General features: G+C 37.1%; 3 protein-coding genes across 6 annotated transcripts; 1 reads left to right on the top strand and 2 right to left on the bottom strand.

Annotated features, from left to right (window-relative positions):
• Positions 1-27,935: 27,935 nt before the first annotated feature.
• LOC140143118 (protein KTI12 homolog) lies at positions 27,936-55,016 on the bottom strand. 4 transcript variants are annotated; one of them, XM_072165165.1, is made up of 10 exons: positions 54,909-55,016; positions 47,015-47,211; positions 45,012-45,063; positions 44,452-44,504; positions 43,175-43,230; positions 42,668-42,747; positions 41,620-41,779; positions 38,230-38,292; positions 37,061-37,129; positions 27,936-30,294 (listed from the first exon to the last, which is right to left on the bottom strand). In XM_072165165.1, exons 1-10 carry the CDS (start codon positions 54,962-54,964, stop codon positions 30,151-30,153), a joined length of 930 nt encoding a protein of 309 aa, XP_072021266.1. In that variant the 5' UTR covers positions 54,965-55,016; the 3' UTR covers positions 27,936-30,150. The 4 variants fall into 4 exon arrangements, with proteins under 4 accessions (XP_072021266.1, XP_072021268.1, XP_072021267.1 ...); XM_072165167.1 differs by having other exon boundaries at positions 54,763-54,964; XM_072165166.1 differs by having other exon boundaries at positions 54,795-54,964.
• Positions 55,017-55,111: 95 nt separating this feature from the next.
• Positions 55,112-64,524, top strand: LOC140143120 (deoxyuridine 5'-triphosphate nucleotidohydrolase-like). The gene is made up of 5 exons (XM_072165171.1): positions 55,112-55,428; positions 58,791-58,927; positions 59,699-59,773; positions 60,826-60,896; positions 62,049-64,524. The coding sequence occupies exons 1-5, from the start codon at positions 55,112-55,114 to the stop codon at positions 62,274-62,276; spliced, it is 828 nt and encodes a 275-aa protein (XP_072021272.1). The 3' UTR covers positions 62,277-64,524.
• A 12-nt stretch (positions 64,525-64,536) lies between these two features.
• LOC140143119 (protein sll1483-like) lies at positions 64,537-71,831 on the bottom strand. Its single transcript, XM_072165170.1, has 5 exons — positions 71,317-71,831; positions 69,436-69,647; positions 67,959-68,151; positions 66,561-66,776; positions 64,537-65,414 (listed from the first exon to the last, which is right to left on the bottom strand). Exons 1-5 carry the CDS (start codon positions 71,498-71,500, stop codon positions 65,302-65,304), a joined length of 918 nt encoding a protein of 305 aa, XP_072021271.1. The 5' UTR covers positions 71,501-71,831; the 3' UTR covers positions 64,537-65,301.
• Between the last annotated feature and the right edge of the window lie 258 nt (positions 71,832-72,089).

Here is a 72,089-nt window from a genome sequence, read left to right as displayed (position 1 = left end):
ATAGAATTACAGCTGTCCTTAGTTTTTCTTGTTTTTAATACTTGTGTCACATTCAGCTGTCACCGCTTCGTGGTCACTCATGCCTGGGACTACTTTATCGATTGCCAACACTATCAGGTTGTGGTGAGAATTATTGTCTAGTCTAGTTGACTCATGCAGTTGTTCCAAGTAAAATATTTCTACCAGGTCAAGTATAGCCTCATTTACAGGAAGCCATAGTGTAGGTTAGCCATGATATATCTTACTTACTTACTGCAACCTTAACCGGCATGGTCGTCGGGGCACCACTGATGACATCTTGACAATCTCTCTCCATCTGTTTCTGCATTTCACTGCCCTCTGTGAGGTTGCAAACTTCAGGCCAGTCCATTCTCTTAAGTTGTCTTCTCATTCACTGTACCCTACAGGATTGTCTTAGCTAAACAAGAGGAGGGAGAAATGTGGCCGTACCAACGTAGTTTACGTTGACCGACTGTTGTTAGTAGGTCGTCATAGGGACTAATAGCTTGCTTCACCCTGGTCCGCACCTCCTCGTTGGTCACGTGGTCTTTATATGAGATGTTGAGAATCTTACGGAAACACCTCAATTCCAGTGCTTGTATTCTCCTTTGTTAGTGTCTACGATTCACAAGCATACAGGAAGATGGATATGATGAGGGTGCGCATTAGTTTGATTTTTGATCCCAGTGATATGTTCTTATCATTCCATAATGGTTTTACTTTAGCCATGGCACTTGTTGCTTGTGCGATCCTGGAAAGCACTTCAGGTTTTGACCCTTCCTCTGGTATAATCACACCAAGATATTTGAATCTGGTTACAGTGCCTAACCTTTGTTCACTTATTTCCACTGATTCCTGTTGGATTGTTGGTCATCAGCTTGGTCTTTTCGGCACTTATTTCCATTCCATATCTCTGTGATGCTTGATGGGGTTTAGTAATCAGGGACTTTAGTTCTTGCTCACTGCCAGCTAAGCCATCTATATCATCAGCGAAGCAAAGATTGGATACTGCTCTGCCTCCAATGCCAACCGTTCCCTCATGGTTCTATAGCGCATCAGCCATAATTCTTTCAAGGAATAAGTTGAATAGCATTGGTGATAGCAGGCATCCTTGTCTAACCCCACTGTTGTTCGAAACCATTCGCCTACGCTCCCATTTGCCAGCATTGCACTCATGGCATTAAAGTCCAATAGTACACTGTTCGATGGTACGCACTAGTGTTGGGTTGATGTTGTACGTTAATGACGACATGGTATATGTCCTGCTGGTGTTGGAGATATTTTCACACAGTATTCTAAGGTTGAATATCTGTTCTGTGGTACTCCTTCCTGCTCAGAAGCAAGCCTGTCTGTTCTTCAGCGATGATGTTCTCCACCAGAGGTTTCAGTCTGATGAAGATGAGGCTTAATATAACATTATTTTGCTGGGGTGGCTGATGAGGCTGATTGTACGGTAGTTATATATCAGGTACCTCATATATCAGGTACATTAAAATCTCCACAGGGTATCAGCTTCGTAGTACTCTTATGATTGAATAATTTCTCCAACGCAGCTTGCAATGATACAAGAGGTGTTGGATCTTTGTCTGTTGGTCTGTAGAATGAAGCAATGTAGATAGGTGATGATTTCCATACTTCAACTTTGAGAACCATTGAATCGCAGTTTTTTCCAATGTCTTTTTACTTCACTTTATACTACCAGGTTGTCGCGTAGGCAATGAAAGTACCACCGCCGTTCCTGGTTCGGTCCAATCTTTTCACCAGAAAGCCCACAGGGAAAACTTTGTTTAAGTACCACCAGGTTTTGATTCTTGCCCCATGATGATACCAGGTTGTTCATTATCCACTATAGTGGTAAGGTATCTTGGACATTCTTTTCCCTTGAAACCCTGGACGTTTATTGCTATACACTTTAATTTCCCTTTATTCAGTTTTTTTGCCTTTAGTGTTGTGTTGTGCGTTTTTCTCCAATCTTTGTTTCTGTCATTACTTGATGATGTCCCATTTCTTGGTCTATATCTTGACTGTACCTTTGGCGCTGCAGTCCAACTCAGAAATGGAGTCATGCGGGTTCTCGTCTACCATATTACTTTCATTGAAGAAACTATCGATGAAGTTTTGAAGTGCACATTTCGGACAGATCCTAGTAAAGATTTCTAGGAGCAGGAACAGTTCGTACGTTGGTAATGACATCACCACATTTGATGTGTACCCACGATCCACACTCATCACATACTAAGCCACGATATTTATGTTTGGTATATAAATATATGTTTGATTGTTGTGTTGTCACTTTGCCTTTGATAAAGATCATGCTGGGATCGAAAGCTCAGGTCAATAACCAAATTTAAGTTTTTATTTAGCTTATAATGTCAGTGTCGCTCTGAATCTGACTATGTATTGGTTGATATTCAGTTAAACAGCTGAAATAGCGGATCTTCTTCAGCAGTAGCAGCCGCTCAAGCTCGGAATATTCAGCCATGTTTGTATTGTCGTCTAAAATTGAAGACTTAATAAAAAACTAGTTTGCGTCTGACGTCAGGGCAACGGCGCGGTGTGATTGGTTGCTGACCTGCGCAGTACGGCATTTTTGGTCTGGTTGACAGGACGTCAGACGCAAAGTAGTCTTTTTATTTCGGTCTTCAGTTATATCTGGTCGGTAGAATATTCTCACAGTCAATGTCCAGGTTCAATGTTATTTTATTCTTTATGGACTGCGATGTGCACATGTTATATTGTAAATATCCAGAGATCCCAGAAGTACTATTTACGGAGTACTTTAATTTCTGCACTTCCTCACAGAATAGTGTGTTTATTTCATGTGACACATTTTAACCAATCAATAAAGAAAAATCTATAGGCCCAATAGGGACAGGAATACCCTGAACATTTCATGTCTGCGCCTAGCTAAAAATGGTAAATTTGAGCTGGCCTGACACAAATAATGTTCAAAATGGAGAGTTTTCTTGATAATTATGCGTGCTCCCAACCTCTTTAAAGAATTAAACAAGAACACCGTGATCAAGATTAAAATCGTGATGGTGATTAAAATGCTATATAGATCGCGGGACATCTCCCAAAATGGGAGATATAATTTACTTGGTTGTCATTTGATAATTGATCATGTTTATAGAAATAATTTTGCAGTCGGAAATATAGAGAAAGCTGGGCCAGTAGCTGTACAAGCTGTCTCACTGGCCCGAAGGACCAGTAGAATACGAAACCAATTGACTCTGCCTTAAGTTAAAGGGGATCCAGTTGACCAGGCAAACTTTCAAGGACAACCCAATTCAGTAGGCTTAAAATATAATCAAGTCAATGTTCACCTCTATACCACCAAACTTTGTACAGCTCCCAACTTAATGTGTTTTCCAGATATTTATAGCGGCCTTTAAAGGCCCTTTCAGTGATCCCAGCGAAAGTGCAAAACAATTAAAATTGTTTATAAATTGCCTAAAGTGAAGGATAAATCATTAAAATTGTCATTATAGGTATTTTTTTAATGAAAACATTTGGCGAAAAATGAGGAAAACAGCAGTATTAACAAAGTTGAGGCCCCATTCAAATACATGTAGCTAATTTATATACTTATTTTGTCTTAAATACACAGCTTTCGGCTGAACCACTGGCAGGCTATGTTAGCATATCTATGACAGTAACAAAGGTGCCAAAATCTGAATTTTGATGACTGTTACGATTGTCCGGATAAGCAAATCACTGAATGGGCCTTCAAGTTTAGGGTTTGGGTTTATAGCGTATTGCAACTATGAAGGTCCATTATGGTTGCAAAAATAAACACGCCCGTGATGGGGCTAGAATTAGAATAGTCCTGTACCGATTGCGCTAACAAACGCCACACGCTGCTGGAAATAAAGAAAAGTGCAAATGCTCGTCATTTTTCGGCACAAATGATTTTATATAATAAATATAAATAAATATAATTAAATTATCTCGTATTATGATGTCTATGGCATTGAGTCATTGATAGGTAAGTGATCATGCTGAACGCGGTGTTTTTAACCTGAGAACACTTTGCGTGGTCGATACCCATTAAAAAATATATCCTTTTAAACAATAAATGACGCTGTAACCTTTCATATTGCTCCAAATGTTATTCACTCGACCATTCCAACTTGTTTTTAATTAAGTATGGTATCAAGCTGTAGTTAACACAATTCTCTAACACGTCCATTTAGATTTTAGTGATTTTAATATGCTCAAAAATATATATGACCACTCAACCAAGTGAGGAACTTTTTTAGTTTGATGTGTGTATTTTTACAACATCGCCCTCTCTACGCTTCTTTACTCGCTCTTATTTTCTTCATGATCTGAATTGGTGTGAAAAGACACGCCCCAAGTATTTAATTTTGTCATGCGCAGATATATTCATACAGTACCCTGGATGACAATTATGATAATAAGATATGATAAAAGGAGATAGGTAGATAATATTTGTATTTGTAAATCGGAAAATATGGTGGATGCATAGACACTGCTATTCAAAAACACGACGCGAATGCCAGTGTCGAGTAGCACAATACACTTGATGTAATCATATGCCGGTGTGTTTGATCTGGTGTCGTTTCATCTGAATAAATTTTGGAATGTCGGTATTATCATTATAAGACACTCTTTTCAAACTTACTTCAATAAACTCATCAAAGTTGGCAGATACCAGCACCAGCGTGTCGTAAGAGGAAACGAGAGTACAATCAAAACTTCAATTTTGTCTTCTTCTTCTTCCTTATATGTGCCTCCCTCATTGTATGAGTATTATCGCACTGCGTACAGACAAGCTGTACTTATTTTTACTCTGGAACCTAGAGTAGATGAGTGTATTTTTGAAGTACAGTCAACAGTACCGGGATGATCCCCTGCTCTTTACGAACAGCCTGTGACGTTCTTTAACGTACACACTACATTAATGTGAGAAAATATGCATGTATACGGGACCGACAGCTTAAAGTTCCCTCCGGAGCACTAAGCATGTAGAGTGAAGTGCCTTGCTCAAGGACACAAAGAGCCAGCCGAGCTCAGGCGGACCTGGGATTCGAACCCTCGACCCTTGGATTCACAGTCCAACGCCTTAACCGCTAGGCCACGCTCCCCTCATTTGTCTACTTTATCAGAGAAACATCAAAATACGGTTTGCGCGAAAAGGTTTGAGCACTGTCAAAGTTTGAACCACGCACATCGAACACGAGATATTTTACATTTTTGATTGTAATTTATCATGATGAAGGTAGCCAATGCACCTAATAAGATGTTTTGTTTTTAACTGAATAGAATAATGCCTATTGAGTACTGTTTCTAGTGTAGGCACCTATTATGATCTATATACATAACTACCGAGTGATATCCGATATTCCATGTCGCCGTTCATATAGCAATACTGGTACTGATATGATATGATTGAGGATCGCGTGTAGGAGACCCCGGGCCGGAGAAAAACACCTGTATATTACTTGTACAAAAGAAACTGAACAAATGTATCTAATACATACAGTGTCTGATTTACCAGGCTGATTTACTCTGCACAAACCATGCATAGTCATATTATATATTAGCTATGACTTTCTTTCAATATAATTGAAAAGTATTCTTTATCTGTTGTTAAAAGCTAAAAAAGTGGACGTAAACGGCTACAAACTCCGCATTTATTCTGAACATTGATTCGATATTCCACGTACGTTTACTGATTTCATTTCTTGAAATTTGGACATAGCGATCTAAAAGCAAACTGACCAATATGGCGGGTGAAATCTGTTATATCCTTAAACTTTCTGTCATCATTATGACATTGTCATTTAACAACAACACAGTGAAGAATGGAATGGTCGTTGAAGCTCAGTTGCTGGTGGAACCTCTTTGGGATGTGCCTCTCAAGGGAACCCATCCTTGTTCTGTTCTTAAAGAGACCGAAGGAGGAGTTTTCTTCAAAGGAAGCGCGAATTACATATGTATCCTTCAAGTGACAGCATCGCAAGGATCCTTCGCTGAGCTACAAATACATGGCTATGTTAAAGACCCTACAGAACCGACATTCCTTTATATTGAGCGAAATGGAGACTTAGAAGACTGTAAGAATAAGTATGTAGTAATCAATGTTCAACCAGAAACGTGTAGCTCAACCTTGTTTGAGTCAAGTTTCCGAGTTAATTTGCAAGGTGATGCAAGTGTTTATATAGGTGAATTACGTGATAATGGTACGTTATTTGGATGCCCTGAAGTGGAAAATAATGCCAATACAGATCACCATGGTAACAGAGTAAGTAGAAATCATTGTAGCAATGTTAAAGGGTACAACAGCAAAGTTACGTGTGATCCACAATTTATCAATAACTGTACGCTTACGTTTCCCCCAAATTGTGCAGCCTTTCTTGGTACCAGAGAAGTAGTGTATGAAGATTGCGCACATGGTCAAAACAGCACTGCTGTAATCATCTACCCACTTTACACAACTCATTTAGATATATCAGGAAATAACATTGTGCAAGTGTCTGGCAAATATTTTCAAGACTTGAAATATTTAGAGGTATTAAATTTGGCGTTTAACCAGATATCGGAACTTAAGGTAGAATTATTCCAAGGTTTAAACAACCTCAAAATACTGCAACTTGAGCATAATTTCTTAAGCACAGTACTTCATGAAATATTTAAAGATTTGACAAATTTGGAAATACTAGACCTCTATGAAAATCAAATATCACAACTGGGCACACTGATGTTTCAAGGTTTGAACAATCTCAAAACACTCCGGCTTTCTTATAATGTATTGAGTAAATTACATGGTGGGATATTTCAGAATTTGATAACGTTGGAGGAAATATACCTTCATTCAAATCAGATATCAGATCTGGATGTAGAAGTGTTTCAAGATTTGAACAATCTTCAAATACTCGTGCTTGCGGATAATATATTGAGTAAATTACCTGATGGGATATTTCAAGATTTGATAACGCTGGAGCAACTATACCTTTATTCAAATCAGATATCAGATCTGGATGTAGGAGTGTTTCAAGATTTGAACAATCTCAAAACACTCGCGCTTGAATATAATTTACTGAGTAAATTACCTGATGGGATATTTCAGGATTTGAAAACGTTAGAGGTTTTATATCTTGGTAAGAATCAGATATCAGATCTGGATGTAGAAGTGTTTCAAGATTTGAACAATCTCAAAACACTCTGGCTCTCTGAAAATTTATTGAGTAAATTACCTGATGGGATATTTCAAGATTTGAAAGCGTTGGAGCAACTATACCTTCATTCAAATCAGATATCAGATCTGGATGTAGAAGTGTTTCAAGATTTGAACAATCTCAAAACACTCGTGCTAGGGGATAATTTATTGGGTAAATTACCTGATGGAGTATTTCAAGATTTGATAACGCTCGAGCAACTATACCTTTATTCAAATCAGATATCAGATCTGGATGTAGGAGTGTTTCAAGATTTGAACAATCTCAAAACACTCGTGCTTGGGGATAATTTATTGAGTAAATTACCTGATGGGATATTTCAAGATTTGATAACGTTGGAGAAACTATACCTTTATTCAAATCAGATATCAAATCTGGATGCAGGAGTGTTTCAAGGTTTGAATAGTCTCAAAATACTCTGGCTTGCCGATAATTTATTAAGTAAAATACCAGATGGGATATTTCAAAATTTTAACAATCTCAAAACACTCACGCTTTATGACAATTTATTGAGTAAATTACCTGATGGAATATTCCAAGATTTGATAACGTTGGAGGAATTGCGCCTTGATAGAAATCAGATATCAGATCTGGATATAGGAGTGTTTCATGGTTTGAACAATCTCAAAACACTCCGGCTTGACGATAATTTATTGAGTAAATTACCTGATGGGATATTTCAAGATTTGATAACGTTGGAGGGTATACACTTTATTAGAAATATCATATCAAATTTGGATGTAAGAGTGTTTCAAGGTTTGAACAATCTCACAACACTCGGGCTTTCGAATATTTTATTGAGTAAATTACCTGATGGGATATTTCAAGATTTGAACAATCTCAAAACACTCAGACTTCGTTATAATTTATTGAATAAATTACCTGATGGGATATTTCGGGATTTGATAACGTTGGAGGAACTACACCTTGATAAAAATCAGATATCACATCTGGGTGTAGAAGTTTTCAAGATTTGAACAATCTCAAAACACTAGCGCTTGCGTATAATTTATTGAGTAAATTACCTGATGGGATATTTCAAGATTTGGAAACGTTGGAGAAACTATACCTTCATTCAAATCAGATATCAGATCTAGATGTAGAAGTGTTTCAAGATTTGAACAATCTCAAAACACTCGTGCTTGGGGATAATTTATTGGGTAAATTACCTGATGGAGTATTTCAAGATTTGATAACGCTCGAGCAACTATACCTTTATTCAAATCAGATATCAGATCTGGATGTAGAAGTGTTTCAAGATTTGAACAATCTCAAAACACTCCATCTTAATGGTAATTTATTGAGCAAATTACCTCATGGGATATTTCAAGATATGATAATGTTGATTGAACTATACCTTACTAGCAATCTCATATCAGATCTGGATGTTGCAATGTTTCAAGTTGAACAATCTCACACTACTGTGGCTTGATGAAAATTTGTTGAGTACATTATCTGATGAGATAATTAAAGATTTGATCAATTTGGAAGAACTGAACCTTAATGGAAATCAGATATCAAATTTTGATGTAAAAATGTTTCGAAATTTGAACAATCTTAGAATACTCTTGATTTCTGATAATTACTTGAGCGATTTACCTGACGGGATATTTCAAAATTTGGTAAATTTGGAAGAATTGGACCTTGGTGGAAATCAAATATCAGATCTGGAAGTAGAAATGATTCAAAGTTTGGAAAATCTCAAAAAGCTCTGGCTTTACGATAATTTATTAAGTATATTACCGGTTGACAAATATTTGGTTAGATTGGAACTACTGAATCTCAACGGAAATCTTATATCAGAACTTGGTGTGATAATGACTCGGAGTTTGAAAAATCTTAAAATACTCTGGCTTTCTGATAATTTTTTAAGTAGTGTACCTGACGAGATAGTTCAAGATTTGATATACTTGGAAGAACTGCACCTTAATGGAAATCAGATATCAGAACTTGACGTGAGCTTTAAAAGTTTGAAAAACCTTCAAATACTCTCGCTTTCGGATAATTTGTTGAGTGTATTGCCTAACGGGATGTTTCACGATTTAAAACATTTGGAAGAATTGATCCTCAATGGAAATAAACTATTTAAACTGGAGGTGAAAAGTTTCCACGGTATGAACAATCTCAAAAGGCTTTCACTTCAAAACAACGTCTTGAGTTCAATACCTGAAGGGTGTTTTAGAGACTTACCCCATTTGTTTTCTCTGTCATTGAGTGAAAATGAATATACTACATTCAATATGGATTTATTCTCTAATTTAAGGAGGCTGAACATCCTAAAACTTAATGGTAGCAAGTTAACTGCATTCCCTGATGGTATCTTCAAAAACGTGTTAAATTTAAAAATACTCTATGCCCACTCTAACAAATTACGATCGTTTAACCAAAATGTGATGCAAGATTTAAGAAAGTTGGAAATTCTCGATATATCACACAATGATCTAACACATTTAGATAGCAACATATTTAAACACGCAGTCAAACTATTGCTGGCTGATTTGTCAGCAAATAAATTAACAGAAATGCCAAACATGAAGTACCTGATTCGTCTAGAGCTTTCTTAAATCTCGTTAACAACAGTTTGACCAGAATAACTCGCGATTCGTTTTCTTCCCTGTCAATTAGGTTAAAATTATTTATTAGTCAACATGAAATATGTAATTGTTATGTCCCTACTCATATCCATTGTATTGCCGCAGGAAGCAGATCCCCATATCTTACATGTGATAGGCTGCTTTCTGATAGAACATTGGCAGTGGTAATGTGGCTCATCGGTTTAAATGCACTTGGAGGAAATCTGTGTGTACTAGTTGCCAGAAAGAAAATGGCTCAAAAGAATAAAGTGAATGCAATATTGCTGTGCAATCTTGCCGCATCAGATTTTCTGATGGGAATCTATCTTGTGATCATTGCTACAGCTGATTCATATTTCGGTGATTATTTCCCAATGCAATCTGAAACCTGGAGATATGGCATTACCTGCAGAATTGCAGGAGCTTTGTCAATAATATCCAGTGAAGCTTCTGTGTTCTTTGTGACATTAATAAGCATAGACAGATTAATTGCTATCAGGTTTCCTTATACCACTCACAAATTGAGAAAAAAATCTGCCACAATCGTTGTGATTTTGACATGGATTATTTCATTTGTATTAGGCATCGTTCCATCAGCTTTGTCAGGAATGTTTTTTAAATTTTATGACAATTCACACGTTTGCATTGGACTACCACTAGCTTTGACCAAGATATATAATACTGAAAAAAATAAAACGCAAATATTCAATATTGAAACAAATTCTATTTGGACGAAATTTCCCTATGCCATCTATGATACCGAATTCAAGGGTCTGACTAATGGGCTATTTTATTCAACAGCTGTTTTCTTAGGCCTTAACTGTGTATGTTACCTAGTAATACTTGGCTGTTACATAGGGTTAGTGAGGGCTTATTACAAATCCGCCGAGCGATCTGGACGTTCTCTTGAAATGAAAGAACAGATCACGCTCACAACCAAAGTATCAGCCATCGTTGTAACAGACTTTTGCTGTTGGTCTCCGATAATCATCCTCGGGATCTTGGTTCAAACCAGGGTGATTACTCTACCCCCATCTGTTTTTGCATGGTGTGTTACATTTATTCTGCCCATTAATTCTGCCATTAACCCATATATATATACCATTGCTGACATCATTTCTGATTATAGAAAGAAACGAGCTGAAAAACGGAAATTGAAAAGAGATATTGAACAACAACGAAACCAGTTAACCTAACAATTACCAAATTGTTCAATCCAAGCAAATATTAAAGAATCTTGACAAAAATGATAAAGTATAATTATCAAACTTACAGATTCATGTACTGTATATTGCTTATTTTTGTCTTAAATACATGGCTTTCGGCTGAACGACTAGCAAGCTATGTTAACATAGTTATGACAATGACAAAGGTACCAAAATCTGAATTTTGACTGATGATTTTTACGATCGTTCGGATGAGCAAATCACTGAATGGGCCTTTAATCAGTCTACAAATGATCATAAAGGTCATATATATTGCTCGGACAACATCATATCATTGGCAAGCTAATATTTTGAGGACAATGAAAATGACTCTTTTTTTGAGAAAATAAGACGTTTAAAATTGATATTCCGCAAAAACCAACTTAAGGTTAGCCGAGAGTTTTTCATGCGCTTGATTTCAGAGGGCGTAAGTTCATAACAGAAACAGCCATGCAGAAAATGAACAAGCGTACCGGGACGTAGGCCTACTTACAATAGAATATCGATCCACGGTCAAGACATGAAAATACTATGAAACTTGGCTTAGCTCGTGCCCGGAGCTCGGATGCCGGGGGGGTGGCACAAGCCGTTTTCGGCAATTTTCACAAGGATTTTATAAATTTTAAAATTGATTGGGGGCACTTCGTCAAGCTACGCCCTGGAAAATGTGTTGATTATGAATTTATAGCCTTGATATCTTTGATGAAATCAATGCTGCTATTCCCCTGATTACAATGTAAGGGTAGGCAACAACAACAATATCAAAAAGCAATTATTTGTAAATCGAATTTGGGATGAAAATCAACAAGACAGACTTAGCAGGCCTACACATTTCTGAATTATATAAAGTGAAAAACAATCAATCACGATTCACTGCACTCAGCGAATCAATCAAATAAAACTAAAAAGAAAGGAGCAAGAAAGAATAAAGAAATAGTGAAAAGAGAAAGAAAGAGAGAGAAAGAAAATGAACGAAAAAGAAAGAAAGAAAAAAAGAAATGAAAAAAAAAAAGAAAAAAGAAAACGGGAGAAAGAAAAGAGGAAAGAAAGGAAGTAAAAATGAGAAAAGAGAAAAAGAAAGAAAAATTCAGCCACACGGAGACTCGAACCCACAAAAATAGTTCATATTAGATTCCCAGTCCAACGCTCTATCCACTCGGCCAAAAAAGGGGCATAAAGGACTACCTCTGGGGGGCCATAGATCACCTTACACAATTGACTGTTCTCAAAGCGGATGATATAACTATAATTGGATGCAAATTTACATGATTACAATCGCGTCCGCATTATGGCTCTTAGAATAAACACGCATGTCGGCGCTGAAATTTTGAACGAACTGATGGAGGAAAACCTCGTTTTTTGCAAAACTAGCTTCAATTTGATTGAACAGATTCATCAGGATCGGTATAGTAAACTGGTTAACAAAGTTCCTTGTATCTGATCCAGAAAGTTCACTTACTTGTGTACGTTTCAACAACACCTGTTGTCTTTATCAACACTTGATTGGTAGTGACTGCTACTGACAACCGACGCTAGAAGTAGTTCCAGCGTTGATCTTAGAGTTGCCAGTTGATTTTCCTCCAAGGGATTTTTTAGGTCCCTGTTTCAGAAAGTTTTGGAGTGAAAATCAAATGGAATAGCAATTGGCAGAATGTTGAGAAATAATGTAGGTATTCAGATGTCTAAATTAACGTCTCGTAATCAAGATATCGATAATTTCACAAACCAGCTTTTTTCTCAAGCAAATTCTCCAAAATTTTCCCCAAAACGGGCTTTTAAAATTTAATCGGTACTGTATTTGGTTCTTCCCCATGGCAACATTATTTCTTTGATCGATTTGTAATACAATACGAAAAAGAAAAAAACAATCGCTCGGTGTGGATTTATACGGAGCGCACATTTGAAAAAAAACCTCATGGAACGTGTTTTTGATCTTGTGAACATGGTGGGTAAAAATGCTTTAAACGAAGGATTTTCAAATTTATTCTAATAATTAGAGTCACGCGGTAGCTTGACCAGCAAGTTTAAAAAAAAACGACTGATAAAGAAGAATAAACAGATGCACCGCGAGACTATATTTACACGGAACAAAACGCTATTGTTCTATGATATTTTTCGCTGGGTACAAAATATATCTAAAACCATGCTAAATCGTATTTACTGTCCAAAGTGTCATATTTTAATAACTCTTTATTTCAAAAAGTTACACGAATCTTACAGTCAATCCGATTGTTTGATAATAAACAAACATTCTTGCTTTATTTCACGCGGTATTTCATAGCCAAAATTAGTGGCAAATCATAGCTAATCATACTGATATCCACAATCTTTCGACACTGCTACAGCCATACATGGCTGTCACTGTCACTAATTTTTCAGATTCACTTTCAAATATACCCAGGCATTTTCCTGGATACCCTACATACAAATTCTGGACCCCATTCGCCAAAAAATCAAGTTTTTCACAATTCTTTTATTCTTTCCGGACCACGGCATATATTCATATTAATAAATACTCCACTTTCACATATCGTAATAACGGGACGTCCCCGTGGCGAAGTGGTTAAGGCCATGGACTTCTAATCCATTTATGAATTTTTGCTCAAGTTCGAAACTTCCCACCACTTTTTTTTAATGTTTTATTAATCAATTTATTGTCGTAAATCAAGAATAACACCATTTCGAACATCCATTGCTATTGTGATATTATTATTTTTTTTATCAAACAAACATGTTTGATTTTTTATTCACATTTAGGCCTAGGCCTTGGGCCTACTTTCACCATCCAGATGCTATCACCATGCCTGACTATCATGGCATCTTCGTCATTTAAAACACCGAAATTTATTTATTATTTATTTATCAGTGGCTCTGTTCACAGCTCAGACTGAAATTATATTTGATATAAATATAATAAATGAAAATCACAAACCGCGAAAGATCGCCAACAACTGCCGCTGAATATTGATATCCAACTAGATTTCCCCACAGGGCTAAAGGGCAGGACTTAATTAGGGGAATTAAAATCACAAACCGCGAAAGATCGCCGACAACCGCCGCTTAATAGGGGTATCCAACAAGATTGCCCCGCAGGGCTACAAAGAACTACAAACCGCGAAATTTGGATATCCAACCAGATTGCCCGCAGGCATATCGATTATATGGATATCCAACAAATTAAGACCACAAACCGCGAAAGATCGCCAACAACTGCCGCTCAATATTGATATCCAAGTAGATTGCCCCGCAGGGCTATAAAGAACCACAAACCGCGAAATTTGGATATGGAACTATTGCCCCACAGGGCTTCAAAGAACCACAAACCACGAAATATGGATATCCAACAAGCTTAAACTACAAATTAGCTCCCGATAGAGAGCAGGACTTGATGAGGGAAATTAAAACCACAAAACACGAAAGATTACAAAGAACCACAAACCGCGAAAGACTAGATTGCCCGCAGGCCTATCGATTATAAAGAATCACAAACCACGAAATGCGGATATCCAACAAGCTTAGACTATAAACTAGCTCCCGATAGAGGGCAGGGCTTGATGAGGGAAATTAAAACCACAAACCACGATATTCAACTATATTGCCCCGCTGGGCTACAAAGAGCCACAAACCCCGAAATTGGGATATCCAATTAGATTACCCGCAGGCCTATCGATTATTCGATTATAAAGAACCACAAACCGCGAAAGATCAACAACTGCCGCTTAATATTGATACCAACTAGATTGCCCCGCAGGGCTATAAAGAACCACAAACCGCGAAATTTGGATATGCAACTAGATTGCCCCACAGGGCTACAAAGATCCACAAACCACGAAATATGGATATTCAACAAGCTTAAACTATAAATTAGCTCCCGATAGAGTGCAGGGCTTGATGAAAACCACAAACCACGAAAGATCGCCGACAACCGCCGCTTAATAGGAATATTCAACTAGGACTACAAAGAACCACAAACCGCGAAATTCGGATACCCAAGTAGATTGCCCCGCAGGGCTACAGAGAACCACCAACATTAAAACACGATTATCTGGGGCATTTAGACGCTTCCGTAGTATAGGCTTAAATATATGCGCATTTACCAGTTCCGACATGAAGTAGGCCTAAATCGGATTTACTCTATGTGTGTCTCTCTGGCATTGTCAACATTGGGTGTGTGTTGTTCATATTTACATTTCATTTACATATTTACGTAGCCTTGAATAATTAAAGTATATTAAAATGTTTATTGATCATTGTGTACGCCTCTGAACATTACAGTCACGCGTGACGAGCAAGTTTTAAAAATAAACGACTGATAAAGTTTTGTTTAATTATTTATTGTCATGAATCAAGAATGGCAACTTCAAACATCCATTTTCGTTTTATTCGTTTTATGGTGCACTTCATAACCTGACTTTCCAAGCTTGGAGCTGCTTGGCTACATTCATAAAAAGAAAAGAAATCTACCAAAAAACGTTGACAACGTAAAGAAATCAGCAAGTTTAAAAAAACCCACCTCGGCTCACTTTTTGAAACTTGGTCCCATTTGAACACCAACAGCAAATCAGTGTTTTTATTTTATTTCAACAGAATACAGCGTTTGCAACAAGATTACAAACAAGCCTACTTGTTATTCGTTTAATTCAGTCATTAATCATGATATTATAAAACAAAACACAAAAAGATATTGGCTTATCATGCAAGAACAAGATAATAACCGTTCAGGTCCAGTAGCGTAGCCAGCGGTGGGGGGGGCAGGTGGGGCAGAGTGCCCCCTGACAAAAAATGAAAGAAAAAGTGCACCTCTGACAAAAAATGAGAGAGAAAATCAGGAGGGCCAAGGAAAAGCAAGAAGCCCCTTTTCTAGCAAAATTCAGGGCCAAAATAGTGTAAAATACAAAAATTTTCCGCGCTACGCGCGCAAATTGTAACAATAAAGCCCTTTTTTAGCCGCATAATGGGCGAAAATAGTGTAAAATACCATTTTTTTCGCGCTACGCGCGCACATCATCCCAATAAGGCCCTTTTCGGGAAGCTCGAAGACATACAGTCTCTATGTATTTTATGATGCAACTGCAATTTTTTTCGTCTGTGCCCCCAAAATTTTATTTTGCCCCCCCTGAACAAGAAAGCTGGCTACGCCCCTGTTCAGGTCGTTCCAGAAAGCTTACAAATTAATATCGCATCTGCACATTAAAGATACATAACACTTCTGGAAATGTTTTAAATTGATGTAAATATGAAAAGTTTAAATCAGTACCTTTTACAAATGGGACCAAGTTTCAAAAAGTGAGCCGAGGTGGGTTTTTTTAAACTTGCTGATTTCTTTACGTTGTCAACGTTTTTTTGGTAGATTTGTATATAACACACACAAAAATGTTAAGCTACATCCAATGCACCAACATTTCACTCGCTGCGATATTTGATTACTGAGAAAACTCTGTTTTAGAGAACAACTTTATACGTCTTTTATACGTTTTTTATACGTCTCTTTGTGTAACCTTAAGCGATGAGTTGCTTCGAACGAGACAGATTTGACCTAGAAAAAGTTGATGTCATGAATGACTGTATCTGCTTTGCCAGAAGGCACTATAAACATTCTCAATGCACAGAACGTATACTCTTGTTGTTCACAGAAAAAAAACTCTATTAAGTATTATAAATTTAATGGTTTTTAAACATATGGATAAAATCAGCCGCTTCTTTTTTATATATTAGTAAATTGTGATATTACAATTCATATGTATATCAATCATGAGAAATATTTGGGCTAACAAAAAATTGAGCTTAGAATTTCAGCGTGATCAATCTGAGACTAGCATATAAACCGTGTTAGAGGCGTAATGTACGATTTCCTTCCAATTTTAAATTTGTCATTATATACTCAAAATGCTGAAATAATACTAGTAATAATGATCGGGAATGGTTTCTGTCCATTTTGAGCTGAAATAACGAGGTAACGTGAAAGAAACACTGCTTGTTATTTTGGCCGTTTAACACGCAGTTCTATGGGCGGACATAAAGTCATAATTTCTTGAATTATGATTTTATGTCGAACTTTACTCTGTTTACCTACAAACACAACAAATTTGGCTGATTCCATTTAGGTGCAAGTTGTGACATGTGTAAACATTACAAATATGCCAAAAAATCAGGTTTGAAAAAAATTAACCAAATTCATATTATAAGATCGTACATTATGACTTTAAGTCCACAAACTCATGTATCTGATTTCCCTGTGCGATATTGCAATGCTAAAGTTATTATAGTTTCAGTTGGATGAAATATTACAAAGCAAACGCATAGTAATAATACTGTGTAGGCTTTGTTTCCAAAATGAGAACAATAGTCCGCATATTGTTATGCAGTATTGTTATGGTAAATAATAACTCGTTGTTGCTAATGTCAAACTTGTCAAAGTGACTGTGATTGTGTCACACAAGTAAATGAGAGCATGATATAGTATCCGCTTCATTTACTTACGTCATTAGCCGGCTGTCTTGAAAATTAATTTTGCTTCAAACGGGAGTGGAACACGTTCGAGCCCGAACTTTACCCACACAATTTCTCTTTTTTCAGGAGAAATACGCATAAAAAATTGCAACGAGTGTCAACTTGTAATGTAATAAAGCTCCTCGAATAGAGATAAACTTGTTTTTGCAATAGACCTGCCCTTTAAGCTGACCATGTTCGTCGTCGAAGTTACGTAATAATCGGGTTAACTACCATATCAATAGATGAACACAATTTTTGAATACATTGCCCTGCACTACAAGCAGGTTGCACTCATCAGGTTGCACTCATCACCTGTCTATGTCTGCAATCATAGACACATGTATCACGCCATTAGGCCAATATTTTATTGCTGTTGCCGCGATACCGTACCCTAAATTAAAGTAATGTCAAATCATCCTTTTTGAGTGCTTTGTTTCCTTCGATATCCCCGATCGGGACCAAAATATCTTACTGCTGCCTTTTGCTACAACATGTACAAGGAACTACATTTGTGTCAGTGTATTGGTAATCTACCAAAAAAACGTTGACAACGTAAAGAAATCAGCAAGTTTTAAAAGACCCACCTCGGCTCACTTTTGAAACTTGGTCCCATTTGTAAAAGGTACTGATTTAAACATATTTATATAAATTTTAAACATATCCAGAAGTGTTATGTATCTTTAATGTGCAGATGCGATATTAATTTGTAAGCTTTCTGGAACGACCTGAAAGGTTATTATCTTGTTCTTGCATGGTAAGCCAATATCCTATTATTTATAATAATCATGATTAATGATTGAATTAAACGAATAACAAGTAGGCCTGTAATCTTGTTGGAAACGCTGTAATCTGTTGAAATAAAATAAAAACACTGATTTGCTGTTGGTGTTCAAAATGGGACCAAGTTTCAAAAAGTGAGCCGAGGTGGGTTTTTTTAAACTTGCTGATTTCTTTACGTTGTCAACGTTTTTTTGGTAGATTTCTTTTCTTTTTATGAATGTAGCCAAGCAGCTCCAAGCTTGGAAAGTCATCAGGTTACGAAGTGCTCCATAAAACGAAAAAGAGATGTTTGAAGTTGCTATTCTTGATTCATGACAATAAATAGGCCCTAATTAAACAAAACTTTATCAGTCGTTTATTTTTAAAACTTGCTCGTCACGCGTGACTGTAATGTTAAGAGGCGTATACAATGATCAATATACATTTTAATACTAGTATACTTAAATTATTCAAGGCAACGTAAATATGTAAAGAAAATATAAATATGAACAACACACACCCAATGTTGACAATGCCAGAGAGACACAGAGAGTAAGTCCGATTTAGGCCTACTTCAAGTCGGAACTAGTAAATGCGCTTATATTTAAGCCTATACTAAATGCCCCGACTAGGCAAGATAATCGTGTTTTAATGTTTGTGGTTCTTTGTAGCCCTGCGGGGCAATCTACTTGGCTATCCGAATTTCGCGGTTTGTGATTCTTTGTAGCCCTTCGGGGCAACCTAGTTGGATATTCCTATTAAGCGGCGGTTGTCGGCGATCTTTCGTGGTTTGTGGTTTTCATCAAGTCCTGCCCTCTATCGGGAGCTAATTTATAGTTTAAGCTTGTTAGATATCCATATTTCGTGGTTTGTGGTTCTTTGTAGCCCTGTGGGCCAATCTAGTTGCATATCCAAATTTCGCGGTTTATGGTTCTTTATAGCCCTGCGGGGCAATATAGTTGGATATCAATATTGAGCGGCAGTTGTTGGCGATCTTTCGCGGTTTGTGGTCTTAATTTGTTGGATATCCATATTTCGCGTTTGTGGTTCTTTATAATCGATAGGCCTGCGGGCAATCTAGTTGGATATCCACATTTCGCGGTTTGTGGTTCTTTGTAGCCCTGCGGGGCAATCTAGTTGGATATCCCTATTAAGCGGCGGTTGTCGGCGATCTTTCGCGGTTTGTGATTTTAATTTCCCTTATCAAGCCCTGCCCTCTATCGGGAGCTAATTTATAGTTTAAGCTTGTTGGATATCCATATTTCGTTGTGTGTGATTCTTTGTAGCCCTGCGGGCAATCTAGTTGGATATCCAAATTTCGCGGTTTGTGGTTCTTTATAGCCCTGTGGGGAAATCTAGTTGGATATCAATATTCAGCGGCAGTTGTTGGCGATCTTTCGCGGTTTGTGATTTTAATTTGTGAGAATTTATAATATTTATTACAAATATAATTTCAGTCTGAGCTGTGAACAGAGCAACTGATAAATGTGTTTTAAATGACGAAGATGTCATGATAGTCAGGCATGGGGAAAGCATTTGGATGGTGAAAGTAGTAGGCCTGATGTTTTGCAAAAGTTTTAAAATTCTACAAATCATATACTTTGATAACTTGCTTGATTTTTGTTGTTAATGAGTTTTACTGTGAGTTTTTTTAATGTACTTTTTACAGTTGTTGTTATTTCAGCCCTCTTTACAACATAACTCAAGAACCACATGACCTACAAAAGTATATCTATGATATTTGAATTCTTCTACACACTCGCTATGAAATGGTCAATGCATTTTTAACCAAATCTCACTACCATTCACAAGATGCTGTCAAAACTGTTGTCAAAACTACAGCACATAAATTCTTGCTTTTTGCAGGGCAAGTTAGTTACTAAAGTACATTACAATCATGTAAAAACATAATTTTGAAAAAATTGAGGGCATCCTCCTCAGCAAATATTACAATATGGCTTTAGGGCGTGATCTTATATTTACTTGTGTCAGTGTTTTGAATTTGGTAAATTTAACAATGTTCAGTATTGGATGTAAAATTATATAGCATAGCTTGATCAATTAATAGAACTATTGTTACATTTAGCACACTTTGCAAATTGTTTTAAATGTGTCTGTAACTGGACTATAACAAGATGTTGTATTTTCTAAGTGTAATTTTATTTTTACATGGGTCAGTGTTTTAAATTTGGTAAAATAAAGTATGATATCGTCAGTATTGTTAGTAAAACTTTATAAATTGATAACTTAATAGCACTATTGTCACATTTTGCAGCACATAATTTAATGTATTAGACTATTACAAGTACAGCCTTGTACAGGTGAAAAGCGCCCTCTTTGGTAATTAGAAAATACCGTTGTGACATGATGCTTACAAATGGCATTTGAGAGCTAAGACTACGCCCTTGACGTGGATGTAAGCACCATGTCACAACGGTATTTTCTAATTGCCAAAGAGGGCGCCTTTCTCTTGCACAATTCTTTTTAGACATGCTGTATGTTGTATTTTCTAAGTGTGATACACAGTAATAATTGCTTGTCCCCCCTGGCCTGCCAAAAATTGCTTTCCTCACGCTCAGTTTGCAAAAAAAAAAAATCTGTGCTGCTCCCCCGGGCACCTTATTGCACAGCCCTGATTAGATGTAACGGTTGTCCAACTGCTTCCTCGTGATCAATTCGCCACTTGCACGGTTCCGCCATTATGCACTATGTGCGGGAGAGCCTCGAACTGGCAGCATACATGAAAGGAAGAATTATGTAACCTTACACAGAACGTTATGACTAGTTCAATTCCCATTCATGTATGCTGCCAGTTCGAGGCTCTCCCCGCACATAGTGCATAATGGCGGAACCGTGCAAGTAGCGAATATTTCTCCCCGACATGCCTTGGGACTTCAAAACAAAATAAACATCTTTATATGAGAAGAAAACATCGAAGTGCTCAACAGACACAGAAATGTTAGTGAAATTTGCCAGCTTTCAACAAGTACCATGTTTAAAGGTATTTCGCATTTACGTCCTTAGCATCTTGACATGGAAATAAGATGAACAGTTTGTTAATAATCCTATATAATTATACTTCTATATACATACTTACAAAAATACACAAACTGTGCATCATCCTTATTTGATTTTAACGTAGGGACCGTTCACAAACACGTGTTAGGGGGGGCTGATGCAAAATGGGAGGCCTGAAATTTTTTTGACCATCCAAAGGGGAGGCCCTGGAAAAAAATGATTTCAAATTTATATGCTTTTTTATGGGGTTGACCCATAATTTTCATGTCAAAAGGGGGGCTGAATTTGTTGAGGTCTGTAAAGGGAGGGGCCTGAAAATATTTCGGGATGAAATGTTTTGGCATCAGCACTCCAACAAGTGTTTGTGAACGGTCATAATGAACCAATTAATACAACTTGAACCAACAAGTGCTCACCCAATCGAGGTCAACAACCTATGGAAAAGGGTCAACATGTAGGTTTTTCTGAACTTGTATCAGTTTTATTGTGAATAATACACGATACCCAGTAAACCTCTACTATCTGCAAGCATTAGCTATTGCTTAAATTATTTGGACAAAATAAAGCAATTCAATAATTTTCAGTTCATAAATCTGTACTGATTTCTACATAGGTGTGGGTAACCTAATCAAACTTTAACCTTTCTCTTCAGACGTACCGTTTTCGACGTACCAAATATGTATTCGCTTTAACCAACAAGATCTTAACAACCAAAAATCACATTTTCATCAAATAACTTTTATTTTGTAGCCAGGATTTAAGAGTATAATTATGGCTTTTAATTTCATGACACGTAAGATAACAGGTAGAACTTTTGAATGACCCTCATTTATTAATAGAACTATGTTACGTCCCCGGGTTACGTCATTTCGTGAGACCCATGTCTACGGATTTGGGTTTTTTTTTTTCAAAACATAGACTCATGCTAAGGATTTTGCGAGGAAAACCGGGTGCAAATTGTTACAGTAACTAGACTAACAAGAATGTTGGTTTTGATACGGCCTGTATCTTGTCTGTATATCACGAGATAAAAAGTAAACCTGTTAAATTCGCAATGCATGCAAGAGCTGAAACAAGAATACCTCAAATTTTGGTATTCTTGTCTCCAGTGCAAGAGTGTATTGATGTTTATCTATTTCTAACAAACACGACGCCAAATTTGACGGCTTCCATCATTCCTAGTGTAAAAACGCGTCAAGAGATTTATATATTTAGCTACTAAATTTAGCTACTTAATTATGATGTGCTTTGAAGTAGACTTAATATCAAATAACTCGTCATCTCTATTTTTGTCCAGAAGCTCAGAGATGCATTGATTATTTTCTTGTCGTTGTTGATATCCCCCACTCACGTGCTTCTACTCAAAGTGTGTGTCGACTGCAGACGACAAGTTTCAAATTTTGTTTTAAAAATTCAAATGTTTCAGAAATGTAAATTTTTGTGACCATATTTGGAATCAGCATGAAAAATGCATTAAAATGAGTACAAACAAGACTTTTATTGCTCCAGTGGTTCTTAAGATAGCTCTTGATATTTTATATCTCAAAACTTGAACTTTTTCGTGAAGCCTATATCTAACACGCACTGGAGCTTTAAACCTAACTTTTCCAACCTAAAGCAATTTTAATTAAAATTAAAATTAAAATTTATTTCTGGTTTCCAATGCATCGCATTATTTTTCGCGACCGGGAATAAAACACTTGTGTATAGGCCTATTACACGTAAAGGGCATCTTGTGATTCTAGCATTCTCTTTTCAGGGTATTGTTTAATAGATATGTATGGGAAAAGTACAAATGTAATGGTAGCCTAATGTAGAAAAGCGCAAAAGAAATGACCATAAGTATTGAGTTTTGAGAAAAGTGCAAAAGAAATGGCAATTGATATTTATGAGAAACGTGCAAAATAAATGGCAATTAATATTTAGTCACGGTTCTTTGATGTGATCATTTGTTTATTTTTCTAACAAAATATTATATGTTAAATATTCTAGATCTGGACAATACCAACAGCTATCACACGAATATACCCATATACTTTTATTCTTAACAGAGATTTTCGTTTCCACATCAAATTATTCATCTCTTTCTGCTTTTTGTGGTAATTTTTATACTATAAACTGCCATACATTTGTGTGAAAATTGAGGGCGCTATTTACATATATTTTAAATTCATATTAGCTAAATAATGAGTTTGAAAATTTTCCGTCCATTTGTTAGTCTTTTTGGGCGGGTGCGGCGTGCCGCACCCGCCCTATATTTCTCTGACTATTGACCTACTTTTTCACATACCGCAGTGTTGAGAAAATATTTGTGCCGGTTATATCCCAAACACCCACAGAGGTGATAGTTTACGGCGAGTTTTGTAATTATTACTTGATTTTGATATGTAAGTAATACGATAAAGTCGTCATAGCAGTAATGTGTTTGTATTAAAAGAAATAACAAAAATAATTATTTAAGTAATAGAAATACTATTTGGAAATTGCAGCAAGATTTGCAGGTGTTTTTTATTTGAACAGTACCAGTTCACCAGTTTTGCTAGTTTTCCTAATCTTTGGGCTAAATTAATAGCATCGTGAAGGTCATATATATCATTTTATACTGACAGCTTCGGTATACTTTACAGCTTGTATGTGCATTGTGTTCAGTGTGTACATAGGCTATTTACTTTTCAAATCTTGTGACAAATTGTGCTAGATGATGCTTGTATAAGGTATTATAGACAAATTATTAGAATGCATGTGCACCAGTAGAAATGGCCCAGGTTGAATAAAATAAATAAACATATGAATGAATATTTTATTCCCTGGATTATTTTTGTTGGGACAAAATAATGATATAGCTTGACGCTTTGAAATACAGTTATGTTAATCATAATAAAGTTACAAAGTTAAAAAATATATCGAAATATTGTAAAATCAAACTTTTCCCCTCATAAGTTGTATCAAAACAACATATTGAAGAAATTGATATGACAGATTTTAAAACTTTGAAATGGAAAGATACCCCAGCCCTGTTGTCTCCCCAGAGAAGGTGAGCAGAAGTCTTTCTATCTGATGATAAAAAAAACTCTAGGTATGATTAAGAAAATGTTTTAAATAACTATTATCTACAAAAGTTTTATAACAATGTTTTATATAAAATGTTAACATAAAACGTCTTCTGTTATGATGTGAAGGGTTAATATAAAAACAGGGAAAATCTGTTCCAACTGACCAGCAGAGAACCAAAGGATAAGCAATAGATAAGATTAAAATCAGGGAAAATATGACACAACCTCCAACGTATAAACGTATAAAGTTAAAAACTCTTTTAACTTTGTTTATACGTTTTGTGTTTTTCCCCCATTGGAAATCGATGTTGTGTCATATTTTCCCTGTTTTTAATTGTGAAAACTTACTTATTCTTTCATTTCTCTTGACAGTTTTTCATTTGCCCGCCCTATTCCTTTTAAAGGAATTTTTATTTCTAATACCATTATACAAGTTTCTACTCCTTGTAAAGATGCAGATTTAAGATAAATAGCGCCATCAGTGTTCACCATTACTAAAAATGACTCTAGTTTTACATGCCATAAAACCAGTGGCTTAATTTTAACCTAAAAGACACAATTTCTGCGCGCTTCACACACATTTATTCCACTTTTGTACATGTACCATATGTCACCTTTTAGCTTCAACATGCCAAAATATTTTGCGCGTATTTATTTAAAAAAAAAAACCATATAAAGTTCTTTTGTCGCCAACAGGTGCTGGATTCACTATACTTCAAGAAAAACTTTCCAACCCCATCCCCTATGTCAAAAACAAACAAACTACGCCACTGTTCTGGGGACACATTCCAAGCAGATCCCAAAACTCCTCAGAGCCCCCGTATCCCCAGTGCGACAAGGATGTTGACGCTGCTTACAAATCCAAGGAGCATGAACGATGCCTCCCCTCATTTATTATGTTTTCCCCCGCCCCCAAATGAAAATCTCTGGTAGTTACGCCACTGCATGAAACAACCGTGGAAAAAAGTATAAAAGAACGGTACTTTATAAGGTTTGTGAACTTGTACCGCTTCTCTTTAGAGCAGGGCCGGATTTACCATAGGGCCAGATGGGCCCCGGCCCCGAAATTTTGGGGGCCCCAAAAAGGTAAATCCGGCCCTGCTTTAGAGTAATGTATATGATTGTAATGTTTGAAAGAAAGGTTTGTATTTAATAATTACGTTAATTTGGTACTAAACAGCGAACGTCTGAAAAGTAAATGAGTTTAGCCGGATATTTTGTAATGAATCAAATATCTGATGTATTTGTGTATGAAAGAGAATTTGATTATTGTGTTATGGCTATGCGTATTGAGTACGGCACTTAATAAATGGACAACATTGAATGGACGTTGTGCATAATGTGTATTCATTTATGTATTTTTATTTATTTCCTAGAAAGTATGATTTAGAATCTGCAACAAATATCCTTACATATCCTTACCAGATGAAATCCATACAACCCCAATGGAACATGTGACCCCCTTTCTTGAACATTAGTCCTCAAAATTGACACCACTTGACTCATTCTGACACCACTTGATGTACACTGAAACTCCTTGACCCACCTTTACCTACCCCAACACCCCTTGACCCAATATGACACCCTCTCACCCACCCCGACACCTGTGATCCACCATGACACCACTTGACCCACCCTGACACCCACTAACCCACCCAGACACCCATCCTAACACCATTTGACCCACCCTTACACCCCACAACCCACTGTGACATCCCCTGACACCAGTTGACCTAACCTGACACCCGGGCCTGACACCACTTGACCCTCCCTGACACCACTTGTCCCACCTGACACTCCATGACACCCCTTTGATCAACCCTGACATCCCATGACCCACCCTTACAGCTCTTGGACAATCCCGACACACCTTCGCACCCCTTGAACCACCCTGACGTCACTTGACCAAGCCACTTGACCCACTTTAACACCACATGACCCAACCGGACACCCCACAATCAACTGCATACCTTTTGACCCCTGAACACTCCTTTACTGCGACTCCATTGACCGACCATGCGGACACCCCTCTACCCACCCGGACACTCTGTGATCCACCATGACACAACTTGACACACCCAGACACCCTTGACCCACTCCTTGATACACAGAGATGCCAGTGGTTGATGACAAAATTTTCTGAAACAGTCGAAAATTTCCTGAAAATTTACTTTTGTGTATACTTTTGCATATAAACATCTGAGCAAAATTTCCTGAAATCAGGAAATTTCCTGATGTCCGGCATCTCTGGATACACCTTGACCCACCCTGATACACCTTGACCCACCCTGATACACCTTGACCCACCCTGATACACCTTGACCCACCCTGACACCCCTTGCCCCATACTGACACCCCTTTATGTACCTGGCACCACTTGACCCACCCAACAATCATTGACCAAATGACACCCCTTGACCAACCCTGTTACTCCTTGACACCACTTGATCTACCATGACTCATTCATGACACCCCCTATGTCTTCCATAAGGGGTGAAAGGATTTCAACTGGAATAGCCCAAAACAAGACACACAACATAATAAAACAACCCTATACCCGAGGTTTCCTTTCCTTTAAAAAATTTTATTATTCAAATATAAGATTAAATTGATGTACTAGCATGGTGAAGTTGGCCAAATTTCGTTTTAAAAACCATTTTTCTGCATCAATCACGTGTCTTGGAGTAATTTGACACCATTTTTGAACATTCAAAGGTGTCAAATTAATCCATGTGACGTGATTGATGCGAAAAAATTGTTTTTAGAGCAAAATTCTGCCTAATAACGAATGTCCAATTTCCAATCTCCAGTATACTTCAAATCACATGCCGACATAGTAAACATACTATATCAGTACTTCGATAGACAAGATTTTTTTTTTTTAATCAGCGAAAAATCAGAAGTTCGCCATGGAAAATCAGATGTTTACATAATTGTAAAGAGTAGGGGTGTGTTAACTCTAACCTCAGTTAATACCACAAATTACCACAGTATGGTGCCAGCAAAGATATCTTACCCTTCCCAGAATCCTTTGCAACATGATGAATCACTTCATTATAGCAAATGACACTTTATTACTTTGTACAGGCTCCCTTTCTTATGAGGACATGGTGGCTCAGTGGTTACAGCTTGGACTCATAATCGTGAGCGCTTTGCCTCACCCTACCCAGGTGCAATGGGAAACTGTTAGGGGTAGTCTTTTCATTTTGAGAATAGACTGGCTAAACAAACAGATTTGGCAAGATCTGGATGTGCTCTGTTCATTGAGGTACATTCCGTCACTATTGACAGCTGTTGCACTAGATAGCAAATACAGTACAGGGGTCCATTTCACTAAACTTTTAACCCTTCGCAACTCAAATAATCGTTCGTAAAGTTTAGAATACCCTTTTATGAAGGGTCCCTGAGTAGTAAATTCCTATTACTTATGAAGGATACCGTTTGTAAGTAAGCTTAGTGAAATGGAAGTTACGAACGATTTTGAGACTTACGAAGCTTCGTAAAGTTTGGTGAAATGGACCCCAGAAAATTGAAATGGGAGAAATGCATCATGGGAAGTGTAAGATATCTTATCTATAGTATAACAGTACATGTATGTTCATTCATGATTAAAGAGTTTAATTTCAACACTACACTATTTTTTCCTTGCCTGGAAAGTTTTTGCTAGGTTGACCAGCGTCTTCAGCAGATGCTGTGATGATATCTTGTTTACAATTGGGACAGTTCTTTCTGCTGACGTCGCATAATTGATAAGATGACAGCATAGGATATTACGATGTTGTGACGTTCCAGGTGAACGAAAAATAGTGTAGTGTTAATCACTTTATCTACCACTACGTATGAATATCCACTCGTATACTGTTCATGTATACTATATTCTTAAAGTTCCTGCAATCTTATTGGATCATAGCCCTGTTATATGACATATCATATAACTGACCAATCAGAGGCAATGTTAGATCGGCAGATAGTGCTCAGAGGGTTAAGAATGAGAATATGAAAAGGTATTGTTATAGGCACTGTCATGCATCTATCGCCTCATAGTACATAGGCAACATCATTATTTTTGGCTTAAACAATTCAGCTTTACCTTGTTGTTTTACTTCGCCCGTGTAATATGAGATGATAGATGCATGACAGTGGCTAAAAAGAATATCTTTATTCTCTAAATATAAAAACATGTAATATGCAGCACAGAACTTAAATATCATAGAACATATAATATACAGCAATAAGGAATAAAAAATAGTCTATACACAGTAGCTTTGGGGAAACTGTGTGTAAGGAAATAAAAAAATGTAATGATGAAAGATGTGAGCTACATGCTTCATCATTTCATCTCTTTCATTCTTAGGACCCAAACCAAGGCCGACTGTGAAACGCTGATCAGCCAACTTGCACACGCTACTGAGCCTGAAAAAGAAGCCACCACGAATCACACAATTTGATGCACGTATGGGAGCCGCCATTGAGATGCTGGGATGCAGAGATCGTGTAGCCGGAGTGCTTAAAACGAGTCACCAGCAACACGACTATGTGACAACTATTGCATATATACAATTTTATCGCGTACATCGTGTGAGCTTGACAACAAGTTCTGAATAGACTAGCTCCAAGTCTTACATAGCTGGACATGTTATGATTGTAATTTTGAGCAAATTTCTCTTCAATGAAACAGTATTTTCTTTACATTCTTTGATTGACCTTGGTAAATTTCATGTATTTAATCAAATTAAGTTTTATGTTGTTTGTACATGTGCTAAAAACATTAAAGATGCACAAATAAAGTACCTTTTCAGCATTTGATAAAATTTGCATATAGCAGGCTGGAAACGGTGTAATGGTGGATGCAGCAAATGAAAATGTTAGTACTTGAAAGTGTGAGCATCATGCAGATGCACAGGTAAATCGCGGTAGCATTCCATGCTTATGGCGGGGGTGTAGGGTATAATGGCGGCTTCTATAGCTTTACTACTTTTATATAGAGCAGTCACTTCCCAATCTTATTTAATTCCCTACCCAAACTTTGGATTGCTAACCCATTTTTATTTACAATGCCCCAGTGTTCAGTGTTTCAAGAAAACGCATTTGTTTCCAAAAAATTTTGAAGTGTGCTCTGCATGTGCCTTTTCTGAATTAGTTTTTGAATATCATAGTTGTGCCTCACCATACTGATTGGCTGATCAACGGTTATGAAAACATGATGGTTGACCTATTGGTCATCAGCGTATAGAAGAGGAGGCAACCTTGCCTCTTCTACACGGTCACTCATCACCATCGCGTACCCGGACCATGTAAGTACTATAGGGTCCACAACTTATAAGTTCCCCCCTAAATACTTTTTATAATAAATCGAAAAATATTTGACAAAAAGCAAACGTGTAAAAAGGTATGGATAACCGTGTTTGTTTGACACATATGGACCAAATTATAGCATCACACGTCATTGCGTTCAGTCACAATGTTTCATTATGTAAAAAAAGATACCGTTTTAAACAGTGTCAAAAGTTGCATCTGAGTCCATAGGAGTCGGCTCTCAAACAATACAGTAGGCCAGGTCTATTCATGTGTTTGTTAAAGAAAACCTGAAAACCTGCTATTGACTCGGGTGCCACTTTTAAAATGGTCTATTTTCTTACACAATTAACCATTGTGACTGAACGCAATGATGTGTGACGCTATAAATTGGTCCACATGTGTAAAACAAATAGGGCAAACATATTTTACATTTAGTAAAATATTTATTGACTTATAATAAGTGTTAGGGGGGAACTTAAGTTGTGGACTGTATAGTATTAAAAAATTTACTTTAATAAATACTAAAATTACACTAGAGATGGTGTTGTCACTTAATGGTGTTGTTGAAGAATTGTACAAACATGTTAGGGAGTCTCCTGATATCATCTATAGGATGTAGCTTGGTATAGGAGATGAATTGCCTACGTATACGCTGGAGTTCTGATGCATTCACTAGTCTAGTCAGGTGTACCTGCATGGGTAGATAAAATCAATAGCTGCCACATCAAGGTCTGACTTAGGAATTTGTTTTTAGTGAGATTGTAAGGCTCTGGCCCAGCAATCAAATTTACTGGCCCAGTTTTCTCAATGTTTTCTACTGCAAAATTATTTCAATCAACATGATCAATTAAATTAGCAACTAACAACCAAGTAAATTCCATCCTCCGTTTTGGGAGATATATATCCCTGTGATCTAGCATTTTAATAACAACATGCTTTGTCTATCGGGAATATACACAGCCATCCAGAGAAGAGCAAAGAATTGCTTGAAGTGCAATTGCAACACAAGATTAGAGTGGTGTAGTGTGAGTTATCCTGGGGGATGCCAACTATGATGGGGGGGGGCATTAGACCTGATGGGAGGCATAAGCCATTTTTCGGCAATTTTCCTACGTGATTTCCTAAATTTTCAATTCAATTGAGGGGGCAAGTGCACCTGTATGAATAAGACTGAACAGACCGACAAAAAATTAGAAAATAATAATATAAATTACACAGGGGCATTTGCTAGGAACAGCACCTGGTGGGGTATTCAACTTTAGAAGTGACGTTATTTGCCTGTTAATAGGCCCTTCTCTTCTTTTCTGAAGTCAAATATACCTGATCGGGTATATTTGATGACCACCTTTTCTGCGTTTGAGTATAAATTAGCTTAGGTTTTTGTTATTGGAAAGTAGAAATTTCCATCAAGATTAACTAAAATAAAAGTTGAAAAAAGTATTTCAAGCTTAGAACGATAAATTTGATTGAAAAGCGAATTAATTCTGAAATGAGATTTTCTTATCAGCTGTCTCTCTGCATAATTATCGATATACTGAATTAAATTCACAGGTAGCTGTGGCCAGCAAGTTCAAAAAACAAATGACTGATATACTGTACATGGCCAGAAACAGTCCCAAAATCTACTGGTGCAGGCCCACCACTTAAATCCAACCCTGTGCCATATTGTTAGCCTGCTACGCTAATTGCCCAAGTCATTTTTTGTAATTTTCAGAACAAAGAACAAAATGTGGTTCAAGCATGCATCAGTTACATAATCACCCTAATTATTTTGGATTATTCCCTTTAATTTTTATCATTTTCATTTGTTCTTGTGCAAAGATTGGTGAATAAATATGTTTGAATACATGCTTGAACCATATATTTTGTACTTTGTTCTCAAAATTACAAAAAATGACTTAGCAGGCTGTCGATATGTCATAGGTATATAGGCAGCTATTGCATGAAATGCCTTCTTCCCCGTAAAGCCTTAATGTATGATTTCCGTCAAATTTTAATTTTGTTATTCTTTATGGGCTATTTCACGTTAAGTGTGCACTTTTCAAAATGGTGCTTCAGCATTTCTGGTTACCTGAATTTGGAACATTATATAATGTGGGTGATTTTATTAGATGGGTGTTATGGAGGACTATAGGAGCATTTTCATTAAATTCTGACAACTTTTTATATCAGATTTTTGCATAACATGCATTTTCAACACATTTCTGGAGTACCACTTCATATTTTGAATGTCTTGTGAATGATTTCTTAGGAATATCAATAAGCCTCCTTTGTAGCTATTGCTTTGGTAACAAAGTATGAAGCATACACAATGCAATGCAAGTTATTTGGCATAAATTGGTCCCGTATTGCGAAAATTATGACCATTTTTGTAATTATGTAGATTCTGCGTTAAACAAAAAAAGCGATGTCCTCTCCAAAACAAGTACTATCAAAATTGAAACTAAATTGGTAGTTCCTGCCAAAACTTGCATCTGTAGAATCTTCAGGGTGTTCCGCAATCATAAAACAGGACAATTAGTTCTGAGGATATTTGTATAAAATATCACAACCTGCCAGTTTTGGTGTCTTGATTCCGCGTTAAAAGTGTGTCCTCTCCAGAACAGGGGTAAATCGGCAATTGACACAAAATCAAGGGTAAATGTTTCACTTTATTTGAACAAAATTAACCTTCCCCTTCCCTCTAACAAGACAAGACATTAGTTTTTAATCACAATACTCAAAGTAGCCAATATCTGATGATATCATGTTGTTTTAAACAGAATGTCCTCTCCAGAACAACCAAAAACTGTGGTCCGTAACAGCTCACAAAAAGCATGTACTTTTATTTCAAGTGAATGTTTCATCTAGATATTGACAACACATCTAAAGTGAACATTTGTAGTCCGAAACATCTATTTTCAAGATATGTTTTGATGGTGAAAGTGTGGATTTCATGCCTCACCAAAAATCTGTGACCTGTGTCTGGATTTACATGAGCCTTCATTAAAAGTAAAATACAAGAGATGGTATGCTTTTCTAGCAGTATTTGTGTGTAATAACATCTGATGAAAACTTTTAGACTGATGACGATAAGTGTGCTGCTTGAATATCAGTGAAAAAAAGTGAAAAACTGATTGTTAAACAAAATGTCCTCTCCAGACACCCATACGTTGGAAAGCTCAGAAAACACAAGTTCTACTGAAAAATATGGGAACTTGACAATATTTAATTAAAACACATCAGAACTAACATTTATGATAAGAAAAATGATACACAAGAGGATATACTGTTATAATAAAGTAAGAGTTTCATTTTTTTTCAACAATCGTTTAACTTGCTTCTGGATTTGCAGAAGCCCGCACTTTAATTTTTAAACAAAAAATGTCATGTAGAATGATTAAAAAATGTGTATTATCATCTGATGAACAATGTAAACAAATGCAAATAATTTTGACCCATACATTATTTGAACTACATAGCACTGAAGTGGTTAATGTTGTTTTGTTAAACAAAATGTCCTCTCCAGGCCATGCATTTTCCCATTGAAACTTTAGTGATGAATTTAACAATGTTATTGATGATCCCACGCTCTGATATTTTGGAATTGAATTTGGTACATCATGAAATTCTAAAAATCATAGAATTTTTATGAATTTAAGGACTTCTAATTTTGACCCTCTGTGGAACTGTAAGTGTAAGCTTAACGTGAAATAGCCCTTATTCAACATGTTGAAATAATATTAGTAATAACTGCCGGGAAGGGTTGCTGTCCATTTTAAGTTGAAATAACAAGGTAAAGTGAAAGAAACCTCGCTGGTTATTATATTATCATAATTTTTTGAATTATGATAATATGTCGAACTTTGCTCTGTTGACCACAAAGACAACAAATTTGGTCGATTCCATTTAGGTGCAACTTGGGACATGTGTAAACATTACAAATATGAAAAAAAATCAGGTTTGAAAAAAATTAACCAATTTCGTACTATAAGATCGTACATTATGGCTTTAACCCTTGATATTCAATTTGAAGCAATTGTGCTATTCCAGTTGAAATCCATACACCCCCTACGAAAGACATGACTATAATCTCCCACACAGGGAGTGTGAATTTCAAATGGGGTCACCTGAATGGGTGACTCCGTTTGAAATTGACATGTGGGAGATTAGGTTGTGTCCAGTGGCGTAGCTGGGATTTTTCCAGGGGGGGCAAGCCTGTATGGGCGGGGGCCCAAATCCACCAAACGAAAATGGGGTAGGTGTGAGTGGTGCGGCGCACCCCTATCGAAAAAAGTGTACTTTCAAAGAAAAGTACACTTTCAAATATATCAAAGAAAAATAAAAACAAAACAAAGGTAGGCCTAAATACGTTTATAATTGGCAATAGGGCCTACTGTGGCCCAAGAGAGAAAATGGTAAACCGGGTTATTACTGAGAAAAATTTGCTTTTTTATTACTAATTTGATCTTAATAGAAATGAATTTTGGCCATAATTCTTGCTAATTTCCTGGTTAAAAATTTCCAATTTCAGACAATTTTAGCCCAAAATGAAGGTAAATTGTACGTAAAGGCCAGTGCGCGAAGCGTGCAAAATTTAGCAATGTTACCATATTTCGGTCCAAAACATGGTGTTTTGGGGAACATACCTTAGGCTATTTTAGGGGCCTGGACACGGTACCCATCTGGTCTATTCGTAAATCCGGCCCCAAGTTTGAAATAGCTCAATGGTAAATGACTTAATCGGCCAATTTTGTGTCGATACTGAAAATTTTCGATTGGGGCATGCTACAAGAAACATGTCGGACACAGCCTTCTTGACCACCTTTTTCGACTTTTCTCTTTGGGTTGACCATTTTATTGTTTTAGTCAATATACTGTTCCTATAGGTGCTTTTGTGCAATCGGCATTTCAAAAGATTTATATTTCTTTGTCTTCAAGAAGTCATTACAAGTATATTGTCGAGTATATTGATAATAATCGTATGGCCCTACATATTGTGCTATTCATGGCCTCTTTCTCTTTCCCTTCTCTTCCCCATCTTTTTCCTCTCTCTCCATCCTTTCTCTTTTTTCCCCGCACTAGGGGGCAGGGGCCCAAATAGACAATTTTGCCAGGCTTATTGACAATAATCGTATGGTATTGCATATCGTATGGATTCCCCATCTCTTTTCCCCTCCTCTCCCTATCTCCCCCTCTCTTTTCCCCTTCTCTCCCTCTCTTTTTTCCTCTCTCTCTCTCTTTTCCCTTTTTTTTCCTTCGCTAGGGGCGGGCCCAAATAGCGCTAGAAGCGAGGGTCTGAGGGGCGGGGGGCCCAAATAGGCAATTTTGCCAGGGGGCAATGCCCCCCCTGCCCCCTGGCAGCTACGCCACTGGTTGTGTCTTCCATAGGGGGTGTATGGATATAAACTGGAATAGCATATTGCATGATAACAAGAACACTTATGCAAGTACAGCGGATCAGGAATGAAACTTCAAAAACAGCAGTATAAAACAAAATGTGTCACCCCGTTTTGACCATGGAAGGGGTTAATAGGTACAAGTAAAAGGATTAATCTTTACAATAAGGTACCGTAAAATTCCGTCTCCAAGCATATATATGCCTCTAAACGAGTTTTTTTTTACACAAGAGACAAGAGGCAGACACTCTCAACAAAAACATTATTTGGAGTTTGAACAACTATATTACTGATAAAGGCGGCTGTACAAACATGTATATTTGTAAGACCAATCTATTGCAATGTTTTTGAGAAGGGTATTGGCCTTTCATATCTTTCGTTAAAAAAAACCCTCGTTTAGAGGCATATATGCTTCTAGACGAAATTCTACGGTATGCCTCCCACAAGCTGTGCTTTATTCTGTGACTATATGCACTGTTCTCAAAATAATCAGAGGGTGTATGTCAGGAATGGCATGCAAGACTCTTAACCCCTAGACACTACTGGTCATCTAACAGCATTTCTGATTGGTTGATAACTTGAAATGCTCATTTCAATTGCCAATTATGACTAGGCTTTAAAATATTTATGGTCAAACTTACATTTGCAGATGATCTTATTAATAGCCTCCTTGATTGGTTCAAAATTGGACACAATATTCATTTTGGCCAATCAGCAGGTAGTTCTCATAGCGTTAAGTTGTGCCTAAAGGCGAGTGGCATGGCAGTAACCTTATTATTCAAGATTTATCCATTTAACTAAAAAACTGCAGCATACTTCTTAAGGGGTACTACACCCCTGGCAAATTTTATGCCTATTTTTGCATTTTTCTCAAAAATTATAGCGCATTGGTGACAAGTAAGATATGTATATTATAGGGGCAAGGACTACAACTACTGCACTGTAAATTTTATTTCAGCACAGACAACAGTTGTGGAGTTACAGTCAAAATTGAGGGAAACCAATATTTGATCAATAAATCAATAACAACTTGCCTTGAGTTGCTGAATTTACAGTGCAGTAGTTGTAGTCCTTGCCCTATAATATACATATCTTACTTGTCACCAACGCTATATAATTTTTGAGAAAAATGCAAAAATAGGTAAAAAATTTGCCAGGGTGTAGTACCCCCTTAATGTTTATACATTGATCTTACAGGGAATGAGTCACAGAAGCCAATAATTGCATGTATATTTCCATAAGGTTTTTGATTCTTGAGTTAAGGCCAATAATTAATATATCAATAAGAAAGTCCTGGGTGTCCCCCCCCCCGAAATAACAGCCCCTTATATCAAGCTTTGGGGTCGCCTTTATAGAACCCATACTATTCCTCTTGTGTGTCAGCTTTATTTGTCTCAATATTTGAGTGCAAACCCAGTTAGGTTGTGCTCCCCTCCAACCCGCCTTAACTCTCTCCCTATGGGTGCCAACTGCAGACGACAAGTTTCAAATTGTGTTTAAAAATATAAATTTTCATGACCATGTTTGAAATCAGCATTAAAAATGCATTAAAATGAGTACAAACAAGCCTAGTATTGGTTCAGTGGTTCTTGAGATAGCTCTTGATATTTTGAGAAAATGTCTCAAAACTTTTTATGTTGAAGCCTACTCGCTGCCGTAGTGCATGTTGTTAGTAACCAATTGGTTACTTGTTCATGCCTGGGCCCATACACCTGTTCCGAATTTTAATATGCCATAGGCTTTGTGTTGTGATCATTTTGATCAGTGGTTCATAACAAAGAAAGCGTGAGCCAGTGGACCTAGCAACGGTCATATTCTTAACTCTCTCCACGCGGGCGTCAACTGCAGACGACAAGTTTCAAATTTATTTTTAAAAATCAAAAATTTCAGAAATGTAAATCTTCATGACCATGTTTGAAATCAGCATGAAAAATGCATTAAAATGAGTACAAACAAGCCTAGTATTGATTCAGTGGTTCTTAAGATAGCGCTTGATATTTTTAGAAAATATCTAAAAACTTGGGACTTTTTATATTAAATCATATGGCTTAGCATGCAGAGTATTAATGTTCACCCTACCTTTTCTGTAGCTGCTGGTATTGTAATCTGATCACCTGGCACACACGTCTTTTGAGCATTAACTAAAATCTGTAATTCAAAAGACAAGACAATTAATCAATTACTTAAAGCTAAATCAAATATTTTTTTAGTGTTACACCCAGTAAGTATTGGTATTCTTTTCTTTCTTTTTAAAAAAAATGATGTAAGGTACATGGGTGGGGTCCTGATTGGCTGCTAGAATCATGTCACAATCCTTTACTGATAAATTGGCTATTGCAGTTGAAATCCATACACCCCCTATGGAAGACATGACCTTAATCTTCCACATGGGGGTGTGACTTTCAAACGAGTCACCTGAATGGGTGACTCCAACTGAAATATTCACCCCCTGTGTGGGAGATTAAGGTCATGTCTTCCATAGGGGGTGTAAGGATTTCAACTGCAATAGCCCAATTCACTTCGCATGGTCTATGTCCTGGGGATGAACAAGGCTCACATTATAAGCAAGGATCGTGCTTGTGTGGCAGATTATAGGCTGAAGCATTACAATCAGAACACAAAGCACACATTTTTTTTAAATAATGATTTGCAGCGCACTGGGAAATAATATAGAGTTATTCTATGTTGCCTTCCATAGCAATGTGCAAATATGGTGGAGTATATACCTATAGTCTCTATGTCTTCCTCGAAGCAGTAATTTAGATATTGCTTTTTATTTTATTTCTAAAAGTATAATGATGATAAACACAAGTATGTATTTTCAGAAAGAACATGGTGCAAGGAATCCAACTAGCTAACAGATTCCTGCAAAATTGAACAGTTTTTGAGAAAATCATGAGATATGTGATTTTACTTTACTTCCTTGAAGAAGGCCTCCAGATTATAGTCCAGGATTTCACAAACTTTTTTCCCCATGAGGCAAACTACATAAGAAAAATATGGTGCAACCCACAGCATAATACAAATGCTGTTATTTATATCGGCGGCATACCGGGCAAGATTTCCAAAGAGGGCACAATCATTTGCAAGTTGTTCTACTGACTGGCTCCCAAAATTACTTTACCAGAACAAATGCATGCGAAGCACACACAAATTTTCAATTTAATGCTAAAATGGGTCAAAATGCAATGGGGTCTAGTCGCTTCATTATTACTCCAGTTTTATTAGAATTAACTGATTATACTTACACTAACAGCTTCTTGTGTGATCTTGTCTAATTCATGTAGAAAATTGGTTTCTGATAAAGGTTGCTGAAATATAAGAATGAAATTAATATCATGCACTTATGTATACTTTGTGTGGTACTTTTACCCATGATATGATCTGAACCACTCAATGAAGCCAATAATCAATTATGTATTGTCTATTGCTTTTGCTACTGCTTTTTGCCATATCACAAATTCATAATTTGCAACAACTTTTCATTTTCCTTAGATCGTAAGGGAGGGCGAGTTAGCGCAGCGGTAATTCCCTCGCTTTGCACCACTGAGGTCCCGGGTTCAAGCCCCGGCGCGGCCCAGGGACTCACATGCACTTGGTTTATCCCGATTCCATGCTCGCTCTCGCAGGTTTTCTCCGGGATCTCCGGTTTCCTCCTGTATCGCAAAAAATCGGTGATTAGTTGTTTGGTTATCAAAACTTCCTTCACCCAATGGAATTTGGGGAGCTGCACAGATAATTGGTGGATGTAGTACAATCTAAATGCGGATAGGTGTGCGCCGTTCGGCAGCAACCTAGTTGATGCGATCTGATTATGATGATTCACCATTGCAGCGAAATTACAGCGCTTTGATTCCTCTAAGATCTGGAGAAAGGCGCTTTATAAATCCAAAATTTATTTATTATTATTATTATTTTTGTCATTGTTCTATTCCAGTTGAAATCTATACACTAATAATGGAAGACATTACCTTAATCTCACACACAGAGGTGTAGGTTAATTTCAAATGGAGTCATCCACTTTGATAGACCATTTGAAACTCCCGGCATAGAAGATTATGGGCATGTCTTCCATATGGGGTGTTTGGATATTTAAAATTTTCACTTTCCTCAGAGCTTAAGTTTATTTATCATTGCGTTATTACAGTTGAAATCCATACATCCTTTATGAAAGACATGACCTTATAATTAATCTCCCACAATGGGGATGAACATTTCAAATGGAGTCACCCATACTGGTTACCCCAATTCACACTCCCTATGTGGAAGACTGAAGTCATGTGTTTCATATGGGTGTATGGATTTCAACTCGAATTGCCCATTATTCTACTCAAGTCTGCAGCACCCTTCTTTTTGCTCTCAAACATAGGGTATCTGTTGAATGCATATGAGTGTATCAAGATATACAAATTTTACTAATACCTCCATATCATGTGCATATTACACACCTAATAATTTTCATTAAAAAATCACAAAATTTCAGAATTGTACATTTTCATGACCATGTTTGGAATCAGCATTAAAAATCTATACTAATAAAATAGTATATAACGCGCTTCGACGCATCGTTCCGATATTTCGGATATAGATAGGTATCGGGCATTCCACGTTTATGGGGTAGTTAAGTTTTAAAGGTCATCGGAGGTCAAGGTCAAAGGTCAAAATTTCAAACTTTGTCCGATCGGGCCCAAACTTGGTGGGTGGAATCCTTGATACGAGGCGAATACATGCCCAAAATAAAATTGAGGTCAACCGAGGTCAAAGGTCATTACGTAGGGGTCAAATTTCAAACTTTGTCTGATCGGGCTCTAATTTGGTGGGTGGAATCCTTGATATGAGGGGAATATATGCCCGAAATAAAATTGAGGTCAACCAAGGTCAAAGGTCATTACGGAGGGGTCAAGTTTCAAACTTTGTCCGATCGGGCTCAAATTTGGTGGGTGGAATCCTTGATACCAGGGGAATATATGCCCAAATAAAATTGAGGTCAACCAAGGTCAAAGGTCATTACGGAGGTGTCAAATTTCAAACTTTGTCCGATCGGGCTCAAACTTGGTGGGTGGAATCCTTTATACGAGGGGAATATATGCCCGAAATAAAATAGAGGTCAACCGAGGTCACAGGTCATTACGGAGGGGTCAAATTTCAAACTTTGTCCGATCTGGCTCAAACTTGGTGGGTGGAATCCTTGATATGAGGGGAATATATGCGCGAAATACAATTGTGGTCAACCGAGGTCAAAGGTCATCATGGACGCTTCAAATTTCAAACTTTGTCCGATCGGGCTCAAACTTGGTGGGTGGAATCCTTGATATGAGGGGAACACGTAAAACTTAAAATCAAGGCCAACGGTCATCCAGGAGCTACATTTTTAACTTTGCCTGATTTGACTTAAACTTAAAGCACTATCACGGCAACAGGTGCTCTTACAGCTACAGGTACACTAGTGTGTTAAAATGAGTACAAACAATTCTAGTATTGGTTTAGTGGTTATTGAGATAACTCTTGATATTTTGAGAAAATATCTCAAAACTTGGTTTTCTTATGTTGAAGTCTATGGCTAGCATGCAGAGCATTATGCAGTCAGAAAACTGGACACAAGGCACACTCAAGAAATGAAACATCTAAAAACAACCAAGAAGAGGCTATTTGATGTCAACAATTTATACATACATTTTTTTTTAATTCAAAATTGCTGAAAAATTTCAAAATGGCATCTCTCAAATGTGACATGATCAATAGGAATGAGACAGATGTCGCTAATATTGTTTTTGAGATATTGGCAAAAACAGTGTTCAAATTCTTTTGTTTTATATTGTTTTCAGCTATTGATAAATTGCTCATAACTCAGTAACCAGATGTCCGATTTTGATCGGGTTTGCATCCAAATGTAGCATTCATAAACTGCCAGAAAATGGTGTAAAAAACTTCTAATTGAAAATTGCCGACATGTGACTCATTCCCCTTGATCATGTCACAAATTACCAAAAATCTGGAGTCACAATTTTTTTACTGCAAAAAAAGGAAAAAACAAACAAACAAGGGACTGCCCAGATTAAATCTTACACAGCTGTGTGCCGTATGATACTGAAAGGCGAAAATGTTGAAATATGGCCACTTAAAAGGGCATTTTGTGATCCACAGTCTCATCCCCCCATTTTTCTCAAAAAAGTTGAGATTTTCATACCACTGGAAATGCTCCCCATTTTGGACAACCTGCTACACAAATATCAGCTTGTATAGCAATATTTTACAATGTAAACATATGCCAATATAATAAGAACATCACCTAAATACATGTAATAAGTTTTTCAAAGTAAATCGAACCCTGCACTGGAAACCTCTAGCTACATAATGTTAATGTATCAAATATTTCTTGCAGATTAATTCGTTTAGCAAAGATATCATGAAATTTGAATTAGGTTCTGGTACACCAGAACGAAATTACAACACAATGTCTATGGAGCAGTGTATACACATAATCATGCATAATTCGCAAACGCAAAATTGAAATCAACTGAAATTTTGGGAATACGCTTTTTTTCGTGGATATCTACTGAAAAATGTCATAAAAGGAGGATGCTAAGATCACAAAATACTCCTTTAAAAAGAGCCTGATTCCAGTTAACAACACTTACCGATACGGTAGATAGATTAGGAGGTGGTGCTTTTCGGTGGAATATTGCATCACATATAGCTTCACAAGGAAGCTCATCATCAGGTAATATTGTAAATAGAGGTGAATCCCATCTATTCCTTGATTCAGGTGCTTCAAATCTCATGACTAAACCATCTAAACTAAAACAGAGAAATACAACAACAAAAATTAAATGTCAGTGCCACTAAAACTTTTCTATATGTATACTGTAAGTGGAAAACACAAATAAAGAGCGAAAGATTATATTTATTTTTATTTATAACATTTGGCCGAAGCCAGGCAAAGCTCAATAGTGCTCAGAAGCTACTAAATTAAAGCCATATTGTAACACTTCTATAAAAATAGATTAGTATTTCTTTTCAATAAAATGTTAGCTTTTACTGTCAGATATGTCCCCTTTTAATTTTGAGCCGAACAAGTGAGGTAAATCAAAGAAAATTGGAATTTACTACCAGCGCCAATACATGTTACACCGGCGGTCGTAATAGGGTACAACCCTTTGATGTGTCTGTATAACTAACTATCCCGCACGCAGTGTAAGTACTATGTTATGAACATCGCATACATGTTCGACTAAAATTTTAAGACATTATGTCAAAATCTGATAAAAGAAGAAGTTTACATTACATTTTGACATAATTTAATGAATTATGGCCCATTTTTGTGTAACAATTCCTGCCAAATTAATGCAACCTATGAGTTTGATTTTTTGTCACATTAAGATTTGAATGTTTGTGCATGTACTGAGCATGTTCTTTTACTGATTGCACAATATAGAAAGTGTGACAATTTAATTTGAGAAATTGATTGAGGTATTTGTATAATGATGTCACACAAGACATAGTTCACAGTGGATAATGGTAAAAGTGCATTGCTTCCTATCTCTTTAGTTATATTTGTCTCAGATCCAAGTACTCAATCCTAGGTTCCAGGATAAAAGCCTCCAGCGATACACCCATCAAGGATGTTCTTAGGAGGAAGATTTTATGAGGACACAAGGACAAAGTATAACAATTTGTAGTACCTACATTTCCTGACTATATCTGTCTGCTTCCTCCCTCTGACTATTCCATGTGGTTGCTTGATCTGCTGACGTAGCACAGTGAATCTAAACACAAACAAACATAGATTTATACAACATGTCCGAATTAGGAGATCAGAAAAGGCAATTAAAAACATTTTTAATTTAAACAAAAAAAATCAAAGTTAAGGCTTTCCAGAATAGGAGTCGTTACTCTGTCTGAGTTTGGTTTGAAACTATTCCGGAAGGTCTAAATTTTGAACTTTTATATGTTCTCCCATTTTTGGGATTGAGCACTTTGTTCAAAAGATAGTCTAACCATGTTGTTAAAAAATGACCCTACAATATCACAGAAAGCTTGAAAAATGTGGCAAAAATGTGGCATATTTCAATGAATTTTGGCTTAAAAATGTTTCAATGAATTTTGGCTTAAAAAAAACAAAACACAAAATCTGGGTCAGTCAGGCCCGTAAAACGGGGTGTTTTTGTCGTCGCCTTAGAGGGAATTACTCACCACACAATGCGGTGTCTGTGATGACTTCACTGCACAATACAGCTCATACCTAAAACCTGAGGGGGACAAAACAATAAATATATTTGTCAGTTGATTGTATTGTGCTTGAAACATTTTACAATTACTATTACGTACAGTATTCAATAGGTTGTGAACAGTCCACACTAGGGCTAGAATACTTTGATCCAATTATGGGCAGGGTCTTAGATAAGGTTTGGCAAGTGTCCATTATTTTCACCAAAACTGAGTGTCCAAAATATGACTCTGAAAACATAAACCAGACCTCTGCAACCTCTGGTGGTTCAGTCAGTTCAAATAGCATTTGGTATAGCCCTGATTAGTTTGGTCTTGTTTCGAGTTCACAGAACTTTTTTATAGAGTTTAGTAAATGTCCCAGCCATTAATTTTGCCTGTCCTAGGCAAACTGACAGGTGGGTGGGTGGCTAACTAATAAACTGATTATGGGAAATCTGTTATCATCTATACCAGATCTGTTGCCATGATGAGCCTTGTGAAAAATGGCCTATTCCATTTGAGATCTACCATACCCCTACGGAAGCTTTATAAAGAAAAGTCTTCCACAGAGGGAGTATGTTTTTCAAATGGAAGTTTTGAAACCTATTCTCCCCCTGTATATGGCTTACCTATATCTTCCACAACTAGAGCATTTAAAATGTAAGTACATTAGTATTAAACCCACTTAACTTTCTATGCTATTTGAAAGCCATACTCCCTCTGCGGATAACTTTTGTTAACTCTTCCACAGGGAGTGGGTGGGTGTTAATTTCAAATGTAATAGCCTAATGGGATCCTAAACATGATCCAAATCAAAAACAACACAAATTATATCACTGATACAGGGGAAAGAAGAATTACGCATCGCACACTAGCACATATAAACATGAATTTACAAATGGAAACATAACATGCATAGGCAGCTATACCAGAGAAAAAACTCTGGACATACCTGCCTGTGTGGGGACTTGAACCCCAGACCTCTCGCTTGTCGGGCGACCGCTCTACCACTGAGCTACACAGATCGACTGTCCCTGATAAACAGGACTCAAGTCTGGTACTTTTGGATATGAGCAGTCAAGGGTGAACAGTACAAACAACACATTACATACCAGTGTACGAGATCAATTAATGATGCTTACCCGCCAGCCTAATATAATCATACAGAGGAAGAGGTTTACGCATCATACACTGGAACATGGAAACATTCAAACATTACAACTAGCGTATGAGAACAAATTAATGATGCTTATATCACTGACCTTTTATGTAATTGAGTGAGTCCAAAATGACTACATTCTCTCTAGACATCAACCTGCAAAATGAAAATTAAGGTAATACAATTATACAGAACAGCCAATTCGCTATTCCAGTTGATATACATACACCCAATATGGAAGACATGATCTTAATCTTACACACATGGTCATTTTTTTCCAAATCCCCCTATTATTCCCCCTGGCATAAATAGTGATCAATCTCTAAGGTGGTACCACACCCCCTGATAAATTTTGTGACTAACTTTACATTTTTCTCAAATATATAGCTACACACTGGTAACAAAAGTTATGTATATTATAGGAACAAGGAATCCAGTTACTACACTGGAATTTCAGTGACTCAAGACAAACGGTACATTATGATAAGAAAAGAGGTACCGCTAGAATGTACCTCATTTCTTAACATATAATGAACCACTTGTCTTGGATCACTGAAATTTCAGTGAAGTAATTGGATTCCTTACCCCATATGAAAAATGCAAAATTAGTCACAAAAGTTATCAGGGGGTGTAATGTGTATAGTACCACTTTATTTTACACACCTGATTACAGCAGATTTCAGTGATCCTCTGACTTCCTTTTCTTGTTTTGAATCTATATCATAGAAAAAGTGTACCGGTGACCAACATGTTTATTTATAATTGATATCAAACTGTTACTTTATAATTATGGGATTGGTAGCAAATAATGAGAATGAACAAATCTTCACCAATACACTGTATGCAGACCAAGCCTGTGTGCATGGTTTACATAACCTTGGTGTTTTAATCTTTCATACAGATAATGAGAACTACAAACAGTCCATTTGTAAATTTGGTAGACATTTGGGTGTATTTGGTAGACATTTGGGTGTATTTGGTAGACATTTGGGTGTATTTGGTAGATATTTGGGTGTATTTGGTAGACATTTGGTTGTATTTGGTAGACATTTGGGTGTATTTGGTAGACATTTGGTTGTATTTGGTAGACATTTGGGTGTATTTGATAGACATTTGGTTGTATTTGGTAGACATTTGGGTGCATTAATGGTAGACATTTGGGTGCATTTGGTAGACATTTGGGTGTATTTGGTAGATATTTGGGTGTATTTGGTAGACATTTGGGTGTATTTGGTAGATATTTGGGTGTATTTGGTAGACATTTGGTTGTATTTGGTAGACATTTGGGTGTATTTGGTAGACATTTGGTTGTATTTGGTAGACATTTGGGTGCATTTGGTAGACATTTGGTTGTATTTGGTAGACATTTGGGTGCATTAATGGTAGACATTTGGGTGCATTTGGTAGACATTTGGGTGTATTTGGTAGACATTTGGTTGTATTTGGTAGACATTTGGGTGCATTAATGGTAGACATTTGGGTGCATTTGGTAGACATTTGGTTGTATTTGGTAGACATTTGGGTGCATTAATGGTAGACATTTGGGTGTATTTGGTAGACATTTGGGTGTATTTGGTAGATATTTGGGTGTATCTGGTAGACATTTGGTTGTATTTGGGGTGTATTTGGTAGACATTTGGTTGTATTTGGTAGACATTTGGGTGTATTTGATAGACATTTGGTTGTATTTGGTAGACATTTGGGTGCATTAATGGTAGACATTTGGGTGCATTTGGTAGACATTTGGTTGCATTTGGTAGACATTTGGGTGCATTAATGGTAATGGTAGACATTTGGGTGTATTTGGTAGACATTTGGTTGTATTTGGTAGACATTTGGGTGCATTAATGGTAGACATTTGGGTGCATTTGGTAGACATTTGGTTGTATTTGGTAGACATTTGGGTGCATTAATGGTAGACATTTTTGGTAGACATTTGGGTGTATTTGGTAGACATTTGGTTGTATTTGGTAGACATTTGGGTGCATTTGGTAGACATTTGGGTGCATTAATGGTAGACATTTGGGTGCATTAATGGTAGACATTTGGTTGTATTTGGTAGACATTTGGGTGTATTTGATAGACATTTGTTTGTATTTGGTAGACATTTGGGTGCATTAATGGTAGACATTTGGTGGACATTTAGGTGCATTTGGTAGACATTTGGTTGTATTTGGTAGACATTTGGTTGTATTTGGTAGATATATGGGTGCATTAATGGTAGACATTTGGGTGCATTAATGGTAGACATTTAGAGGACATTTGGTTGTATTTGGTAGATATATATGGGTGTATTTGATACTAGACATTTGGGTGCATTTGGTAGACATTTGGGTGCATTAATGGTAGACATTTGGGTGCATTTGGTAGATATGTGGGTATTTGTTCGACATTTGGGTGCATTTGGTAGGCATATGCGTGTATTTGGCAGACATTTGGGTGTATTTGGTAGACACTGGGGTTTATTTGATCAACATTTGGGTGCATTTGGTAGACATTTGGTAGACATTTGGGTGTGTTTGATAGACATTTGGGTGCATATTTGATAGAAATTTGGGTGCATTTGTTTATATACAAAAATCACCCATTTTGACTCTTGAAGTTTAATCTATTTTGCAAGAATCTTTACATAAAATGAATTTGTTTTCTCCATGTATCATACCAACCTGCATACACAGCATTCCTATCCACTCTAAGAGTATGATCACTGATAATGTTAACAGTCCTCTTGTGGTTCTCTTCAACATGCTTACTCAACTGATCCGTCCTTGTTGTCTTCCCACTGCATGGAAACCCACACAATATAACTAGCGGCATTTTGTGTTGAGTTGGTTCTGGTACCACTGCCCAGTATGAAGATGATCTGCAGATGGGAAGAGGTGTGTGTCACAATATATTACTAAGCATTTTGAGTTGAGTTTTTTTCTAAAAAAGCTTATTCAGAAATCCCAGCATAAAAATATTAAAATTGTGTAAATTTTCCCAAAGTGTTTGTGTCATTCCTAAAAACAAAGAAAGTTTAATAATAAATTGAAGTCCCAGTACTGCCAGTTATTGAAAATTGCGTTTGATTTCATGGCAACAGTTAATTTTTTAAACTGCTTTTATATTTAATGATTGAAAGCATGTGGTGTCCAAAATGGCAGCTCTCAAAATGTGCATAACAGGAAAAAAATCATGCATGCATATAACCCGGCGTTGATACATTATGGCTTCTGATTGGAGAAAGGTAATTTGAACTGATGACATCATGGTTTATAAAAATATTTGGAGTGATTGCCGAATAGGGTGCAACTCTACTAGTCTTATTACAAGACTGCCCTACCCCAACCCTAACCCCTAAACTCCTTAAACAAGGACTGGACTCAAGTCAAGCAAGTTTAATGCATCAATTAAAAAACAAAACAGCATTTATTAATAATTCAAATCAGAGACAGACCAGTCAAGATAGCAATACAATCTTCAAGGGAAGCCACACAAGTACCATGAAGAGAAAAGGACCACCTTGCAATGCGTCAAGCAGCAATACTGATATTGAAATTAACAACAAAGGTGATGATGACAAAGGACACAGTCAGATAGACCAATCTGGATCCTACAGGTATAGCGACAAAAGCAAACGCAAGGCTGACACACCACCCACGTGGAAGCACGCAACGGCTACCAGCAGCGTCGACATCGGTGAGGGGTGCGTAGGAGAACATGCCCGTGTTGGGGACTCAGGTGAGCGACAAAGCCCATACATGTATGCTAGTAACAGGGACTTTATGCGGAAGGTTGATAGTACTACGAGAGTAGCCCCCCGGAAGCATATGCAAGACCACCAATGCACAGTACAAACCGTGGGACTTTATCTACATTTTGTTCATTTGCTTGCTTGATTTTTGTATAAATATAATTATTGTATGTATTTTGAATCATGGTATTTATAATTATCTTGTAGTAGATGATACCATTATACTTATTTGTAATGTATTGTAAATACAGTGTAAATACTGTATGATATTTTGTAAATATTGTGTATATCGTAATTAATATATTTTGTTCCTATAACATGTATACAATGAGGGCCTGCTTGAAAAGCAGTGCTTGTCACTGAAGCAGTATAACCCTCAATAAAGAAAGAATAACTAATAATAATAATAATAATAATAACAAGTGGGACATAGAACTAGAGAACCATCAAGGTGCCTATAACACCAGATGTAATGGCAGCAAATGTGAGGTAGAGTCAACTCAGCGAATGCCCAGTCTGAAACATAAACAAGATCAACATGGTACTGAGCCCTGCACTGGGAATGCTATCTCTCACGAGCAGGATGCAGAGCTCCTCACTGCAGATGACCCCACAACAGCAAGAGCAGTCGACCTGAACGAAGCAGTGGAAGGCAAGTCAGACTTACACGAAGCAAATCAAGCAGTTCACAAGACAACCTCTTTTTTAGGAAGCGGCAGGGCCTCAACTTTCACACACCTGTACGTACGCGAAGCTGTTCACAGATCCCCCCTCACTTTGGCAAGTTACAATATCGGGTTTTAAGTCAAACTATGGTACCATGTTCTTCATAAGTTGGCGAACAAGTTTGACATTGTGGCCATACAAGAACACTGGCTACATGAATATGAAGTAAATAGGGAGCTTGAACAACTTGGAGATATTGCAATTTGCATATCATGCCATTTGCTTCGACACCCGTGAACAAACTCTCCCCACCCACAGGACAAGAGGGGAAAAAGGTACAGCCTTCATAAATCCATGACCAATTATAAAGTTGAGGCTATTGAAACGCATAACTCCAGGATCTGCTGTATAACAACCCGGGTATAACAACAGCTGAGATCCCAGGTGAGGAAAGACAAAGGCCATGAGGGATGCTGACCTGCACGAGCAGCTGATGGAAACCATCTTTGCTGATCCTAAGGTCTTTCACAGGCTGATCAACAAACAAAGAAGAAGTAGTGAAGTTAACACCCCATCACTAAGGTACCAAGGTGTTCTGCACAAAGGTCCAGATGAAGATCCAATTTATACTCTTCCTATAGGAAGTATTGTATTGAGTTAGTTTGGTGTATTGTATCATATGTATGCCGATGACATACAACTTTATGTTGGTTTTAACCCAAAAGATAATGTTTCCACAGCTTCTTCGCTTCACCGGCTCTCTGAATGCATCAAATCCATAAAGAACTGGATGAATAACAACATATGCTTAAGCTAAACGATGACAAGACAGAGTTTATGGTAATAACATCACCACACCTCAAACACAGGGGTAGCGCTAGAACTAAACACTCCAGTGTCCGCAGGGACCCCAGAACTTGCAGAAAATTAAAAAGTAGGGGGTCCGGAGTAGAGTTTGGTGAGTCCGAGTTGCACAAATGCAGCATAAATAGTATGTCTGCAATAGTGCTACATGTAGATTGAAAAACTGGGGGGTCTGCAGGGACCCCTGCACTTGCAGAAAATTTAAAAACAGGGGGTGGTACGGGTCCGAGACCCCAAAAAGCAACTTAGCGCTACCCTTGCTCAAACACCACATGTCTCCTATTTCTTTGCTTGTTGCTCGATGTTACAATACATGTATCCCAGTGACAGTGTTCGTAATCTTGGTGTCATCTTTGACTCACAAATGTCCATATCTTCACATGTAAAATCTCTCTGCACAAACTTAAACTTCCAACTCCGCAATATTTTGTGTATCATACGTAGATTCCTGGACTATGACACCTGCCATCTCTCCAGACTGGATTATTGTAATGGACTCCTTCTTGGATAAACCAAAACAGACATCCAGAAATTACAGATTATCTCATCACAAAAATAAATCATATATTTGGGTATAGACAACATATTTGTGACATGTCATGTCAAAAGCAGACATTTTGGGGCAGGTTGTGAATTTTGAGGTTTTTACATAGAGATATTTTGCTCCACAACGACGTTTTCCCCAATGAAATCGGACATTCCTAAGCGAAGATATTGAGTTCGGAAGTTAATTATGGTATTATAAAATTGGAAATCGAGATATCGGCCTTTAAAAATATTGTTGACAATGTTGAGAGTAGGAATTAACTTGAAAAATGTTTCAAAAAATACAATTATATTCCGGGCTGAAACTATCAGACAAAACATTGATAACATCACAAATTCGCAACAAACCCAAATTGTGAAAAAACCACCCACCAGCAGATTTTTGGCTATTTCTCCATTTACGATCCTGCCCAAAAGTGTCTGGTTTTGACATTTGACACGTCACATTTAGGTTTCCTTGAATAATCTGTTCTTTTAATTTTAGGCCTTTTAGAACTCCCAAAATTAATACTCATCAGTACCTTCAGTTCTGCATTTTCTGTCATTTCTGCATTCTGTCTTTTACACCTGCATCCTCATGTGACTGTAAATGTATTGTAATTATTACCATGATTAATTGATTATAAACATGGTAAATGTATGTAGGTATCCTAGGTGAATTCAAATTTGCCATCAAACTGCATCATTTTATATCAAATTAAAGCCCTTGAGTAAACAAAGCCAAAACTGAAAACCTTATTTTCATAGCACTTTCCGTAGCAAAGTTACATCTTGTCAAAGATTGACTTCATCAAAAAGATTCAGCTAGCAAAATTCCCCAAAACAGCATTTCGGGGGTGTTTCTAGATCTTAGTCTCGCTATGTAGCTATTCATGGAACGCTTTTGAGAAGGAAGCTTTAAAATCCTCTCCTTGCCCACCGAAAATTTGGCTTCATTACGTCGACGATACTTTCGTGGTGTTAAAAGACTGATAAAATTCATGAGTTTACTGATCACATCAACAACGTAGACACTGACATCAAATTCACCATCGAACCTGAGAACAATAAACAACTTCCGTTCTTAGATACTCTTATCACACGAAAGGAAGACGCTAACTTAAAGGTACAAGTATACCGCAAACCCACGCATACGGACCAGTATTTGCACTTTGAAAGCCACCATCCACTTCAACACAAACTTAGAGTGGCCAAAACACTGTTCCATAGAGCGGATAATATCGCGATCAGGAACTTTCGCATATAAAAAGTGCACTTTCCAGATGTGGATACGAGAACTGGACTTTTTCTAAAGCTACTCAGAAAAAGAAACCAACAACCAACAGCACTGCAGTCACATCTGGCTCTGGCTTTTCAGAAAGCCGCCCCTCACACTTCTCCCGTATGTGAAAGGAGTTTCAGAGAAACTCAAGCGCATTTTTGGCACCTACAACGTTCAGACTGCTTTTAAACCGCTCATCAGTACTCTCCGTCAACAGCTTGTTGCTCCGAAGGACAAGTCCAAGATTGTAGATCAATCAGGTGTGGTGTACCGTATTCCGTGTTCGGACTGTGAGAGTGTGTACATCGGCGAGACTGCACGGGCTTTGGGTGATCGTCTGAAAGAACACACGTCACAATGTAAAAGTGCAGTCAAGAGTTCTGCTGTCGCAGAACATCTTAAGAATAAGAACACAGGTCAAATTGGACTCCCCCAATATCAAGATTGTTAAGAAGGAAAGCAAGTTCCTAAATCGCAAGATAAAGGAGTCCATAGCCATCAGACAGGAAAAACAAGTCAAGCTCAACAGAGACGGGGGAGAATTTACGACTGTCTTCTAGAAACACCAAAATCATCCAAGTGTGAAGAAGACAGTCAGCCAGTCATTACTGCCTGAGGATGGCAACAGTTACATGTTATGTAGTTACCGAAAATATTAGCAGGTAAATATTTATTTATTTGCCTTCAGTTTCCGTTGAAAGTTTTAAAATTTTCTTGGTTATCTTAGACTTAGTCTCATTATGATACCAGCTTTAAAAATTCCATCATCAAATGTATGTAGGTATGCCCTTGAGTAAACAAAGCCAAAACTGAAAACCTTTTTTTTCATAGCACTTTCCGTAGCAAAGTTACATCTTGTCAAAGATTGACTTTCATCAAAAAGATTCAGCTAGCAAAATTCCCCAAAACGGCATTTCGGGGTGTTTCTAGATCTTAGTCTCATTATGATAGCAGCTTTTTTTAATGGAACTGCTATCAAAATTCCATGTGCGATTGTCTTATCACCATAAAAAATCATATATTTGGGTCAAGTGAAGTATAGAAAACATATTTAGGTTTCCTTGACCAGCCTGTTGTTTTAAATTCTATGTAAAATATGTATTGAGTTCTAGGCGAATTTGGTTGACTAGCAAATCCAGGGTAGCAAATGTGTAAGGTTTGCCTGGGCCTGGCATGATATACACATAGTCCTGCCAGCAAGACTTCAGTCTTTATCATAAACATAATGACATCTACTGACCTGTACGACGAGTTACAGTTACTGGAACTAGTCTAGATGTACACATACTAGTGCCGTACTATTACGCTGCCTTTCGTATTTGCCGAGGAGGACAATTTCGACCTTGATCCTCGTTTACAAACAGAGAGGTAGACAAAAGGCCTGTCAAAACTGTTCCGCTTGTCCAAATACTCAAGTATCAAAAGGATGGTCCACAAATAGAGTGATTCACGCAACATGAATATGGGATTAAAAAACTGTGAAGTAGGACCATGTGCTTCTTTTGTCCAATTTGGCATCAAGATTTCGAATGGAAACAGTTCAGACTAGATACACATGTATACATACATGTACTAGGTATGCTAGGTGAATTCAAATTTGCCATCAAACTGCATCATTTCATCTATATCAAATTAAAGCCCTTGTAAACAAAGCCAAAACTGAAAACCATTTTTCATAGCACTTTCCGTAGCAAAGTTACATCTTGTCAAAGATTGACTTTCATCAAAAAGTTTCAGCTAGCAAAATTCCCCAAAACGGCATTTCGGGGGTGTTTCTAGATCTTAAGTCTCATTATGATAGCAGCTTTTTTTTTAATGGAACTGCTATCCAAATCCCTCTAAAATTCCATGTGCGGGTGACTTATCACCATAAAAATCACATATTTGGGTCAAGTGAAGTATAGAAAACATATTTATGTAGGTTTCTTTCTTCGGGCACTTGTTTTAAATTTCTATGTAAAAATGCATTGACATTGTCGGCGAATTTGGCTGACTAGCAAATGTGTTAACTAAGGTTTGCCTGGGTTACCTACATGTAGGTATCCCAGGCAAACCTTAGTTAAGGCCAGATAAAATTAATGTTTTGGTTCTCGTCCGGGGGATTTTCATGTATTGATGAGGGAGGGAGGTGTTTTTTTTTGTTTTGTTTTTGTTTTTTTTCCAATGTAAAATTAGCATTGTCAGTAGTTTTCGGTCTTCTCCAACAGTGCTCGAGGAAACGATGAGGCCCTTTTTTTTTTTTTTCAAATGTGAGATTCTGAGGATAAACCCCTAGAGTACCACAAAAAAGACTTGGAAGTGATGCTTGTTCTCTAATAAACTTATTTATATGTATGAAGATTTCATAAATCATTCCAAAGTCTAAAAAATTGAAAAATCTAAAAAAAAAAAAAAAATCTGACAAATCCCAGAAATTGAGGAGGGAGGGGACGAGAACCAAAATATTAATTTTACACGGCCTAACACATTTGCTAGTCAGCGAAATTCGCTGAGACCGGGGCCCAAACACAATGCATATTTACATAGAAATTTGAATTTTTTTCGAGAATAGGTCGGTGCATGAAGGAAACCTACATAAATATGTTTTCTATACTTCACTTGACCCAAATATATGATTTTTATGGTGATAATCAAGTCGCACATGGAATTTTAGAGGATTTTGATAGCAGTTCCATTAAAAAAGCTGCTATCGCCATGAGACTAAGATCTAGAAACACCCCGAAATGCCGCTTTTGGGGAATTTTGCTAGCTTAATTAGTCAGGCTCACATCACACACTATAGGTGGCGCTATCTATGTTCCACCAAGTGGACGCTCGTTAAAGCGCAAAAGCAATTTGTGTGCAAATCAAGACCATCCAAAACAGCTTTCTTACAGTAAAGAATAGGAGGTCATCTGGGGTCACATACAGTAGTGTTAGTGTACATTGTACATGTGCCTGCTGTCACAATTTCACACACAAAATTTTGGACAATTTGGTGACACACTATTTTTGTCTGTAACTTCAAAAGTAAATGCACTAGAAACATGATTGACCCCTTATTGTTTAGATAATTTGATTCTCTTTCAAATGAAAGAACTTTCAGCTAAAAATATTGAACTTCAAAATTTTATGAACATACCTAGCTTAATCTTTTTGATGAAAGTCAGTCTTTGACAAGATGTAACTTTGCTACGGAAAGTGCTATGAAAAAAAGGGTTTTAATTTTGGCTTTGTTTACTCAAGGGCTTTAATTTGATATATAAAATGATGCAGTTTGATGGCAAATTTGAATTCACCTAGCATACCTACTACATGTACATGATGTAGGTAAACTTGTCATGCTTGTATTGTAAGCTTACCTAAATCATACTTTAAAATCTTGACTACGTACGTGCAACCACTGCCAGAACTTCAGAAATAAGCCTACACGTTTCCAATACGTCTCTGATCCTTGATATGCAAAACAATTAAGTTAATGGAAATTAAAAGGCTAATTTTTAAATACCTCAACCCAACTTTTTCTTCCAAACAGATGACGGACGACAGGCTGCATTTATCCATTGAATTGATCACTTCCGGTAGTGCCGACCGTGTTGCGTGACATTTTGACACAATCCATGATGAAAATGGAGCGACGTTCGTCCTTTAATAGTCGCCAAGCATTTTGAGTTTTATTTTTTCTTGATTTGGCCAAATTAGTATGCGTTAATGTTTCTCGCCAAACCAGGCTTGGTCCTAAATCGGATCGTATTCAGTAATAGAGCATTATGGGAAGTTTTTTGGCGCCAAATTAGACCAAATTCCCGCGGAATCGAGCCACAAACAGGACAGAGCTCGAGCAGTGAAGAGGTGCACGATCAAGACTCTCCAATGTCTGACGCTAAAACTTCATCCCCAGATCGTAAACGAGCAAGAACTGACGACGACATGGGCTCAAAACAAGTATTGAAATTTTCCAAGTTGTCAGAGCATGCGTTTACTCCAGCAAGAGGTTCAAAGTTAGCTGCAGGATTTGATTTGTTCAGGTAAGCTTAAAAAATTAATTAAAGCTGAATTTATACTCAATCGCGAGCGATTGCGATTAAACGCTTTTGAAAAGCGATGGGCAATCGCCGAATTTTATGATGCATCGCTTCGTCGCTTTTGCATTTATACTTATCACGGCGATAGCGATTGCACTGCAGACGCCTATTAAAATATTCTAAATGCCACAAAATACATTTTTAAAACATCAATTGCTGTCAATAATTATTGCTTTGAGGGCTATTTCATTATAAATGACACGTTCACAAAAATGGCTTTTATCATATCTGGTTGATATAATTAGGGTGATACTGCAGTGTTATTAACTTAATTCTAAGTATGCCACAAACTACAAGCTACATGAGCATTTTTACAGAATTCTGTCTATTTTTAAAAAAAAAAAATTGCCAAAAGGTACATTTTAACCCAATTTTGGAGTCCCATTTCATTTTGCCCATGTATTCTGAATTAATTCTTTGAAAAATTAGGTACATTCTATGGCAATGTGCTTGTTGCAATGAAAATATGATATGTGTGGAACATCATGCAAGTTGAATGGTGAAAATTGGTGCAAAAATGTTAAAATTCAGAGATTCTTGCAAAATTGGCATTTTATGTTAAATAAAAAATGAGTGTCCTCTCCAATTCATGCCTCCATTTTTGTTAACATTAAAGAGGAAATATAAACCCTTACCCTACCTGTATAATCTGTGTTATATTACCAATTGATGGGACAGGGCACTGATTGAGGAATTCATTTATTTTACATACAGTAGACCACTTGTTCTTGATACCACAGTTCCGCGTTAAAAATTTGTCCTCTCCAGAACTGAAGTTAATTACTAATTGTTGAAATAAGAAGGGTTATATCATAGAATGTGAAATTTGTAGAGGAAGAGTGGTCTTCCTTCTACCAAGGTGGCACATGATTTGGTATTTGTTGCATTTTTGCAAGCCTGTATCCACGATTCTGTTTGCAATTTAACAAATGTCCTCTCCAGCACAATTATGTCATTTCCATGAATTGGTAAACAAAAAAAAAAATAAAAATTTCAAAGAGCCAAACCTACAGGAAATTTTTGCATTTTATTGCAAATTATGCTTACAAACCACTTTAGTGTTCAAATTATTGTCCAGTTGTTGAGAACACATATGATATTATTCTGCATTGAACTTCGGTTAGCTAAAATTGCAATATTCCTAATTTAACCAGAATATTAACCCTGTTTGTAGTGGATTTTAAATGCTGGGGATCTTTTATGCAATAATATTGATAGTTTCTTGTTAATGCAGCTATTTCTAAAGTTAAAGTATGCTTTATTATGTGTTAAAAATGTGTCCTATCCAGAACAAATGACACAGGAGGGTCTTTTATTTTAGGTTTTCCATGACTAGTACAACAGATTGACGCAGAATACTCCCTTATGCATCAGTGTAGCTATTGGGCAGGACAAAATGACTATTTCATGAATTTTTCATGTGAAGATAAAGTTTATCCTTAAAAATATGTAGTAATTTTGCACCATTTATCTGGATTAGTATCAATTTACTAATTGTTTTATATTGAAACTGGCATATTTAAGACACTGAAGTGTAAAGGAACATACAACAATTATTACAGACTAAATATGAATAAGTATGAACCCAATGTTGGTTACATATACTCTTTCAAAGTTGTGTATTAAATTGTTTAAAAAATGTCCCTCCAGACGGCAGCTATATGTTTTACACAGCAAAAATTCAATTTAATTTTTTAATGGTTCCTGAGGGTTTGACGCTCTAATATTTTGAGAATTATTGACACACCATCTGAAATTTGAAATGATAATGAATTTGCATGAAATAAATGAGTTTGAATTTTGACCCCTTTTGGGACTCAATGTTGTCATTTATAATGAAATAGCCCTTGAATTAATCCATCACCAAAAATTAATTATCGAGAGAGGTAAATTAATTGCAAAATAATAGATCCAGACGGTTGTATATGATTGGTTGACGCATTCACGTGTCAAGCGATATCGCAGGGAAGTTTAGATTTCTTCAACTTGCAAAAGCGACGTCGTTTTTGCCTCGGCGATTTGAATCGATTGATCGGCTTGACGCTCTGGAAATGTAAGTAAACATTGAGCATGCGTGAAAATCGCTTTTCTGCAAAAGCGATTGAGTATAAATTCAGCTTAAAGCTGTAGACTTCCACATGTTCAGAAAGAGGCTTTATTTGTGTTGGCTAAAGAAGGGAGAACAAGAGGCAATAGTATGAAAATTCAGAAGCATTCAAGACTCCGCTTAAGGTCAAATTCATTCACCCAAAGAGTAGTAACTCTGTGGAATAAGCTCCCGGACGATGTAGTAAAGTAATATTCAGATTTCCTTTGACAGCATATCCATCGCGTATATGCGCGCAACGTCAAGCGTGTGCATTGGACCTTGTGCAAAATAATACACGTTGGATGGCTAGCAGTACGCTTAATTTGTAAAAGGAAATCTGAATATTACTTTAACAGCCAAATCAGTCAACAAATTCAAGAATGGTGTTGATGTAGGTATGCTAGGTGAATTCAAATTTGCCATCAAACTGCATCATTTTACATATCAAATTAAAGCCCTTGAGTAAAGAAAGCCAAAACTGAAAACATTTTTGTCATAGCACTTTATTCTTATTTTTTTTATTCAAGGTTTATTAGAAAAAATGCACTTCGCAGCCAAAGGCTGAATTACGGTTTCCTTTCCGTAACAAAGTTACATCTTGTCAAAAGATTGACTTTCATCAAAAAGATTCTGCTAGCAAAATTCCCCAAAACGGCATTTATGGGTGTTTCTAGATCTTAGTCTCACAGCGATAGCAGCTTTTTTTAATGGAACTGCTATCAAAATCCCTCTAAAATTCCATGTGCGACTGGCTCATCACCATAAAAAATCATATATTTGGGTCAAGTGAAGTATAGAAAACATATTTATGTAGGTTTCCTTTACCGACCTGTTCTCGAAAAAAAAATCAAATTTCTATGTAAATTAGCTATAATTTTTGAGAAAAATGCAAAAATAGGCACAAAAAATTGGGCAGGGGTATAGTACACCCTTAATTTGTAACAGCATGAAACACCTGTGAAAAGGAAATCTGCATTTTAATTAAGTCTTGTAGACCATGAGACCAGATGGCATGGATACCTGGGGGGGGGCTAGGTGGTACCAATTTACAAACAGAAGATCTAGCTTGGTTGGATTCCTCTTTCTTGATTGCCTCAGATTTGGATGACTCAATCTGTGCAGTATGGCAAGTCACTGATAATCCCTTGCATACCGTACACAAGATTGTTTATAATTGTAAACTATGAATGATCTATATTTCAATTTGTTTTTACAGTGCTTATGATTACACAATCCCAGCCGGAGGTAAAATCTTAGCCAAGACTGACATCAGTATCGCCCTACCCGATGGATGCTATGGCAGAGTTGCCCCAAGGTCAGGTCTGGCTCATAAACACTTCATTGATGTTGGTGGTAAGTTGAATGCAAGCCTTGAAAAAAAGAAGTCAAATTACCCACTAATATTGAAATATTTGCAAAAAGGCTGTAACTCCATTTTTTAGTTATAGTTAATTGAGGCAATTTCATTCCTATGTAAAATGAGGGTCAAGGGTAGCACTAGTACTAAACACTAAAGTGTCCGCAGGGACCCCCGAACTTGCAGAAAATTAAAAAGTAGGGGGTCCGGAGTAGAGTTTGGTGAGTCCAAGTTGCACAAATGCAGCATAAATAGTATGTCTGCAATTGCGCTTAGATTGAAAAACTGGGGTCTGCAGGGACCCCTGAACTTACAGAAAATTTAAAAACAGGGGGTCCGAACTCAATTTTGGTGGGTCCCGGACCCCAAAAAGCAACTTAGTGCTACCCCTGATGAGGGTGATATTTTCATTTCTGAAAGTCTTAAATCTCTAAATCATACCTTCTCTCACATTTTGAAGTTTTTACTAATCCGATTATCACTATGTCAACTGGATCACGCTTTTGAGTTCTACACCACGATAGAAAGGATCGTAGCACAAAGTTATGGCATGTACTACCAATTCCAAAAGGTGCATGATCCAGTTGTCAAGGAGTAATATGTTTCACCATGCACTTCGCTGGCGAGTTAAGTTATGGCAAAAGAACTTAGGTGCTGCAATGGCACTTAGCATAATTGTTATGGCAACTTTTTGGGGTCTAATTTGCGTATTCGTTAATAGTTATTATTATGACAATGAGCTAATTTGCATATTTTTTCATTTGCAGCTGGTGTCATAGACCAAGACTACAGAGGAAATGTAGGAGTAGTCATGTTCAACTTTAACAAGGAGAATTTCACAGGTATGGTATTATCATAATGGGCTATTCAAGGGGTTGCCATTCTGATCATGGCATTCCGAAACGTTTCCCGGTATGATTGATCGTGAATTTCAGATGGACGCACAAAAATCAGTCTGTTTTTGCAAACTTGCGTCTCACACGGACGCACATTTTTAAAACCTTACGGGAACCCTGATCCACCCTCTGGAAGATTCAGGTTTCAGAGGGTATGGAATTTAGTGGAACTTCCTAATGTGTTCATTCCATTTGACGTTCATACTCCCACTGTGGAAGATATTTCTAACATCTTCCACAGAGGTGGTATAGATTTGAAATGGAATACATGAAGCCTATTGTGAAGGGTTGCTGCAAGATGGCTCATGTAGTGCCCTCTATCATAAACATCCCCACCCCCTTTCAAAAATGTTTTAGATTATAACGTATGAAATCACCTAACAATGTTTTAGATTAATTTCCTTTACAAGTAGATATCTCACTACTAACGGTAGGCCTACTCCTTATTCCAGAAAAACACATTTTCCAAATGAAACATAGCTAAATTCCTATATCTTTTATTTAGTTCTAACTGGCAATCAAAGTCAAATTTTGATATGTTTTAGCAATTTGTGAGGAAAAATGGGCCAAAAACATGCAAGTTGGTTACAATTTTAGTCACAAAATTCTAAGACTTGGTACAAGTCCAAGTAATAGAAATCTTGAATTTTTATATAGGCTTAAGAGTTGGCTCATTATTTTTATACTTCAGATTAGAAAACATGTTTTCCAAAAATTAAAATACATTAAAACTTGAAATTAGTCTTTGTACACATCTTTGGGCTTGATGTCACCGCATATGAATGCATATTTTTGCCCTTATTTCCAAATTTTGACCAAATATTAACCAACTAAATGATTTAGATTTTGCTATGTTTCATTTGGCAGAACAGGAATTATATTTTATTAATCCAAAAATTTAATGCTGTATTTTTCTGGAATCAGGATTAGGTTTTTTCCACAAGTATTTAGGTTACATAATTATCAGTATCATTTGTATGTGCTGCTTTTATTTCCAGTGGCCAAAGGAGACCGTATAGCCCAGCTCATCTGTGAACGCATCTTTTTACCAGAATTGGAAGAAATCCAGGTAAGTCTAAACAATAGGCTATTCCAATTGAAATCCAAACACCCCCTATGAAACACATGACATTAATCTTTCACACAGGGAGTATGAATTTCAAATTGAGACACCCATTCAGTGTTGTCTGCTCCAAAATGGGTTATTCCGGTTGAAATCATACACCCCGTATGAAACACATGACCATAATCTCGTTCACAGGGAGTGTGAATTTCAAATTGAGACACCCATTCAAGGTCTCTGCTCCAAAATGGGTTATTCCAGTTGAAATCCATACCCCCCCCTTAAGGAAGGCATGACCTTAATCTAACACACAGGTGTGTAGATATCAAATAGAGTCAACCATTTAGGTAACCCCATTTGAAATTCACACCACCTGTGTGGAAGATTAAAGGTCATACCTTCCATGGATTTCAAATGGAAGGGTGCAATTCCACAATATTTGTTGAGGTGCACAACTTTCATAAGCAGACATTGTCAGTGGATCAGAATAAGCCCAACAGCGCCCCCACATGGGACTGATGAGTGTCAAAGAGTTTTCTGAATGATTTCAAGCTTCCTGTATAGCCTGGGTTTTCTTAAGGATTTTGGTGAAGGGGTATATTCAATATTTGTGTACCCTTTCAGTTGTGAATTTTCCTCTGAAGGGGTATAACACATTGCCCTGCCTGTTTGTACTACACCCCCTGATAAATTTTGTGACTAATTTTGCATTTTTCTCAAAAAATGACTACACACTGGTAACAAAAGTTATGTATATTACAGGGGCAAGGAATCTAATTACTTCACTGAAATTTCAGTGATTCAAGACAAGTGGTTCATTATATATGTTAAATGAGGTACATTCTAGCGGTACCTCTTTTCTTATCATAAATAATGTACCACTTGTCTTAAGTCACTGAAATTCCAGTGTAGTAACTGGATTAATTGCCTCTATAATATACATAACATTCGTTACCAGTGTGGTATTATTTTTGAGAAAAATGCAAAGAGTCACAAATTTATCAAGGGGTGTAGTACCACCTTAAGGAGAAAAATATGAGATTTCACCTGATACCAAAATCTGTATTTTGATAGGGGTAAAGTGGGGGATGAGGCTGTCAATCAGGTCACCCACCTTTAACACATATTTCATTATTATATCCGTGTCTTCTGCTACAGACTTTGGACAACACAGAGCGAGGCGCTGGCGGCTTCGGTTCAACAGGAGTAAGCTTAACGGAGACAAATGGAACTAAATCAAATGACACAAATGGTACTACAACAGCTGAAGATAAACCAGCAACTAACGGAGATCAAAAAACCAATGGCACTGATGATAAACCAGCAAGTAATGGAGACCATAAAACCAATGGGACTGATGCCACAGAATCAAAAGAATCAAGTTGATGAGATAGTCCGAGGAGGTTGATGATAGCTATGGTATTTTGACAAATCCAAACTTTTGTAGTTCTGTACAGCAGGGTATACCATCTTTATTAATCTTAAGGTTTGAGAAAGCCAAGTGAACCCCATGGGCACTACTACCTTATTAGAATGAACATGATTGGCTAATTACATGGTATCATCATCCGAGTAACCAATCATAATAGAGCTTTAATTGCTATTAAATGGGCACTACTGTCTTTCTTAGAATGTCCCTGAATGGCTAATTACATGGTATGATCATCCGAGTAACCAATACAAATAAAGCTACTAGAGCATTTAGAAATTTTAAGATTAATTCCCTTCAGCCCTAATTCTTACCATATCTCTGATATACAGGGTACACAACGTAAATCAAAATATGTAATTTGATTTAAATGCAAACTTTTAAAAGACTTGTGTAGCCTTATTTATTTTACACCTACGGAACAAATTATAGCAGTGCGTTCAGTCACAATGGCTCATTATGTACAAAAAGAGACCGTTTTAAACTGTGTTAAAGTTGCATCTGAGCCCATAGGAGTCAACTCTCAAACAATACAGCAGGCCAGGCCTATTCATGTTCATGTGTTTGTTAAAGAAAACCCGACTGCTATGGGCTCAGGTGCAACTTTTAAAACTGCCTCTTTTCTTACATTTAACCATTGTAACTGAACACAACGATGTGTGACACTATAAATTGGTCCACAGGGGTAAAACAAATAGGGCTATACATATCTTTTTACATTTTATAAAATTGATTTGACTTATTTTAAAAATTATTAGGGGGAACTTAGTTGTGCACAGTGTATACCTCTTCATTTGCAATCAATAGTTCTTTCAGGCCAATAATGGCAGGTAGTGTCCATGGGATTGAAATATAGAGAAGATGTCTTACCATACCCATAATCCTCTGCTACATGACACATCCCCTCATTTCTTTCAAGTGACACTCCCATTACTCTTTATAGGTTCCCTTTGTTTTTATGTTCAGAACATAGTGGATAAACATGGGTCGCTACTTGCTAATGAAGAATTAAACATATTTTGCAAGATCTGGATCTGTTCATAATGAGATACTTTTTGTCACTATCGACCCATGTTGAACTCACAGCAAATCAGTACAGGAAATTGAAATGGAAGAAATGCATTGTGGGAAGTGTAAGATATCTGCTCTAGTTTTAATCATGATGGATTTGGCTGTCAAAGTGTCACCAATCAACCTCCCAAGAACGGGAAGTTATCAACATTGTTAACATTTGAGTTGAAAATGGAATTGGAACCAGCTTCAGTATTTTCAGGAACTAGCCACTAATGTAGATGTTAGATAGTCAACATATCTACAAGAAGACAGTGAAAATTACTGTGGGCTCTCTGATATGCAAGCCTGCAGAATGCAGAGCCCAATAGAGGTTATCCGTGTTCTATAAGTTGCATATCCTATCAGCGACTGCTATACCTTGTTTAGGACTTTCATAAGAAGTACCATACATGTGCAACCATGACTGCTTCAAAATAGCAGAAAATCAAAAAAATCCTCATTGGTTTGAATGAGGAATACTGCGGGAATCAGCGCCTTTTGTTAGAAGTCACGTACAAGTAAAGCGGATAACCTCTATAAATTTGAATTTTTCACCAACAGCAAGACTGACTCAATTATGATTTCCAACAACATCGATGGCATTACTTGCTATTGCTTTGGGGAGTTCCATTTGATTGCATTCCTAACTGCTTCACTGTTGATTGGTTGATCAGAAAGGTCTACAGTCAAGCAATTGGTGAAGCATGTTACCAATCATTTTCACAAGCTCTCTTGCAAAAAAATTTAATTTGCCACCATCAACTCATTTAGTCGTTAGTAATTGGTTACGGTAAGGCTAAAAGGTTGTAAGCTTACTTTTGAAAAACTATGGTTTAATGTTTTTGAGGTGTGAAAATATAATTGTGTTTTTCAAAGTAGAACTGGCAATACACCTGTTGCTTTGATGACAGACAGAACAGAACTGCTAAAACTCCGACTGTTTTCCACCAAACCTTTTGATGTGGAGCGGTCACCAAGTTTTACCGGTTCTTTGGGTATATAATAGCATGTTTAAATAAAGGTACAGTGATAGTAGGGGCGCACATGCTGTGACCTGAAAACGGATAAAATTGTATCGAGGAAGGTTTTGTACTTATATGAGTATTTAAGAAAACAATAAAATACAAAATGTACATTTTTGTACAACTGATATCGATGGAATGTTGTTGTATTTATTAACTCTGTATAATAACATGCATGAAAAATTGTTTTTTACTCCATTAGGCCGAGTTCACATAGAAGTATACGGTATTCACTATACAATGTTCGATCAGGCGAGTATAGGTCAGTTTGCCAATTTTAAAACTGAACCTTCATCCTAATCAAATGCTTGTAACTTTACTTCTTGAGGTCACTATGCATTCAATGAGGTGTCATGATGTGCAGAATTAGATTGATTAATGCATCTATTAAAAAAATTAATTTACCCGCCACATATGGTTTAGTTTTAAAATTTGGAAGGTAAACGCCGCACTAAAATCGAATGTGCATGATTCCCACTATACTATACGCAGGTATACAGCCTTTTCGAATAGTGCCCTCTTATGTGACCCGATTTAAGCTATACGCATGCACCTGCAAAACGTGCACTGTATACTTGAATAGTATACTTCTATGTGAACTCGGCCTTATAGAACATAAATCCATAACAGTTACAGTGCAATCCAACATGGTTAGAAGTTGGGCACAAATGTGATATTCCAGTTGAAATCCATACACACACACCCTATGGAAGATGTGACCTTAATCTCCCACACAGGGGGTATATATTTCAAACGAAGTCACTCATTCAGGTAACGCCATGTTCAATTCACACTCCCTGTGTGGAAGATTTTTTAAGTCATGTCTAACATAGAGGGGTGTATGGATTTCAACTGAAATAGCCTAGTAAACCTTGGCATATTGTAGAAATTTTATGAAAATAATTGTTTATAGAGTGTCCATTTTTGGCATGAGGACTGTGTCGATAACGTGGATGACGCCATTGGATACAGCAGCATCAGCCATGACAACCGTGGCATCGTTGATCATTACACCCATATCTGGAAGAAAAATAAACAATTATGAATGAATATAAGAGTAATTTATTATAGTTTGATCAGCTCGCAATCGGCAGGAATTGTTTGGCTTTTACACTACGCCGAAAAGTAGACCCATATATTGTGCATCCGGAAGAAAATATACAATGTATAGGACTTGGATGAATAATTTGTGATGTTTCTGGCGAGATGTCAAAAAATGGAAATAAAATATATAAATATTAATCTGCAATGTTATAAGACCCGCCGATTACGAGCTCATCAACCTATAGCCATCCTATATATTTAACCCCATGAGAACTACATGCCGATTGGCCAAAAAGAAATTTCCATTATCAATTGGCCCAATCAGCAACATTGTTAGAATAATTTCACCACACAAAAAAATTGGGCTGAATTATTTGCAACGCTCTATTCTGATTGGTGATTAAAGTCGAGATATCATGTAATTGACCAATCGGAGGCAATGTTAGATCGGCAGGTAGTGCTCAGGTGGTTAACACATAAAATATGACACCTGGCAGCTATTTTTGGAAGAAAAATGGACAAACAAACAACAAAATAAACAATTACAAATGAATATAAGATTATAATTTGTAGGACAATGTCCTGTCGTAGTGTACCTGGTCAATTGGATCACGCTATCTGTGTTCGGAATCGTGATAGAAATAATCGCAACACAATTGCTTGCCAACAGATGTAATAACAAAGTGTGACCACCCATTAACTTTGTGTTGTGATCATTATGATTGTGGTTCAGAACACGGATAGCGTGAACTAGTTGACATAGAAATGAATTTTGATGTGGCACTACAGCGGCGAATAGTAATAGATGAAAAGGCAAGCCATACCTGTGGCACATAGGGCATAACAATTTCTAAAAAACACCCCCCCACCTCGATCTTAATGTCTTCATGCAGCACTACAACACCATGTTTATTCTTGCATGCCACTAACAATGGCGTTGCCACCGGGGGTAGGCCTATTGGTAGTTTAAGAACATAAACCCTATATGGTAAGAACAACAAAAATCACTGAAAATGCCCCCACCCATGCCAAATTAAAGCACATTTTCTGATGGTTCCATATTTCACACCCCCACCCCCATCCCACCCCTTAACTCCTGATAAAAAAATGTTGACCACTTACCATTGATGTGAACAGCGAGCTTCATTGGGCAGGCAGTGCATGCAGTTGGCAACATCTGGTTGTCAGAGAGCGCAGCACTCCACCAGGTCTTTGGTACCACATGGTATGTCAGTACGTTGATCAAAGCAGTTTTGTTGGCAAGTAGGGCATCAAGATCTTTCTTTGGGATTTTGGCAAAGGCTTCGTTGGTTGGTGCAAATATAGTCAGTGCATCACCTGGTCGTGAAAGTTATACAATTTCCTTATTAGATACATGGTTATACAGCATTAATATACGATTTCTTTTTGTTATTCTTTGCCAAAAATCGACAAGAAGTCTAGAAGGTTCATTTTACAGGGAGAAATGTTGAAAAGATTAAGCCAATTTACTTAATAAGAAAAAAGAAATGGACAACTTTCATGTCAATAGTCAAAAAGCCCATGGGGTCCGGGATGGGGTCCACTTTTGAGATGTTAGCGATTTTAATCATTTTATTGAGGGCAACATTTTCCTGCAAAAAATCCTGGACAGGCCTGGCCTGCTGGGACCAAACTAATTACTAAATGTGTAGTTGGGTCATACAATTTCATAAACGGAGCTCGGCTGCATGATGGAGAATGCCTAAACAGTGGCGGCACCAGGAACTGTTTGGGGGATCAACAAATTTTGCACAAAAGTGTCGCAAAAAGTGCAAACTTGTGTGATTTTGGGTTTTTTGCCTCTAAATATTGGAGGTGGGGGTCAATTCCCCCTCGTTCCCCCGTACATTTAGCGCCGCCACTGCATAGTGAGCGACAAGACTACACGCATTGATTGGACTTGTAACAAGTCTAAAAGCACCGATTAATTTGATTGGCTGTTTGTTAGCACTGTGTGTTGGTACTTGTGCCACGTTACTCAAATAATGTAAATAATGCCGACGGAGTTACGTCTCGAGCCCGGAATGTTAAGATTTCATCACGAACCATCTGCGTCGGTAATATGCCGTGTTTGTTCTGTTTAAAAGAACCGACCCGAATTGCCTTCAAGTAGGCTAATAATAGAACAGTTTTTGTTTTAAAACATGCAATTTGTTGCTAAGCATGCTATGGAAATAACGCAGAGAGACCATTTGCCTGGAGGATGATTAATCTGAAACAACATACCAGCCAACACAAAAATGTTCTTCAAACGTTTATTCAAAGTTTTAATAACATTTTTTGCGTCAATACTTTCGTCAAACATTTCGTCAATACTTTTAAGTGTATTCTGTTTAGAATGTTTTGCAACAAGTTTTCAAAAATGTTTATGAATGTTATTAAAACATTTTATACTCTTTATATAACCGACATTTAAACGTTTTTAGTAAAATGTTTTGTGTTTCCCGGGATCTAGAGTAGAAACACAGTGTGTTTCCAAACTTGACTCACTATACCCACCTTTCAATGTTTCTCCGAGACCTGCAGCTTGTACAGCAGTCAGAAGAGTGCTGAAGTTGGACATAGTAGAAACAACATCTACAACATCACCCATAGGAATAGGCCACATAACCCGGTTTATGACGTGAATAACCCCGTTACTGGCCATCTGATCGGGTTTAGCGACGGGAGAACCAGTTGCAGTTATCAAATTCTGCGAAGTAGAAGTGAACAGGAATCAAGAAAAGAATAAATGGGAATATGCCACACAGGGGCTATTTTAACGTGCCTCACTGTCACGTTCGTGCAATGAGATAAAAGTGTTGATGAAGTAGAGTGCGTTTCAAAAATAAAAAATTGACATTTTACCTGAATGTGACCGTAAGAAAGGCTCTACCATTGTCTACTATTAAAGCATATCTACACGGATTGTTAATTGTCACTGTACGAATATTTTATCTCGACACGTACGTGACAGTGAGGCACGTTAAAATAGCCCCTGATGCCACACAACCCGGTTTATGGCGTGAATAACCCCGTTACTGGCCATCTGATCTGGTCGGAGAACCAGTTGCAGTTATCAAATTCTGCATGAGAAATAGGAATGAACAGGACTCAAGAAGAGCCTAATTACCAGAATGTGATCGCCTTGCAGCTTCAAGGCTAGATCTACAGATCGAAGTCGGATTACATCGGAAGGGGGGGTCTATACACGTGACGGGCATGTGAATGATTGTCAATATAATTATGCCTACCCGGGGTTTTACTTTCATTTATTCTATTCCCAATGACCCCCTTTTTATTTCCTGCTACACAATGACCCCCTCAATTTTTCAATCAGCTATAGCCAATGCCCCTCATTTGCCATAGGGGAGACCGGGGCAAAGTGGACCAAATTTTTTTGGAGCCCCAAACAGGATTACAAAGCAAGGCAAGGCAAAACTTTAAGTTTATAATCTTACCTTATGACTGCAACTAACAAATGACATTAATAAAGTTGATCAAAAACGCAGTTTTATTAAATAGTACGAACTTATCGTTCCGCTTTGCCCTGGTTTTTGGGCGTGGGGAAAAGTGAAACGTACGCCACATAGTAACAGGCCCACATGCGGGGACCCAGACCGTTTTTTGTGATCGCGTACCCAAGAACCCCCTACTTAAATATTCGAACCAATGGCCCACGTAGATTTGAACTAATCATTCGTGATCCATTATATCAATACCGTAAAACCCTCGTCTACACGCATATAGAGTGCTTTTGATGAGAGCTAAATATTAATCCAGACGCCATCCATCGACAAAATCATAATATTATGGAGTTTGAGCAAATTAATTAACGATACAAACATTTTCAAGCAAGTACTATTGTACGACTAATCATTGTATTGGCATATTTACGGTTGTCTCGTTTTAATTTAGCTTTCATCAAAACACACTATATGCTTGTAGACGAGGTTTTACGGTATTTAATACATTCAATGTAACCAAATTCCCATACCATATCATATGTGTTGAATCGAATCATAGGCGCCTTCAACAAGGTTGGAATCATCATTTCGTCTTTAATCATTGCAGCCATGAATTTACCAGCATGGACGTGGAATTCCAACAGCATCGTGAGAGCGGTCATGTTCATCTTGAGTTCATTTATGAAATCAGCAGGAAGGGCATTCCAGGCATCGTCAGTTGGAGCAAACAAAGTGAACGGACCTGTATATGGCATAATAAGATTGGTTGTGATTAATTAATTGATAAATTCGAATGGGCCTGATTCCTTGCTTGATTGATCGATTGTTGGGTGGTTGGGTGGCCAATCGATTGATTAATTGATCAATTGATTGATCGATCGATTGATTGATCGATCGACTGGTTGGTTCATTGATTGATTGGTCGATTGATTGTTTGACTGATTGATCGATCGACTAATTGATTGCATGACATGATTGATTATTGGTTGACTGATTGATTGATTGGCCCATCGGGTGGTTGATTGATTACCTGAATGATTTAATTGATTGATTGATGGCATATTATATTCTGAAAGTATCTGGAAACACAAATGCATTCATTATTATTTATAGTCCATGAAGACAACTCTCGATCCATGGAGAGGGAGAGGGTAAGAGTTTTCGTTTATACCGTGATGTTCTTGCAGGGGTGAAAGTCCACTTTTGACCAAATGCCTAAATAAGCTGGAAAAAACAGCGTAAAAAATACCAGAATGACCCTATGGGCTGAATAAAAGAAATTGTGTGAATCTGAACTACAAAAAAGCATGAATTCAGGCAAAAGCCTGAATGAAATCTTAAATGCCTGTTCTTAGTGAAATTAGAATCAAGAAAAGAAGAACCCCAAACAGCAGGTTCTTTCTTGATCGCTTTTGTTCTTTGCAAAACTCTAATGGCGAGAAAAAAAGTAATAAAATATGAAGCTGAAGATGTGGAAAGTGGCTAAATATACACGCTGCGGATACCACTATTTAACCGTAACCTGAATCCTAATTCTAACCTTAATCCTGACCCTAACCTTAATTTCGTGTAAATTTACATGAAGGAGTAACCCATGGTAATTGTGTTTTTCTGCTATTCTTATATGCGGAGATACGGTATGCCTATACACGGCAAATTGCTGTCTACAGAAGATAGCAATAATTCATATAAATCTAAATCGATTATTTGAAAAAGAAAATAATTATTGAGTGACATTACGAATAAGAACACATTCATGCATACATAAAAATATGTAATCCAGATCTAAATTAAATGTGCATTATATTGGCTCAGGCATTATACAATATTATATAGAGTAGAGTCATTTCATGGTCGAGTTGAGTCATTTCTAGCAATAACTCGAGTCGCTGTACAATCTGATGGGGAATATTTCAAGATCCGAGGAGTCATTTCATTTTTGAAAAGTCGAGACTCTCGAGTCATGATTCGTTACAAGGGATATGCAAGTTCTGACTTAAGTGGAGACAAGCGGCATCAGATAAAGTTTACTATCTCCACACGGGTGCCGACTTCAGACGACGAGTTTCAAATTGTCTTTAAAAATGCAACAATTTCAAGATTTCAAGATTCATTTATTGTTCAAAAACCTTACAAAACAAGGCATACGAACATTTTAACAAAATAATATAATGTACAACAGCACAAGTAAATTGCTTAATTTTAACAAATCAGTACCTTTTGAATTCATCAGCTGGTCAAATTTAACCATAGATGGTTGTTCACAATAATAATTATTAATGAGACGTCTTCTCTCATTGTTAAAGAATTGTACATTTTTATGACCATATTTAGAATCAGCGTTAAAATTGCATTAAAGTAGGCCCTAAACAAGTCAATGCTGAATCCTATAGCCATGCCAGCAAACTCACCTCCAGTGGCCAAAGTTTTGGTCAACTTTGCCATTTCCACCATCTTCACCGTTTCCATCAGTCCCAATTCTTTGCACATCATCACGATGTTTTTCTCTCTAAACTGTCTCTCCATTACTTCACCGGTAAAGAGTGGGGTGGCTGCAGCAGCCCCAACAAGTACTAACAGTACAAGTACCTTCATGATGACAATGTCTGATGTGTGCTGTGATCCGATGGAAGATTGAGTGATGACTGATGACTTCCAAGATTATTCAAGCTGTTTTAAACTTTACTTCCAATACCAATCACAACATTAAATATCAGGTGATGCTGAGGCCTCGTGACTAAAGTAAACATACGATAATAACAGACCGTTTAGAACAAATCACGTTTTAGTCCGTTCGACAAACTCTATTGCGTCACGTGTGACATTATCTTGTGCAATCAATTTCTAAACCTCCATCCAGAAAATATTGCTATTATATATCCACATTTGGGCTATTCCAGTTGAAATCTATACCCCCTATGGAAGACATGCCCTTAATCTCCCATACAGGGGTGTAGAATTCAAACGGAGTCACCCATTCTATAACCCCACCCGTTTAAAATTCACACTCCCTCTGTGGCGTAGCGATGGGGGGGGGTGGGGGGGCTTATTCTGCACCCCCCCTCCAAGAGATGAAAGTCACTGATTTTCGCGCGCTTCGCGCGTATTTCAGCACAAAATCTTTTGAAAGATCAATTCAAGACCAATATTCAACTTCATATAACCGAAATTAATTAGTGGTATA

This window comes from Amphiura filiformis, chromosome 20 (genome assembly GCF_039555335.1).
Source record: "Amphiura filiformis chromosome 20, Afil_fr2py, whole genome shotgun sequence".
Classification (NCBI taxonomy): Eukaryota; Metazoa; Echinodermata; class Ophiuroidea; order Amphilepidida; family Amphiuridae; genus Amphiura; species Amphiura filiformis.
The sequence above is the reverse complement of the archived record's forward strand: the minus strand, read 5'-3'. Positions and strand labels throughout refer to the sequence as shown.

Coding starts and splice junctions, on each gene's coding strand:
- LOC140143118 (XM_072165165.1), bottom strand. CDS start 54,964: ATGGATAAATGCAGCCTGTCGTCCGTCATCTGTTTGGAAGAAAAAGTT. Junction 44,505..45,011: donor CTGAAATCTGCTGTAATCAG/GTGTGTAAAATA, acceptor TTCATTTTGCAG/GTTGATGTCTAGAGAGAATG. Junction 37,130..38,229: donor TCACACAAGAAGCTGTTAGT/GTAAGTATAATC, acceptor TTTGAATTACAG/ATTTTAGTTAATGCTCAAAA.
- LOC140143120 (XM_072165171.1), top strand. CDS start 55,112: ATGTTTCTCGCCAAACCAGGCTTGGTCCTAAATCGGATCGTATTCAGT. Junction 58,928..59,698: donor ACACTTCATTGATGTTGGTG/GTAAGTTGAATG, acceptor TTTCATTTGCAG/CTGGTGTCATAGACCAAGAC. Junction 60,897..62,048: donor CAGAATTGGAAGAAATCCAG/GTAAGTCTAAAC, acceptor CTTCTGCTACAG/ACTTTGGACAACACAGAGCG.
- LOC140143119 (XM_072165170.1), bottom strand. CDS start 71,500: ATGAAGGTACTTGTACTGTTAGTACTTGTTGGGGCTGCTGCAGCCACC. Junction 69,648..71,316: donor CAAAACTTTGGCCACTGGAG/GTGAGTTTGCTG, acceptor TGCCATATACAG/GTCCGTTCACTTTGTTTGCT. Junction 68,152..69,435: donor GATTCAACACATATGATATG/GTATGGGAATTT, acceptor TCTACTTCGCAG/AATTTGATAACTGCAACTGG.